The sequence below is a fragment of the Myotis daubentonii genome, chromosome 2 (genome assembly GCF_963259705.1).
Source record: "Myotis daubentonii chromosome 2, mMyoDau2.1, whole genome shotgun sequence".
In the NCBI taxonomy this organism is placed as follows: Eukaryota; Metazoa; Chordata; class Mammalia; order Chiroptera; family Vespertilionidae; genus Myotis; species Myotis daubentonii.
Genome location: NC_081841.1, coordinates 184,757,980 through 184,830,068, shown reverse-complemented (window position 1 = coordinate 184,830,068; position 72,089 = coordinate 184,757,980). Strand labels below are relative to the sequence as shown.

The 72,089-nt window shown below is 40.4% G+C and overlaps 1 protein-coding gene across 1 annotated transcript; it reads left to right on the top strand.

Moving 5' to 3' along the window:
- The first annotated feature begins 31,224 nt into the window (after nt 1–31,224).
- On the top strand, nt 31,225–49,112 carry SLC10A2 (solute carrier family 10 member 2). The gene is made up of 6 exons (XM_059685063.1): nt 31,225–31,769; nt 38,478–38,596; nt 42,892–42,980; nt 44,032–44,207; nt 44,983–45,140; nt 46,768–49,112. Exons 1-6 carry the CDS (start codon nt 31,393–31,395, stop codon nt 46,893–46,895), a joined length of 1,047 nt encoding a protein of 348 aa, XP_059541046.1. The 5' UTR covers nt 31,225–31,392; the 3' UTR covers nt 46,896–49,112.
- Nucleotides 49,113–72,089: the final 22,977 nt, after the last annotated feature.

Genomic DNA, 72,089 nt, shown 5'->3' with positions numbered 1-72,089 from the left:
GAAGGTTTAGAAATGAAGGAGCAAAAGGACCCACTAAGTTTCCTTAGCAGCTGGCAGAAAGGAGCTCATGAGTAAGGCACACACATGTGCACACAAGCACACTTCCATCGTGCCACATCACTCCAACACAGGCGGCATTTTAACCCTCCCTATCTAAATCCACAGGTGGCAAACTTTATCTACCCAGAACACTCACTCCTGTGTGAAGAATCATTGCTATGCTCAAACAACCAACACGTCCACTTTAGTTGTTCCCATCTTTTCCACACAGTAGATAGAACCTGAAATTTCCTATGAAATGCTGAGCAGGCAATGTAGGATAGCTCATAAAATAAAAAACATTTTAAATGGGGTGACCTGCCCACAGCTGCACTCCCAGCCATATTTTATTACGATTCCACTGATTCCATTCCTCCCTCAGAGCCCAGAAACCTGGTTTGCATTTCCCCTGCAACTTCAAATCTTCAGGAGGCCTTTCCCAGCTGAGTGGCCCGAGGCGGGGGCTATGGCCCTCCTCCAAGCATAGCACACTTTCTGTTTCTAACCAGCCACCTGACAAAACTGTGAATTGTCCCCATGCGAAGGCTGGAGGTTGTGGAAGGGAGTTAGGAAAAGAGAAAAAAAAGAAATGCAGATTATGCCTAAAATGAACTGGACTTGTGTATAGACAACCTCCCACCCATGGACCACCTTTGATTCCCGGACATGCAAAAGGTCCCTAACCTGAGGTCCCCAGGTGGTTTTTGGGAGAGAGATCACTTCCTGTGATTAGATGCGAAATCATGGGAGGTGAGTGGAGATGGAAACAGCTTTCATCAGCTTCTCAATAAAAATTTAAAACCCATCTTAGTAAGGTTTCAAATTCAATTATGAAATATCCTCTTTAAACTCTCCAGCACAGCTCAAACTATTAAAAATAATTTGGGGAGGAAGGTGTGTGGAGGTGGAAGAAGGCATAGAGGGGATAAATGGTGATAGCAAAAATTAAATAAAATTAAAAATAAAGAATCTATATTTCAACTTCAGTTGTAACCAAACAAAATTTTAAAGGGGGAAAAAAAAGGAGAAACAAAGAGGAAGAAAACAAAAATTAGAGTATAGAACAAATTAACAAGCTAGATAAAGATAAAAGGTAAAGATTTTCCTTTTATGGAAATGAAGGTTAAATAAGAAATTGCTACAGTCTGAGGATTTGAGGGCTAAAAGGGTCACTTATTCCAAACTCTGTTTTAACAAATAAAAACAATTAGTGATTTATCAAAGACCATACAGCTAAACTTTTGCCTGATCACTCCTCCTTGTATCTTAAAACCAGCAGCAGAAAGCTGTGCAGGGTGAGTGAGCAATGAGGAGTCATTACACAAAGGCGTTGGCAGCATCTGCTAGCTCACTGACAGGCTTCTGGAGAAGATGTACCACCCTGGCCTTGCCCTTGAAGATGCTATGGTGCACGAAAGCATGCAGTGGCCATGGGACTAGCATTGAACAAATTCAAGTGAAGATTTTTAAAGTTGTATTTGGTGATTTCCTTTTGGTTTTACCACTTTTCTTTCTACCTATCACTATGCCCCAAGAATTAAGAGAATTGGATTCAAAAAACTTTTTTGTGTTTACTTAATACTGATTCAGTTGTTTCATGCACTTCTTCAGAGATTATTGTTTTTGTTCCTCGAGAGTGTTACATTACCCGATTAGAATATTGCTGGGGTGTCGGGGCCATGGTTCAAGGATCCTCAGGTGCTTCACTGTGATCCCCGCATACATTAGTCTTTGGCATCCTTTTGTCAAGGTCAGGAGCAATGTTAACCAGTCAAGAATCTAAACACCCTGGGTTGCAGCCTCACTCCTCCCTGTCTTTGGTCCTGCTGCTCCCTCTCTCTCTGAAATGCCCTTCCTCCTTTGTCTATCTGGGGAGGCCCTGTTTGTATTTCCTCTTTCTCCCTCACCTCATCACTGGTAGAAATGGCCCTCTTTTTCTCTATGACCTCACCAGATTCTAAGGTTGTTAAAGGTAAAAACGACATCTTATTCATCTCTGAAGGCAGAGAGTCTGACAGGTAGAAGGAAGTCTCTGATTGTGTAATTGAAGATTTAATGGACTTAGAATTTATTCATCTGACAAGCATTTATTGTTCATCTACTGCAGTGGTTCTCAACCTTCCTAATGCCGCGACCCTTTAATACAGTTCCTCATGTTGTGGTGACCCTCAATTTCATTGTTACATATTGAACATAATTAAAGCATAGTGATTAATCACAAAAACAATATGTAATTATATATGTGTTTTCCGATGGTCTTAGGCGACCCCTGTAAAAGGGTTGTTTGACCCTCAAAGGGGTTGCGACCCACAGGTTGAGAACCGCTGATCTACTGTGTACCAGGTCTGTGCTATCAGGAAGAGATATAAAAATGAATGTCACAGTTCCTGTTTACAAAATCTCCTTGTCTAATGAAAATAAATGCAAATCTGTCCCTTCTATGGAAAAAAAAAATTTAAGTTTATTCCCTCTGATAATAGTCCAGAGTCATGGTATTCATGGAAGAATATCATTATATTCTACCAGTGTAAGAATATTCTACTATTCTTAGAGGAACTCATTTAACTGTGTATCATATCCACGCCTAATGAAGTTTTAATAATGCTATATTTTAAAAAGTGAAATTTAAGTTAACAGAGGTCCAAAGATGTTAGGGTTGGGCAAGGGTAGTACAAGACAACAAAGAAGAAAATTAAATATAAGAACAATAAAACTAAACCAGAAGAAAATTAAATATAAGAACAGTAGAACAATAAATCAAATTTTACAGTAGGAGATTTTGTTCTGTTTCTTTGTCTCAAAGAAAAGGCTAATGAGAAGTTCCCTTTATTCTCTAGAAAATCTGCCGCTGGCCCACGAGGCTAGGCACGTATTCAGTCTCTACCTCAAGATTTCATTTGTAGTGTTCTCCTATTTTCAAAATTGGATTTCTATAAAATGTTTTATAATGTGGATGGGTTTCTTTGGGGTCTGCCTCTGCACTATAGCTGCATAAAAAAAGACATTAATAACTTCTCCGTTAATGGGTTTTTCAGAGTCTCCAAAGACTCACCTTGTACATTATAACTTCCTCCCACTTAGTCCCCTGACTAGGACCTGATTGCCCTTGTAAGACATCTTCAGGACATGTTGCTTAAGTTAAAGATGGTCCTTAGGAGAAATAACTTCTCATGCTATGTGTAACGCATGCCCATGAACCAACAGAGCTGAAGTGCAGTCATTGTGTCATTTCACCTTTGTCCCTTGAAATGCCCAGCTCTAAGAGAGCTGACCCTGGCTCCTAAGAATTTCATTGACAGAGGCAGCTGAGGCTCTATCCCAAACCTGAGAGGTGACTTTGAACTGGTTATTTCACATTTTGTCCTTTGCCAACCAGCAGTCGCCAACCAGAGGTCCTCAGACCACTGGTGGTCTGTGAGGTCCGAAAGGTTGGCAACCGCTGCAGTAGTCAATTCGCCTAACCACCAGTTTCATAAGGTGGGATGTATAGTTCCCTAAAAATTTTTGCAGTTTTGAAACCTATAGAAGAAGGAAAAAAGACTCTATAGAATCGTAATTTTTAAGTGTATGTATGAGTGTGTGTGTCACGCACACATTCTTAGGACTTGTGTATATATATATATATATATATATATATATATATATATATATATATATATATTGCAGTGGGCAAAGAAGTTTTGCAGTTGTTCATGTGGGGAAAAAAAACAATAATAAATAGCACAGTAATAAACTGTTTTGCATACTCACAATTGTAAATCTACTTTTGCCCACCTCTGCAAAAGTGGATATATAGTTATATAGAAACTAGGAACCCAGCGTGCGAAATCACATGGCCAGCCCACCCACCCACTGCCCTGGGTTGACATCCAAACCTCTCCATGCAGAGCTCCAGTGTGCCTGGCCCAGCCCCCCAAACCCCCTGGCCTTCTCTGGCCACTTCAAGCCCATCCCTCGAGTTGCCTTGGGCTGGTCCTGCCTTCTCTGGGTTCCACCACATCCTGACACCAGAGGAGAGTGTGGAAACCTTCCGCCTGTTGTGCTGTGCTCCTTCCCCAGGCAGGTAAGTGGCAGGGCACTCTGAGTGTGAGCGGTGGGTGGCAAAGGACTGGTGAGGGGGGCGCTAGGGGCTCTCACCCCTGCCCTCCCAGGCACAGGCCTCCTCCGGCACCTCCCCGCTTCCACCTTGTCTCCAGGAGCAATGCCCTGCTGCACACGCGCAGGCAGCCTCCTCCTTAGCAGTTGTGACTGTGACACCATTAGGACCAATTAGCATATTACCTCTTTATATATTACTAGGGGCCCAGTGCACAAATTGAGGGGGGTGTCCCTCAGCCCAGCCTGCCCCCTCTCACATACTGGGAGCCCTCAGGGGATGTCCTACTGATGGCTTAGGCCCGCTCTCTGCTCCCCTTGGGGAGCGGGCCTAAGCCACAGTCTGGCCTCCCTTTGTGGTAGGCAACCTGGCTGATCAGGGGGAGGCACCAGCCCCATCACCCCACTGCTGCAGCCACTGCCAGTCACTGCAACCACCAAGGTTTTTTCATCAACATGGACTTCAGTCCCTTCACCAGGAAAAAATGACAACTTTCTTTAGGCATTTTCAAGATGTGTCTTTCATAGGATATGACATTTCTTTATTATTTTTTTTATCCTCACCTGAGGATATATTTCCATTGATTTTTAGAGAATATGGAAGAGAAAGGGAAAGACAGAGAGAAACATCAAAGTGAGAGGAACACTTTGATTGGTTGCCTCCTGCATGAGCCCTGACCTGGGCTCCAGCCAGGGAGGAGCCTGCAACCTAGGAACATGCCCTTGGTCAGAATTGAACCCAGACCCTGTGGTCAGAAGGCCGAGGCATTATCCACTGAGCCAAACCGGCTAGGGCAGAATATGACATTTCTTAGCTCTCCAGCAGGGGATCTTTGTTTTTTTTGCCAGGAGTGTGGTGAAAAACCCTAGATCACCTTTTTGGATTCTTATGACCCAAGTTACTAAGAATATTACCAGTGGCATACAGGGAGCTTAGCCAATGAGCGGTCAGAAAAGGTGTTTCCTCTGTAGTTCGCACTGATCTTCAGCTCAGCCCCCCGTCCAGGCCTGACACCTGGGCCAGAGGCGTCGACCCCCATCACCCTCCAATCGCTGGCTCCGCCCCCCACCCAGGCCTGATGCCTCCCAGACTCCTCCAATAGCTAGCTCGGCCTGGACATGTACAAACTCCCTGCTCTGACCTGCTGTGATCAGAGCCTTTACCTATCTTGTCTACACTGACCCTATATGCAAGATTTATGAATCTCACACAGGACTTCAGATGGCAATTAATCAGAATCTCAAACAGAACTGACCAATCCAATTGTAAACTCATTAATCTCTAAATAGCAATAAAAGGATAGCAATAAAAATCTTAGTAGATTCACATGAACATTTAGTTAAAACATATGGTCTCAAGCCCTGGCCAGTGTGCCCCTCCGATCGCTGGCTCAGCCCCCACCCAGGCCTGATGCCTCTGGCCCAGGCTTCAGGCCTGGCCAGGGGACCCCCTTCCCCCCCCCCCAATCGCTGGCTCTGCCTCCCGCCCAGGCCTAACGCCTCCAGCTGAAACTTTAGGCTTGGGCAGGGGCCCCCGCAGCTCCGATGGCTGGCTCCGCCCCTGCCCAGGAACCCCCTGGCTCAGGCCCTTCCTACGCTGCTCAGGGCCCACACGGGCCCTACCTCAGAGTGACCTGGGTGCCAATGATGTTCCCGGGACCCAGGCTGCTGGGCGCCTATGTATGCAAATTAACTGCCATCTTTGTTGGGTTAATGTACATACTCATCCGATTGGCTGGTGAGCGTGGCAGAGTGACATCAATTTGCATGTTTCTCTTTTATTAGTGTAGACTAGTGGCCTGGTGCATGAAATTCATGCACGGGGGCGGGTTCCCTCAGCCCAGCCCTGCACCCTCTCTAATTGAGGACCCCATGGGGGATGTCCTACTGACAGCTTAGGGGAGCAGAGAGTGGGCCTAAGCCACAGTCTGGCCTCCCTCTGCGGGAGGTGACCGGTGGGCCCATCAGGATGGCGGGCCCATCAGGATGGCACGGGCAGCAAGTAGCCAGCCCTGCCCCCAATTGCCTCCCTCTGTGGGAGGCAACCCCAGCAGGCCTATCTGGGGATGGTGCTGGGTGGCCCTGCCCTGAATCACCCCGCTGCTGCTGTTGCCCATGGCCTCCCTCCTCAGGAGGCGACCAGGTGCACGATCAGGGGATGGCGCCAGCCCCCATCACCCTGCCACTGCTGGTTGCTGCTGACCCTCACACCCCATCACTGTCTGCTCCCTCTGTCTGCTGGCATGCGCCTTGGCCGGCCTGGTGACACCTGCTCGCTGGCCCCACCCCCTGCTTGTCCGGTTGTTCTGGTGTTAGGTCAATTTGCATATTACACTTTTATTATATAGGATTGCTTTATTTGGAGGGAGATTTATCCACCAAAATGAGCTCTAGAAAGAGTGTTTTTCAAGGTGTGGTCCTATACTTTAACAGGCAACCCAGATGAGTGTTATGTATTGTATTATTTGAGAGGATCTCTTTTGAAGTGTGACACTTCAGTAAAGAGACATTGGCTCATTAAAATTATGCCTGTGGAATGACCATATTCAGAATCTGATTTTTAGTTAAAATTTGTGCACCCAGTATCTCTTTATCAATCTATATAGGCTCATAACGTTTCTCATCTTGAGAGTCCCCATACTCACAGAGCATTGAATGACTTTGATAAGTATTTTTAAGGGATCATGCAGGAAAGCTAATTTAGGTGATAGGAATGTGTAGTAGATAGATAATATCCTAGATTAGGAGAAAAGATGGCACATTAGCCTTACGTGGTGGTGGCTGAAGGCAGAAAAACAAACGTTGCAGCAAAGAAAGGGCACTAAGTCTGTCTTCTGTCCTAATTGTCTGGCTATTGCTGAACTAAGCAAGCTCCCTTACACTGTTCCCTTTCCTCGATACCTTCTCCCAATTATTAGAATCACCCATTCAACAAAGTTGCCCAAACTGGAAAACCTGGGCTAATACCATTTGCTTTGTTTGCTTTCATGCCTATGTAATCAGCCAAATAGCTCCATCAGGTTTTCTCATAAATATATCTCTGATCCACTGCCTGTGTCTAGTCCTAGTTCCCAACACCAGTCTTTTGCTTGGGCCCAAAAACACTGCAGCTATCTAAATTGATCCTTCCAACAACCACCAGAATGGTTCACTTAAAATGAAAGCAAGACCAGGATGCTCCTGTGCTTGACATTCTTCACTTTTCCTCCTTCTGTGAAATAAAATCTAAGCTCCCTGCTATGGTATATAAGAACCTCAGTGGCCTGTCCTCTGCCTACTTCTCAGGCCGCCGCGGGAGTCAGGTCCTGCTTGGCGCTGCGGGCGGCCAGGACCTGGTCACTGACTCCGGGAGTCAGTCAGGGCCTGCCTGGCACCACAGGTGGCCAGGACCCATGAGCAGCCTGGACCCGGGCATTGACTTCCACCCCAGCTCCCCCCCTACCCCCTGCCTGTGTCCACTCCGGAACCACCCTGTCTGTTCTTCTATCAGGCTCTGAGCTCACACCAGGCCCCTCCTCCTGAGCTGGTTGTGACATTATGGTGTACCGGCCTAATTTTCATATTACCTCTATCTATATATATGTAGATAGATTAAAGGCAGAGTCTTGAAATGGATCTCAAATTTTGCTCCATGAGATCTATGGCACAACAGAATGGAAACTCTTCAAGGGTAGGAACCATGTAGGCTCATATAGGTCACTGATTCTAGTCTTCAATTTTTAGCCTTTTCTGGTTCCAATAGAAATCAAGCCTGCATCTGTCTAACTGCCTGTCACTGGGACTAGCCAGTGTTGCCCGCCTGCTTTAGTTTGGCAAGTGAAGTCTGAATTCAGATGTGTCAAGCAAAGATTCCCTGAAGCAGTTCTTTACCTTTTATGAGTTACAGACAGCTTTAAGAATCAAAAAAAAAAAATGGTACATAAGTAAACACACAACAGTCCACATGTGATTTTTAGAAGATCACAGGCCCTAGTTAATTTAGGAGCCTCTACTCTTGAAAATATTTTCAAAAGCCACATGTCTCATCTCCTTCCCTTTTTTCTCCAGGTTGGCATTTCTTTGTTTCATTTTGGTCTATACTGTTTTTGGTGCTGACCAGAGAACACTTGTTAGGAAAATCATCACTGAAATTAACAGTAACTGCAGTAGGAGGTGTGTGTCTCAACATCCTGCCCTTAAATAACTGACAGTCTGATTTAAACAGTAGCACTGGTTTCACACAGATGACATAGCATTTGTGGCACTAAAATCAGCTTCAAAACAAATGGCTGTCTCACACTACTCACCGCTCTGTCACGGGACTGTCATTGGCTGCCTGTGTGTCCTCCACATCCGAGGAAGCTTGGCCAACTGGCGCTCAGAGGAGATGACATGCATCAACAGCATCCGTCTCAGGAGGCCTCCAAGTGTAACACCAAACGTGCAAACACAAAGCAGGATAGAAGAGATATCCTGGGGCGGCATCTGCAAATAAACAGCAGAAAGTGAAAAGTTGCTTCCAAAATTTGGATTCATAGTTATGATTCAGTGTAGTATGATGGCTTAAAGCACAGGCTGGGGATTCCAATAGGCCTCCCTCTGCCATTTATTTGTCCTTTAGAACTAGTTACTGAACCACCCTGATAATCATTTTCTGCTTATAGAAAATGGGGGAGGGATCTCCATTTTCCTAGGGAGAGAGAGAGAGAGAGAGAGAGAGAGAGAGAGACTGGGGGAGAAAGAGGTGGAAAGAGAGAGGGCAAGCTCTCCTGTGTCACTTCTTAAAAGGACACTAATCCCATCAGGTCAGGACCCCTACCCCAGGATCTCATTTAACCTTAATTACCTTGTTTATATGCCCTATCTCCAAATACAGTCACATTACGGAGTTAGAGCTTTAGAGGACACAATTCATTCCATAGGAAGTGGTAACAGATGTATGTATTCTGAACAATTTGAAATAATGTGATAAAAACTATGGCCTTACCTCTGATTTACAAATTTTATAATTTTTGAAACAAGAAAAATAAAAATTCTGAGTTGAGAAAAAAAAAAAAAATCACATGTAAAACTTACTTATTCTCCAGATAGTTCAAGGGGAGCCAGGCTAAGCATGGCAATTCTTCATCTTTTGATCACTGTGTGAAAATGGACAAGTTAAGGTTTGGGTTATGCAGCTCAAAATACAACACCACGAACACTCCAGAACCTGTAGCGGAGACTGGGGCAGACGGAGCAGGCTCCCCCGTACTTTCTGCTTGTGCTGCACTGGGCCTTGTCACTGAAGGAGTTTGGGAGCCAAGGAGGATATTTTAAGGTTCGTGTCACACAGAGAGTGAGGAAGAATGAAGGGCACGTTTTTCAAAGTGGAAAAAAAAAAGTGCCTAGTTCTCTATTAAATCTACATAGTTTTCTAACGAACCAAGGACCTCTGAAGAAACTGAAATATGAGAAAAAAGCTCTCCAGCATTCCCATTCCTCTCTCCCTCTGTTCTTATTCCTTCAGCCTGAAGGCTATCCCGCTTCCCTGAGGGGCAAACTTGAAGCCCCAGGGCATTAACAATTACTTCCTCTCTGTAATTTCTCCTAAGTCTCAGCACTTTCTCTCTCTCTCTCTCTCACCTGTATGTCCCAATACATTTCTTTCCACATCCTTATTGCTGTGTGACCTTTAGCAAGTCTCCATGCCTCAGTTTCCTCACCTATAACATGGGTTTAATGTTGATATGTATCTCATAGATTAGTGATAATTACTGAAATAACTATCTTCTGTGCTTCAGTTTGAATAGCTCATACTGCTGTTCTTTGACCTTTATTTCTGCAGTCTAATGAGCTGGTAAACCCATCTGGTTAATTTTTTTATGTGTGATACTGTGCTTGTTAGCTTTATAATTACATTTGGTTCTTCTTATATCTTTACTTTCTATTTTCATTATATTCGTATTTTCTTTTAAATCTTTGAGCATATTTATATTAGCACTTTAAAATCCCTGTTAATTCCATCATTGCTGTCGTTTCTGGGCCTAGTTCCATTGACTTAATTCTACCCTAATTATGGGTCACATTGTGTTCACTTCTTTTTATGTCTAATATTTCTTCATTAAATGATGGATTTGTGAATGTTATGTTATTGGGTTTTGATTTTGTTTTTAATTTTCCTTAGAGTGTTGTGTTTGTTCTGGCAGGTATTTAAGTTGGATATAAGCTTGATCCTTTAAATACCTGTTTTAGGCTGGTCTAGGGTAGCCTTTATTTGGGGCCTACTTTAGCTTTACTCTTAAGGCATGAACTTTTGGAATTTCTGCTAAGACAAGACCACTAGTATCTCAACTGAATGCCCAAGGTATTCAGCAAGGTCTGTCTGACTTGCCAAAAATTAGATGTCTCCCAGTGCTGTGTTAGCTCTGGGAGCAGTTATCCTTTGCCCAGCCTTGTGGAGTTTCATCCTGTGTATATGAGAATTAATAGTCAGTGAAAGACAAGGGCATATCCTGCAGATTTCTGCAGCTAACTCCCTCCTCTCCAGCACTCTGCCCTGCAAAGTCCAGCTTCCTCCTCCTCTGTCTTCTCAGCTCAGTGCAACCCATGTGCTGCACTTGTGTTCCCTCTCCCTGCTCCAAAAAGTTCTTTCAGGCAGAAATCTGAGGAACTATAGAACTTTCATTGGTAGTTTCCCTTCTTCAGACATCAGAGGGATATGCTGCCAGTTGTCAAATATCTGAAAATAGTGTTTCCTACATATCGACCATATTTAGTTGATGACAAAGAAAAGTGACTCCCATATTAGTTATTCTCTCATGGTTGAAGTCCTTATACACTTCGACACACACCTATTATACATCTTGTCATTAAATTATAGCCATTTAAAAAATTAATCCTCATATTGTAAATATAGAAAGAAACATTTTATAAAGTATATGATCATCTAACCACTATGCTGTACACCAAAAATTAATACAAAATAAAATTGAATGTAAACTGTAATTAAAAATAAAGATACAAGTCCAAAAAATAAAAATACAAATTTTAATTAATCTTTAACAGCCCACTAGGCCACATTGATATCAAGAACTTTTTTTGTCTTTTACATTGTAGACTCTGAATCTAGCAAAATGTCTGGTATGTAATGAGCATTGGCATGAAGTATTTGCTGAATTGGTATATGTGATTTCGTTTTTACTCCTGACTCTCTAGTTTTCCAGATGTGACTGGCAGGCTGACTTAATTTTCTTTTTTATCAACCTTGTTTTCTCATCATTTTCTCTGCTTCCTTCAGATATAGAGCTATGTAGCTTAAAGGCCAATCTGATAAACCTATTCTAATTCCTATTTATTTCTCTATTTGATTTTTCACTCCATCAAACCTTCCTTAGGACTGTGGGCAAGCCTCTCCCTGGGTCCCTATTCCATTCTGCTCTATATTATAATCATTTGCATACTGAATAGTTTTCCCTTGCCACCATCAAACCATAGTCACCTTAAGGGTAGAGACCCTATCACAGTATCTCCTACCATGCTTAAAACAGAGTTTGGCACACTGAAAGCACTGAGTAAATATTTTTCAAGTTGAATTAAAGATTGCATTGTGGATAAATACCTTTTGATTTACTTTATATTTATTTAAATTTATTTTGTTATATTTTGCAAATATTACTGAATATGTCAACATAATGTTTATATTTTTCCTTTTGTTCCTGTTACAGACAATGAATAATATTCTCAATAGACTGTGTGTATACTGAAAGCCAAAAAATAAGAGAGAGAAAATAGAGAATAAAGCCTTAAATTTAATCTTCATGTTTCATATTTCCAGCAGCACTTCACACTCACAGATAACCTAGATAATATACTAGGCTATGGCTCCACTGAAATAAAATAAAATAAAGTTTGAAAAGCAAGGTTCTATTATTATTCTTTGAGACCATACTTCTCAATTATTCTCTGGTTTATCTCTAAAGAGTCTTTCATTCCCATGAAATTTAGTGTTCTCTCCCTTTTTTCTTTGTAAACAATCACAAATGCAGAAAAATGAAATTAAGTTTAATAATAAAAAGTTATGAATGCTGATAGAAAATAAATTCTATCTCTTTATCCTCCCTGTGCTTTGCTCCTTCATCTCTGAGGTGCCTTCTTTCTGACTCTGCGCCTCTTAAGTGCCTTAAGATCTAAAAGTTGAAAGGTGGAAAAGATGAGAAGAATTACTGTTAATGAGGACAACTGGGGACTGTGACTTTGTAGTCTGGATTTTAAGTACAAAGCAGAATAATGTTAACTCAAGAGATACCTCAAATGGCTCATCTTGATTTTCAACAGGAGCACCTGGAAAAATGTACTATTCTTGTTTAAATATATTTTATAAGGCCTGTCATAGCCCAGAATATTATGATGAACACAAGATATTTAAGAGACTATATAAAAAATTGATAAAAAGTGTCAGTATATTTTTTGTTTCCAGATTCTTCAACAGGCATTAAATCACTGAATGAGAGAGAGAGAGAGAGAGAGAGAGAGAGAGAGAGAGAGAGAGAGAGAAGAAAAATGGTAACATTGGGAAACAGCTCAATCTGTCTGGTTATAAGTAAATTAAAAGAGCAAATATTGAAAAATTATTTGTTGTTTATCTGAAGTTCAGAACTGGACCTCCTGTATTTTGTCTGGCAACTCTGTTCTTAAATAAACTCTCCCATCATTCAAGCCCAGATAAAATCGCATTCAATGAAGGCTTCCATATCTATCTTATTTCAAAGGAATTCATGCATTTATTTGTCACCTCCTCCCCTAATCAAAAAATGTGTATGGAACACTGATTTTCCTCCAAGAACTGTGTTATGCACCAGAGATAAAACAAGAGAGCCCTCAGCTGAAGGGCAGAGGATGACCTTGAAGGCAGGTAATAATGATCCAGGGAATAAGTGCATGAGAGAGATAAGCTCAAGGTACCATGGAAAATTCCCAAATAAGTCTCCTCATAGGAACGCTGTCTATCCATTCTTCTTATCTCCTACCTAACTGTGTCTTTATCAACATTTGGAGCTGTATCTTTTATTAATTGGCCTCTTCTTTGCATAGTATTTTGCTCATAGTAGGTGCTTATATTTGTTTTAGTGTAATGAAGTCCTTCCTCCTTTCATTCATTTACTCTTCATCGGAGTTATTAGAAAGATACCAGAGGACTGGGTTGACTAGTTTCACTTTAACCAATGTGTGAGAAATTGTGCCTTTTCCAATTGTACTAAATGTGACAGGCATCACTCTGTGTGCTTTACATAGTCATTTAATCCTCGCACTGTCTCAATAAACTAGTACTGTTTACATATCATTGTATAGGAGAGGAAACCAAGACATGATATGGTTCAGTAATTTGCTCCAAATCAATTGAATAATAAAGGTGGAGCTGAGAATCACACCCAAAAGTCTGACACCAAAGTGCTATGTTGCCACTCCATAATGAAAGGGATTTTAAAAATTAAAGTTAAATAAGCTTCTAAAATTTTCTGCACTCTTCATCTGTTCTTTTATCTAAAAGCAATCATTTTTATGTTTCTATTGATCCAAAAATGAGCCATAGTGGCTCAACACAATTCAAGGGAAGAAACTTTAAGAAGAAGGAAGCTATATGTTAGCTCATCACCTTTCCCTGCATGACTGACTGCGCCAGTCCTCTGGTCTGTGCTACATTCTAGGGCCTGGGGCCAAAGGCAAACCCTGTGCACAGCCCTGGACAAGCAGATCTGATTGATCTGAGGAAGCAGAGTCATGAAATCTTTTCCAAGTAACTGTTTAACTCAAGGTTAGTTATCATGTAGATTAAGAAGTAAAAACATCCTTAAGCATTTGGTAGAAAAATTAGAGAAAACCAAACATGATACAGAGAGATGTAATTATTGAGTGTTATAACCTTATTACCTGATTCATAAAAGTACAAACTTAAGTATGCTGAGTGCTTTATAGTCTCAGTGACTTCCCAAATATGACCTGTAGAAAGCTACTTGGTAAATATTAAAAATATATTTTTTTCCATTTTCATAGAATGCAGATACTTACAACATAAGGGATTGATTTGGAAGCACTCTAAGTCCTTATTCTCTGAAGAGTGTACTGCTTATTGCCACTACTTGATGACTGGGATTTCTAGCAAATTCATCATGATTTAAATTCATCATGACTGGGATACCAATAGGAACTGGATTAAAAAAGAAAAACATTTTTACTATGGAAAGAGATGAAGAACTAACCATGCTCACGAGAAGATTTTTATCTTTGGGAAATCATCTTCATGAGTAAGAGAGGCTATTGTAGTCTGGTCCAAGTCTTTATGTTCCACTGAGTGTGGTGCAGAATATCAGGGGAAGGTTAGCTTAGTATAATCTTGGCTAGCAAATTATGGTGTTAAAATAAATAAGATTGTTGGAATGAGCTGTCTGTCCCTAGGTGGCATACTGACACCAAATCTAAGCCTCCAGTAATACTTTTTTTTTTTTAAGTCTGTTCACTGTAAAATATTGCCTATGGCCTCTTTCACTTTGAGAGTCACAAGAAAGTGCAGAAATGGGAAGTTATCATGGAAGATTTTGCTTAATACTAATGTAAATAAAAAATTTCCAAATCTCAAAAATATACAAAATTCTCTTATTTTGGATAAATTGTCCAATATATAAATTATTATGAAATTCATGTATTATTGATAATAATATGACATTTAGAAAAATATAATATGTCAACAGAGACATTTTGAGTAAACATGTCACAAAAGCCTGTGTTCGTAACAATAAAAAATAAATAGATTTGGGGAAATAATAGAATCTCAGAAATTGAAAGAACTTTAAAGGTTATCAAGTTTATTCATCCCAAGATTTGATATATCCTCTGGTATCTTCTCCCATATTTAGGAGGTGCTAGCTTAAGTATGGGTGATTGTAGAATATCACCCAGTAGTTTAGCCTATGTTTCCACTTCTCACTTTTATTATGAAACTTCTCACTTCTATTATGTGTTGGTTATACTGTCTTTATACTGTCACAAAGCAGTAAATTTGCCTTTAAAATATGTTGATATATATGCCCCACCACAGAAAACTTAATTCTCAAGATTCCTAAGAAGAGATATTAGAGCAGTAAAGAGGAATATGATATGTAACTTAATGGTATGGAAAGCAATCATTTTAATTTTTATGTATTAACTGCACTGAATGTCACTATCACCAACCTCTCTAGCATTTGGGACATATAAATTGAATCTAATTATAGAGTGACTAGAAGCTGACAATACTGTGTGAGAAAAGCTTTGTTTAAAACATTCCTGAGCCCAGCTGAAGTGGCTCAGTAGTTGAGCATCGACCTATGAACCTGGAGGTCATGGTTCAATTCCTGGTCAGGGCACATTCCCAGTAGGGGGCATGCAGGAGGCAGCCAATCAATGATTCCCTCTCATCATTGATGTTTCTATCTCTTCCTCTCCCTTCCTCACTGAAATCAATTTAAAAAAAATTTTTTTTAATTCCTGAGTTCTGGTAAAATATATACTTTCAAAAATCAATGGATGTCAATTCCCATAAAAAGTGGTGGAAGCAATTTACTCACACATGGGCTTGATTTTCGTACTAGAGGCCCAGTGCATGAAAATTCGTGCACTCTGCAGGTAGGGTGTGTCCCTCAACCTAGCCTGTGCACTCTTGAAGACCAGGAGGCCTCTGGGATGTCCAACAGGCACTTAAACCTAAACCAAAGTCTGGCTTCCCTCTGCAGGAGGTGACCCATGGGCCGATCAGGGGACAGCCCTGGCAAGTGGCCAGCCCTAACCCCCATCACTCCTCTGCCACTGCTGGTTACCGCCACCCCTCCCCAACTGCCATCCCCCTCCCTCTGCCCACTGGCACCTGCCTTGGCTGGCCTGATGCCACCCACTCATTGGCGCCAGCCCCGCCGACCGGTCGTTCCGCCGTTCAGTCGATTTTCATTTTAGGCTTTTATTATATAGGATGTCATATCTTGTTTCCACAAACAGAAAACCTCATTGATTTGGAAGTCATTATCAGAATGCCCTTCCCTGCTACTGAGGACCTAAAAGAAAGAGCAGAGCTTCTCAGATGTGGTAAGAACTCAAAAATCTGTGCAGCATCTTGAGAAGTACTCTGGAATTCTGGACTGGTTGGAAAGTTGCTGAAGCCCCAGTAAATTAAATTTTTTAAAAAAATACATTTTATTGGGGAGAACCAAGATGGCGGCATAGGTTAACGCCGGAGTTTGCTGCTTTGAACAACTACTTCAAAAGTGAAACCAAAAAACGGAAGGGACATCACCCAGAACCACAGGAACACTGGCTGAGTGGAAGTCCTACAACTAGGAGGAAAGAGAAACGCATACGGACACTCAGAGGAGGCGCAGTGCTGAAGTCAAATTCTGAGGTGCGGAGTGAGCAGAGCGGGCTGGTGGCGGAGGGCGCGGTTGTTGTTTTCAATCGGGAGGGAGTCGCAGACTCTGAGCACCAGATACAGGCGAGTCTTTAGGGACCCAGACTCAAACGGGAGAAGCGGGACTGTCTGGCTTCGGTCAGAGCGAGTGCAGCTTTCTCTCCCAGCTTTGCAGCGGGTGCTGGGACTCAGAGAGGCAGAGCCCCTTGGGACAGGACTGAGAGCCGCCAAAACTGCTCTCTCCGGCCCACCCTGTTGATCCTGTGTGACCCGCCCCGCCCAAGCCCTGCACAGAGGCATTTGCCGGATAGCCTCAGGCAAAGGCTAGATTAGCACCTCCCTAGAGGACAGAAGTTCTCTCACTGCTGACACAGCTGATTCTCATAGCCACTTGGCCTGGAGGTCAAACCCTCCCTGGAATTAGCTACAACAATCAAGATTTATCTATAAGACTGCGAACAAAGACCACTAGGGGGTGCACCAAGGAAGCATAACAAAATGCGGAGACAAAGAAACAGGACAAAATTGTCAATGGAAGAAATAGAGTTCAGAACCACACTTTTAAGGTCTCTCAAGAACTGTTTAGAAGCTGCCGATAAACTTAATGAGATCTACACGAAAACTAATAAGACCCTCGATCTTATATTGGGGAACCAACAAGAAATTAAGCACACACAGACTGAAATAACGAATATTATACAGACGCCCGACAGCAGACCAGAGGAGCGCAAGAATCAAGTCAATGATTTGAAATGCGAGGAAGCAAAAAACATCCAACCGGAAAAGCAAAATGAAAAAAGAATCCAAAAATGCGAGGATAGTGTAAGAAGCCTCTGGGACAGCTTCAAGCGTACCAACATCAGAATTATAGGGGTGCCAGAAGATGAGAGAGAGCAAGATATTGAAAACCTATTTGAAGAAATAATGACAGAAAACTTCCCCCACCTGGTGAAAGAAATGGACTTACAGGTCCAAGAAGCTCGGAGAACCCCAAACAAAAGGAATCCAAAGAGGACCACACCAAGACACATCATAATTAAAATGCCAAGAGCAAAAGATAAAGAGAGAATCTTAAAAACAGCAAGAGAAAGAAACTCAGTTACCTACAAGGGAATACCCATACGACTGTCAGCTGATTTCTCAACAGAAACTTTGCAGGCCAGAAGGGAGTGGCAAGAAATATTCAAAGTGATGAATACCAAGAACCTACAACCAAGATTACTTTATCCAGCAAAGCTGTCATTCAGAATTGAAGGTCAGATAAAGAGGTTCACAGATAAGGAAAAGCTAAAGGAGTTCATCACCACCAAACCAGGATTATATGAAATGCTGAAAGGTATCCTTTAAGAAGAGGAAGAGGAAGAAAAAGGTAAAGATACAAATTATGAACAACAAATATGCATCTATCAACAAGTGAATCTAAGAATCAAGTGAATAAATAATCTGATGAACAGAATGAACTGTTGATTATAATAGAATCAGGGACATAGAAAGGGAATGGACTGACTATTCTCGGGGGGGAAAGGGGTGTGGGAGATGTGGGAAGAGACTGGACAAAAATCGTGCACCTATGGATGAGGACAGTGGGTGGGGAGTGAGGGCGGAGGGTGGGGCGGGAACTGGGAGGAGGGGAGTTATGGGGGGGGAAAAAAAGGAACAAATGTAATAATCTGAACAATAAAGATTTAATTAAAAAAAATAAAAATAAATAAAAAATAAAAAATACATTTTATTGAGTTTTTACAGAGAGGAAGGGAGAGGGATAAAGTGTTAGAAACATCGATGAGCGAGAAACATCGATCAGCTGCCTCCTGCACACTTCCTTCTGGGGATGTGCCCACAACCAAGGTACATGCCCTTGACCGGAATCGAACCTGGGACCCTTCAGTCCACAGGCCAATGCTCTATACACTGAGCCAAACCAGTTAGGGCTAAATGTTTTAACTATAATCTATTCCATCTGTTTCACTGGGAATTATCCTAACATTTGAGAATTATGGAGGAGAGCATTTTGAAATTTTGGTGCGTAGGTGGCTGAATAATTTTTGAGATATGAAATTTTGGGGCTTTTACTATAAGAATTCTGTCTTTACTCCAAGCAGGTGGCCACTATTTGGAGTCCTATAATTCAGGAAGGGGGATAGGGACTGCATTGCTTCGCAGGAGCCAAGGTGATAGCCATTCCTACCGATAAATTGGTGCTCAGCATAGAGGAATTAATACAATCAGGACACTGAAAGTCAGACAGAGGGACATGTGAGAATGCTGATGTTCCTATATTTTATGCTATAAAGTCAACAATGCATAAAAGTCAAGGTGTTTTAAAATTCATTCAACATTTAATGCTTTCCATAATACCCTCTCAATATTTATTGGAAGTTCTATAATTCCTTTATTTGATATTTTTCTGTTAAAACTCATGTGAAATAATTTTAACATATCTCATTTTTAGAAGTGTATGCACACATAATTCCATTTTTGTAAGCTTATCTCTTTCTATGCAAACAGAAAGACCTTATCCTTCCCTCTGTTTATCTGCACAGAAACATATGTAGAGTGACATTCAAAATTAACAAAGGTTATTTCTGGAGTCTGGGATTTGAAAATATTTTTACTTCCATTTTTGAAATTTTAATTAAATACTTTATAATAAATATGTATCAGCTGTAAATATTAAAAAGTCAAATTTAAAATATAAATTACTTACTGCTTAATGAGCTATCTCTATCTAAATGTCGCAAAAGTAGATAATATTCAATATATACCCCCCAAAAGAAAAAAAATATATGACTTACCTTATCTTTTTTCCTCCAAGCTGGTTTTCTTGTGCTTCATCAAAAATAAGGCAGGTTTATAAAACTGCAACTTAAAATTTAAATCTATCTTTGACTCCTTCTGTCTTAACAAGGCAACTATTTATCAACTATTTTTTGTTTCTAGTTTTAATTAGTATCTCAAATTCATTTCTGTTTCTCAATTTCATTGCAGTGATACAAACCCTATGTAAGAAAAAGTCCAAATTCTTTCACACATCACTCAAATATCTGAGAGTCTGTCCTTACCTTAGTTTCCTAGCTCATTCACTAACTTTCCCCAGCCTCAGTACCCCTCTTACAACCTTAAAAGTGTTTTCCTTCAGCAAAAAAACATTTCCCAAAGGAAAAAAAAGATAAATCACCAGAAAGTGAATTAAATGAAATGGAGGCAAGTAACATGTCAGAAAAAGAATTCAGAGTAATGAATATAAGGATGCTCAAATGGATGAATGACAAATACACACAATTCAATGAGAATTATAAGGAACTGAATGAGCATGTCACCAACATGAAAAGGAACCAAGAGGAAATGAAGAATGACATAGCTGCAATAAAGAACACAACGGAAGGGTTAAGCAGTAGACTAGAAGAGGCTGAGGACCGCATCAGTGAATTAGAAGACAAGGTAGGAAAAACACACACAAACACAGCAACTTTAAAGAAATCTTAAGTCTGGCACCTTAGACCACTCGGCCATCCTGACACACTAAAGAAATCTTAAAAAGAAGGAGGGGAGCCTAAGGGAGCTTTGGGACAACACGAAATGAAACAACATCCACATAATAGGGGTACCAGAAAGAAAGGAAGTAGAGCAAGGAATAAAAAACCTGTTTGAAGAAATAATGACAGAAAATTTCCCTGATGCTGGCAAGAAAAAAGCCACACAAGTCCAAGAAGCACATAGAGTCCCAAACAAGATAAACCCAAAAAGACCAACATTGAGACACATCATAATTAAATTGGCAAACATCAACGATAAAGTAAGAATATTAAAGGCTGCCAGAGAGACACAGAAAGTTACCTACAAGGGATCTCCATTAGAATATCAACTGATTTCTCAACAGAAACACACCAGGCCAGAAGGGAATGGAATGAAATATACAAATTAATGCAAAGCAAGGGACTGAATCCAAGAATACTATGCCCAGCAAGGCTATCATTCAAATTGAAGGTGGAATCAGGAGCTTCACAGACAATAAAGAGCTAAGGGACTTTATTACCACCAAGCCAGCAATGCAAGAAATGCTAAAGGGACTGCTGTAAAAAGAAGAAACAGAAAGGCAAGAAGGAACACAAACATAAAGAATAAAAATGGCGACAAACAAGTACTTATCAATAATAACATTAAATGTAAATGGATTCATGCTCCAATCAAAAGACATAGAGTAGCTGAATGGTTAAAAAACATGACCCATATATTTGCTGTCTGCAAGAGACCCACCTCAGAACAAAGGATTCACACAGACTGATAGTGAAGGGATGGAAATTTTTTTTTTTTTTCACAAAAATGGAAATGAGCAAAAAGCTGGGGTTGCAATACTTATATCTGACAAAATAGACCTCAAAGTAAAGACCATCACAAGAGATATGGAGGGCTACTTCATAATACTAAAGGGAGCCATTCAACAAGAGGATATAACTCTGGTAAACATATATGCACCCAATACAGGAGCACTCAAATACATAAAACAACTTCTGGAAGATATCAAGGAAGAGGCTGACAGCAATACAATCATAGTAGGGGATTTTAATACCCCACTGACACCACTGGATAAATCCTCTAAACAAAAAATCAGCAAAGAAACAGCAATCCTAAATGACTCACTAGATCAGATGGACTTAATTGACATCTTCAAAACATTTCACTCCAAAGCTATAGAATATATATTCTTCTCAAGTGCACATGGGATATTTTCAAAGATAGACCACATATTAGGACACAGGCAAAGTTTCTTCAAATTCAAGAAGATGGAAATCATAACAAGCATCTTCTCAGATCACAATGGCATAAAATTAGAAATCAACTACAATAAAAACAATGAAAAAAAATCAAATACTTGTAGGCTAAATAGCATGCTATTAAACAATGATTGGGTTACCAAAGAGATAAAAGAAGAAATAAAAAGCATCCTGGAAACAAATGGCAATGAAAACACAACAATCCAAAATCTATGGGACACAATGAAAGCAGTCCTAAGAGGGAAGTTCATAGCTCTACAGGCCTACCTCAAAAAACAAACAAAAAAATGGTAATAAAGTATCTAACCTTGCAACTTAAAGAATTATAAAGAGAGCAACAAGAAAAGCCCAGCATAAGCAGAAGGAAGGAAATAATAAAGATCAGAGCAGAAATAAACAACATAGAGATAAAAAAAAAACACACAATACAAAAGGTCAATGAAACCAAGAGCTGGTTCTTTGAAAGGATAAACAAGGTTGATGAACCTCTAGCCAGGCTCACCAAGAAACAAAGAGAGAGGACCCAAATAAACAAAATCAGAAATGAAAGAGGTGAAGTAACAAAGGATTTTTAAAAATGCTACGAACAACTCTACTCCAACAAACTGGACAACCTCAATAAAATGGACATATTCCTAGAAAATTACAAACTTCCAAAATTAAATCAGGAAGAATAAAAAAAAAACCTGAATAGGCCAATAACTACTGATGAAATTGAAAAAGTAATCAAAAAGCTTCCAGCAAACAAAAGCCCTAGACTGGATGGCTTCACAGGGGAATTTTACCGAACATTCAAAGAAGAACTAAAATCAATCCTTCCCAGACTACTCCAAAAAATTTAAGTTAAGGCACACTTCCAAGCTCTTTCTATGGAGTCAGCATTACCCTAATCCCCAAAACAGATAAAGACACAACAAAGAAAGAGCATTACAGACCAATATCCCTGATGAACATAGATGCTAAAATCCTCAACAAAATTCTAGCAAACCGGATCCAGCATTACATAAGAAAGATCATAAACCATGATCAAGTGGGATTTATTCCAGGGATGCAAGGCTGGTACAATATCCACAAATCAATAAATGTGATACATCACATAAACAAATTGAGAGACAAAAATAATGTAATTATATCAATTGATGTAGAAAAGGCATTTGACAAAGTCCAGCACCCTTTTCTGATGAAAACACTCAGCAAAATGGGAATAGATGGATCATACCTTAACATAATAAAAGCCTTATATGACAAACCTACAGCCAACATCATACTCAATAGGCAAAAACTAAAACAATTTCCCCTAAGAACAGGAACAAGAGAAGGATGCCTGCTTTCACCACTCTTGTTCAACATAGTACTAGAAGTGCTAGCCACAGTTATCAAACAAGAAGAAAAAATAAAAGGCATCCAAATTGGAAAAGAAGTAAAATTGTCATTATTCACAGATGACATGATACTGTACATAGAAAACTCTAACGACTCCATCAAAAAACTATTAGACTTAAGAAATGAATTCGGTAATATAGCAGAATACAAAATTAATGCCATTTTTATACACCAATAGTGAACTTACAGAAAGAGAGGTTTTTTTAAAAAATCCCATTTACCATTGCACCAAAAAAATTAAGATACTTAGGAATAAACTTAACTAATGAGGTAAAAGACCTGTACTCAGAAAACTACAGGACACTGAAAAAAGAGATAGAGGAAGATATAAACAGATGGAAGAACATACTGTGTTCATTGAATGGTAGAATCAACATCATTAAAATGTCCATACTACCCAAAGCAACCTATAGATTCAATGCAATCCCCATTAAAATACCAACTGCATATTTCACAGACCTAGAACAAACTCTCCAAAAATTCATCTGGAATAAAAAAAAACACCACAAAAACCCAAATAGCTGCAGCAATCCTGAGAAAGAAGAACAAAGTAGGAGGGATCTCAATACCAGATATCAGCTGTATTACAAGGACACTCACTGTTCTCAAAACTGCCTGGTACTGGCACAAGAACAGATATATAGACCAATGGAATAGAATAGAGAACCAAAAAATCAACCCAAACCAATATGCTCAATTAATACTTGACAAAGGAGGCAAGAGCATACAATGGAACCAAGACAGTCTCTTCAATAAATGGTGTTGAGAAAATTGGACAGACACATGCAAAGCAATAAAACTAGATCACCAACTTACACCATACACAAAAATAAACTCAAAATAGATAAAAGACTTAAACATAAGACAGGAAATGATAAAAATCTTAGAGGAATCCAGAGGCAGCAAAATCTCAGATACCACAGCAATATCTTCACGGATACAGCTCCTAGGGCACTTGAAACGAAAGAGAAAATGAACAAATGGGACTACATCAAAATAAAAAGCTTCTGCACAGCAAAAGAAACCATCAACAAAACAACAAGAAAACCCACTGCATGGGAAAACATATTTGCCAATGTCATATCTGATAAGGGCCTAATCTCCAAAATTTATAGGGAACTCATACAACTTAACAAAAGGAAGATAAACAATCCAATCAAAAAATGGGCAAAGGACCTAAATAGACACCTTTCAAAAGAGGACATTCAGAAAGCCAAGAGACATATGAAAACATGCTCCAAGTCACTAATCATCTGAGAGATGCAAATCAAAACAACAATGAGGTACCATCTCACACCTGTCAGACTGGCTATCATCAACAAATCAACAAATGACAAGTGCTGGAGAGGATGTGGAGAAAAAGGAACACTCGTGCACTGCTGGTGGGAATGCAGACTGGTGCAGCCACTATGGAAGACAGTGTGGAGTTTCCTCAAAAAACTGAAAATGGAACTCCCATTTGACCCTGTGATCCCACTTCTAGGAATATATCCCAAGAAACCAGAAACACCAATCAGAAAGGATATATGCACCCCTATGTTCATAGCAGCACAATTCACCATAGCTAAGATCTGGAAACAGCCTAAGTGCCCATCAGTAGATGAATGGATTAGAAAACTGTGGTACATCTACACGATTGAATACTATGCTGCTGTAAAAAGGAAGGAACTTTTACCATTTGCAACGGCATGGATGGAACTGGAGAGCATTATGCTAAGTGAAATAAGCCAGTCAATGAAGGAAAAATACCACATGATCTCACTCATTCGTGGATAATAGAGACCATTATAAACTTTTGAACAATAATAGATACAGAGGCAGAGCTGCCTCAAACAGATTGTCAAACTGCAGCGGGAAGGCTGGGGAGGGTTGGGGGGCAGGAAGGAGGGGGGTAAGAGATCAACCAAAGGACTTGTATGCATGCATATAAGCATAACCAATGGACATAAGACACTGGGAGATAGGGGAGGCTAGGGGACTGTCAAGGGCGGCGGGGGGAAAAAGGACACATATGTAATACCCTTTGTAATACTTTAAGCAATAAAAAAAAAAGTTAAATTTAAAATATAAATTACTTACTGCTTAATGAGATATCTCTACCTAAATGTCCCAAAAGTAACTCTCATTCAACATATAACCCAAAAAATAAAAGAAAGACTGGACTTTTCTTTTTTTCCTCATCAAGATTCTAAATGGAAACTCAAAAATGTAAGTAACTAAAATTTATCAAGTTTACAATGGACAGCAGGAGATGCTAACAAAACATATGAACCAATTTTCCTTTTTTAAGTTTATGAGTTACTAATGAACTAAAAAGGACACAAACATTGGCTTTTGTAAGGAAGGTTTGCTTGAACTTTTACCTAGAGATGATTAATCAAAATGTACCTTATTAAAGATTTACAGGAATTAATGTTTTGAGACATTTTAAAACATTTAATTCACAACAGAATTACTAAGCCATAGGATGGGTAATAGAGCCAATCCTTGTAAAAATGATGAAGTTAAAATATCCCTCTCCCACACTCCACTCACACCCCCCACTTCTACCTCCTACTACTTATCCCATGATATCTTCTCAAGTCTAATGGTATCTTTCTGTCCCTTGCCTTCCCTAGGCCAGGATATATACCTTTTAGTCTCTGCTCCCCTACACTCCATGAATAAAGACTATCCTTGCTTCCAAGGCCATAGATTAGCTTTGTCTGTTTTTGTATGTGCTCTTTTGTGTCTGGTTTCTTTCATTCAACATAAACTTTGTCATGGTAGATCATTCATCTTAATTGATGGATAGAATTACACTATGTGAATAGATCATAATATATTTACCCATTCTACTATTGATCGACATTTGGACAGTTTCCAGTCTAGCCCTATCATGAATGGGGTTATTATTGATAAAGTAGGCACTTAGACAGACATAAGCAGAATATAAATGATAAACCAGGTACAGAAGGTCACATGGTGGAAAGCCCCTGGTTCTTAGGAATGGGCAGAACTGGGAGGACAAGTATAATAGGGTAGCACCTCACCCCTAACATAATCTTTCCACCCCTAGCATATTGCTGGTCCTGCGGTTCAGATTCTCCCCTGATCTTTCCTCTAGTCATGTCACTAGTCATGCAGTAGACCCCCTTAGAGGAGGAACAAGGGAGCCAGAGAAAAACCTTACATGCCTTCCATACAAGCCCTTGCATGACCACTCCATTAAGCATTAAGCCCTCAAGACAATGAGGTTATGACACTTATCAAATAATATTAGGAACAAAACCTAGGGTCTATTGATCACGAGTTTTTGTCAAACTAATGGTAACATCTAGGCCTCAATTGTGTTTCAGCTTTAGGCCCAGAAAAACAGCAAGGCCAGTGGGACAACACCATGGCTAACATCAGGACCAGCTGCGATGACTAATGATCCCCTGCCTGGCACCAAACAATCAGTGGAGACCATGACCCTAAGATGGCCCACCTGGAAATCTGATGTATATTCTATTGGGATCCTCCCCTGACACCTCCAGATAAAGGCCCTTAAGACGAAAGGCCCCGTGCACACTGGGGAGCTCTCTCTATAGATCATGCCTTTGCTTTCCCCTGCCCACTTCTTTCTCCAGGCTTGCTCTCTCTGGAGCACACCATGCCCTTCTCCCTCTCCTTCCCCCAGGCTTCTTTTCTTTTCCTGTTTTTCCTCCTAAGATCCAAGGCCACCTTTTTATTGCCTCTGTAACTTGTTTCCTGAGTCCAAACAGCCAGCTGTCTCACTTCTTCCACAGCTCACTTCTACTCCTGTGACTTTCTAAATAAACTTCTACTTGTATTTGAGTTTCTTCACTCTGAATTCTTTCCTTAGTCAAACTCAAGGACCTAACATCTGGTGCTGTTTGCTGTTAACACTATGATCATTCTAGGTTGTGTTTTCTGGAAACTCAATTTATGAATTTGTTCAGATCTTTACTTAGGACTAGAATGACTTAGTATATAGGACATATATAGGTTTAGCTGTAATAGTTTTTGAAAGTGGTTGTGCCATTCTCCAGACTTTCTACAGCTTCATATCTAATCTAATAAAAGACAAACATGCAAATTGACCGTACCTTTGCTATGCCTTAAGCCATGCCCACCAGCCCATCAGAGCAACTATATGCAAATTAACCCAACCAAGATGGCGGCCGGCAGCCACGGAGCTGAGCAAGCAGGAAGCTTTGTTGCTCCAGTGATGGAGGAAGCCAAGCTTCCCGGCTGGCTCTGAGATCCACTGAAGGCAGCAAAGTTTCAATTATAGCAGGTAAATAAACCCCAGAATAAAAAAAAGAAAGAAAAAAGGAGAGGCTGGGAGCTTCCGTCGCCGGGGGGGTTGGCCAGCCTGAAAATGGCCCTCAGCCCCTCACCCAGACTGGCCAGGCACCCCAGTAAGGACCCCCCACCCTAAAGGGGGTGTGGCCAGCCTGAAAACAGCCATCAGCCCCTCATCCAGGCTGGCCAAACCTCCATGGGGTGAGGGTCTCCACTGGGGGGGGAGGGGCTTGACCTGCCTGCAAACAGCCATCAGCCCCTCACCCAGACTGGACAGGCACCCCAGAGGGGACCCCCACCCTGAAGGGGGTGTGACCAGCTGCAAACAATCATCAGCCCCTCACCCAGGCTGGCCAGGCACCCAAGCGGGACCCCTACCCTGATCTAGGACACCCTTCAGGGCAAACTAGCCGGCCCCCACCCATGCACCAGGTCTCTATCCTATATAATAAAAGGGTAATATGCAAACTGACCCTAACAGCAGAAGGACTGGGAATGACTGGTCATTATGACACACACTGTCCACCAGGGGGCAGACGCTCAATGCAGGAGCTGCCCCCTGGTGGTCAGTTCGCTCCCACATGGGAGAGCTCTGCTCAGCCACAAGCCAGGCTGATGGCTGCCAGTACAGCGGTGGTGGTGGGAGCCTCTCCCGCCTCCTCAGCAGCAGTAAGGATGTCCGACTGCAGCTTAGGCCTGCTCCCCGCTGGCAAGTGGACATCCCCCGAGGGCTCCCGGGCTGCCAGAGGGATGTCTGCCTGCCAGCTTAGGCCCAATGCCCCAGAGAGTGGGCCTAAGCCAGCAGGTGGTCATACCCCAAGGGGTCCCAGACTGCGAGAGGGCACAGGCCAGGCTGAGGGACAACCCTCCCCCCCACCCCCCGCCCAGTGCACAAATTTTTGTGCACCAGGGCTCTAGTTCATTGATAAAAGCCTAAACAGCAAAATATTTTCAAATGAAGCAGACCTAGAACTCATATCTTCTGATTCCAAGTCCAGTGCTTTCTGCATTCAGTAAAATTTAAGCCCTTTTAAACACTACTTTTTCTCTCACCAATACTTTTCTGCCTTCTTCCTTTAATGCCACTCAGGTGAATGGACGGCTAGTCATTCATAGGTTATTCTCCCCGGGTATTTTTGCCTCAAAGAGGGTCAGTGAAGACGTCAAATAATAACTCTAATTGTGGTACTTTCAGTTTCCATAAAAGTTCAGTCTATAGGACAGAATAGGAAAGAGGAAAGAGATCATTTCAGTCACAGGGAACTATTCAGTAAAATCACTGAAATCCCAAATGACTGCCGATTAAATGGAAGGATGCCCAATGAAACAAAATAGGAAATAGAAAGCTCTTCTTTTATCATATGAGCTTCAGGGCAAACACTTTGAAAAGCTATTAAACCCTTGCTTCTTCAAAGTGATACTAAGAAACCAAAAGGAAGCCTATAGGTCAAGTTGCCCCACAACCTGCTGTGTCTCTACCCAGGAGACCAGGAGCAAGACTTTGCTGCTGGTTTCTTGAAGATGGCCTGTGGCTGAGTCCAGTGCATGAAGAAACTGAGCAGAAAAGATTGAGAAAGATGACAATGGAAATCAAGCGCCAACTCCTGCCCACTCAGGTGTGCATCTGTTCCCTGATTGTGTTGTAATTAAAGAGAATGGTTTTAACATATTCAGGTATTTTCTGTTTAGCCTGGTCTGATGCCTGAATTTTCATGCAGTTGAAGTTAAGGGTACTAGCTAATTGTGAATCACTCCAATACTTGAATAGAAGGCCTCTGGAGCCTAATGTGCAAATTTATGTAAAAACAATGTGAAAATTAGAAATGCATTGGCACATTTTTTTAAGCAGAACTGTAGCACTTTGTCTAGTCAAACAGACTGCTCATTTGCAAGTTGTCTATATGCAAAGCATTCTGCCCCTGGGAGCCTCAAATCTCCTTAGCAAGTCTTCTGAAATTTGAGAGCTTTGTTCTTAACCTGCTTTCTCTTCTCTGCTGCCAGCCTTGTGGACAAAAGGCTAAGTACAGATTTCACCTGGCAACCCCAAGCATGGCCAGAGCCTGAAGCCCACCCTGGGAAAAATTTGAATTGCTCCCTCCAACCTACAAGACTCAAATTTCCCTTTGCAAACCGGACCTGGCATGTTTGTGAGTAGGTCCTGGGCCAGCTTTGGACTCTCAGTAATGTTTGAGGTTAGAGTGGGGCAGCTGCTTTGAAAGCTGATCAACCCTATACATGTATCAGGCTCTGGATTCTGCAATTTTTCCACTCAGCCTCCTCTACGCTTTGGGCGGGAAAAGCCAGCACCTACAGATACCCAGGTGAAGCAGCAGGGGGCGCTTTTGGCTCATTGACCCCAGGCCCACTGGCACCTGAGCCAAGAAGTGAGCCAGAGGTCAGTCCCAGGAGATGCTGGGAGGGGGCCAGCAGGACAGGGCCAAGTCATCCCACACCCAAAAGTGGGAGGGGAACCCTTCTGGGAATTACCTAGCTAATCATATAGCTGTGGGAGTGGAAAGGGTGATGCGAGAGACAGGAGGATCCTCCAGGAACTGGCAGCCAGCCAGGCAGAGCTAATGGCAGCCCACCCACACAAGATAAGGCGGGCGGTGGAGTCTGACAGCTGAGAAAGAGCACTCCTGGGACAGAAACTGCACCAACAGTGAGTGTCAATCACTGTCACCTCTAAGAGAACGGTTGGTTCAGGGTTTTCCCAGCAGCTCAATCCCCCATTAGAGGGACATCATCCCTGGGCCCCCAGCAGCTGGGACATTTGACTCCACCCATGCCTCTGCTTGGCGGCCCACTCCACTGCCTACAGCTCATGCCTACTCCAGTTGTGCAGAAGGTTACTTTTCTGTGTTGAGTTGTTCTATAAATGCTGCTTTCACTTGTGACCAGTAAATTTAGTTGCCACCAGCTTGGATAGTTGTGATCACCCTGACATCGGTATTCTAAAGCCTTGATACTCAAAGTGTGGTCCCTAGATTAGCATTATCACCCTCAACTCGGAGCTTGTCAGAAATGCAGACATCTGGGGCCCACCCCAGACTTCCAGCATCAGAATCTGCATTTTAACAAGACCCCCAGGGGATCTGTGTGCACACTGAGTTTTGGGAAACTCTATTCTAAGGTATTTCTCTAAATCTCCACTAAGCCAAACTGAGTTTCAGCATTTCCAGTTATCAGCTGGGTAACCATGAGTAAAAGAATATATTTCTTCAACCCTTAAGTCCTCATCTGTAAAAGAAGGATGCTAATCCTACTAAATTTAAGATGATTCAATCGACTAATAAATTAGAATTGTTCCTATAAATTGTGAATCATGATCAAAATATTGTTTTATTCTTATGTTGCATCCTCACTAACTGATTATACCATAAACACCTAAGAACAGAAACTCCTCCTCTATCTCTTTTTTATCTTCCTTATACACCAAATGCAGTGTTCTGCCCATAATGAGGTAGACTATTTGACATTTACAAAAATCAACTTCCCTTGGAATCTCCAACTGCCTCCCCTCTTCAAAAAACAATTCTAATTTCAATTCCCGACTCTAAGCACTAAGAGCTCCTGTCACTTTGACCTAATCCTCTGAGGTTCATCCCTCTAAATAATTGTGTTGTCACTATCTCTAAAGCACTTTGTTACTATGGCAATGCATACATAATTGGGTGTGTGAGTAATTGAAGGCGGCTCTCCTGGTCAGCTGCCCTCCCACCAGACAATACAGAAAACATTCTATCCTCCCACATGCTACTCTCCCTTAGGTTTGCATCAAGGCCCTGAAAGTTTCTTGACCTTACATACTCTTCATGAACACTACAGACCAGTAGGAGCAGACATTGATATAGTAAGAAAACTATTGGGGGAGGAAGTTGTAGGTCTCAAGTTTCCGTTCAGGGTCTGACACTGACGCTATTTCGCAATTTAACTTGGCACAGGGTGCTGGACTTTTTAGGATCCACCGCCCACCCCCTTTCCTAAAAGGAGATGAGTGGATAACATGCCTTCCCATAGCTTAACCCCTCCAATGTTCTGTAATATCCGAGTGTCACATAACTGAAATTATTTAACAAACCTTCCCAGCATTAAACATTAACACGGCTCTTTTTATATTGCACGGTTCATTACCATGCCGATAAATGATTAATTATAATTCCCTGTCTGGGCCAATAATTTGGCAGGACTTTTATGATTCATAATATGTGCTGTGTTGTAATGTTACCTCTCGAAACTGACATACTGGCATTTATTGTTTTTTATTGCCTCTCTGAGGTGGCTTTAGAAAGAGACACCAAGTGACACTTTAGAAAGGGTTTAAAAGTTTGACGTGCTTGCAGTAGGCACTGTTTACCCAGCGAGGAGCGGAGGATTGGTGTTTCTGTGGATGTCTGTGACCATTTGAGCCAAAACCCAGCGATGAATAATTCAACGAGATGTTTGGCCACGGCAACAGTTTGCAACGGTTCGTCCTGTGTGGTGCCTGCCAGCAATTTCAATGCCATTCTAAGCGTGGTCCTGAGCACCGTCTTGACCATCCTGTTGGCTATGGTGATGTTCTCCATGGGATGCAATGTGGAAATCAAGAAATTCCTGGGGCACATAAGGCGGCCGTGGGGCATATGTATTGGCTTCCTCTGTCAGTTTGGAATCATGCCCCTCGTGGGATTCATCCTGTCGGTGGCCTTTGACATCCTCCCCATCCAGGCCGTAGTGGTGCTGATCATGGGATGCTGCCCCGGAGGAACTGCCTCCAATATCTTGGCCTATTGGGTCGATGGCGACATGGACCTGAGGTAAGCTATCTAAACCTCCACCTACTGCAGTCACATTGAATTAGTCTTTCAGAAACCTATGGCAGCGTGAGTATCCATCTGTTCTGCCACTAAATTAAGGCGCAACTGGGGGAATTAGCAGAAGAGAATAAATGCATGTATTCACCTTCCTGAACAGCTGAGATTGCATATTGTACTTTATGGGTTACAATTTCTGCTTTGTTTTTTCAATCTAACTCAGTTAACAAGGCATTGGATAATTGATGTTTATCTTTGGGAAAGATTCAAAGTTTTTCAAGAAAAGAAATCTTTTCCAAGCCCCACAAGTGGCAGCTAAGAATGTTTTCCTTGTCGGTATCAGAAAGGAAAACGACAAAAACCATCTTTCTTTGTGGCAATGAGGAGCTCTAGGTGTGATTTTGAAATCAGATTGTTCATTAAACATTAGGACCTATGATGAGACAATAGTTAACTCCACCAAACACAGCTAGTTCTTTGGACAAGCTTTTTCTTCATATAAAGACCAAGAAATAGTTTGTACATTTGTTTTACTTCTACTGGTAGTTTAAAAAAACCTACAACAGCTTCTTTTTTAAAAAATTATGCTTACCTTACTATAAAATAAAAAGAAAATGGTCTCTCTGCTTCCCAGAGAGTAATCTACATTGCAATGTTTTCCCAATTCATCCTGCACTAGTCTGAACTAGCACTAGGAAAAAAAACTAATAGAAATAAGATGAAGCATTAATGTGATGAGACTGAAAATCTTAATGCTACAAGTCGAATAGGCAAATGTCTTCTTCCTTACCTCACAATCCCTTATTTCCTGTGAAAGGAATGCATTTCTGCAAACCAGCCAGGTGTTAACGTAATGTGTGCTTATTAAACACTGTACACTAGCAATCAGCTCTGGTAATCACCACATACCATACTCAGAAGAGAGAAGCTCAAGGTGTAGAAATGCAAAATGTAAAACAATTCCAGGTTGATCCAGTGTCTAGTGAGCAACTGGGAACAGCCATCACATCTCAGCTAGTGCTAATTTTGCCATGAGCTTTAGAGAAACCATTATATACCAAATTATATACCTTCACAATACATATTCTTCACACAAGGAAATACTGTATCTTCCCTGCAATAGTTTTATTAAGGAAAGCCCTGTAAAAAACAAAGGATGGCAAGTGTTGTTCCACCATATAGCAATAAGGTTTTTTAGACTTCAGTTTGATCTGACTTGGACATAGGCAAATAGGTGAGAATTCCAAAAGGCAGTTGATGCAAGTGAACTAAATTGAATATGGGCTTTGACGTCCACTAAACAGCTTTGACATAAAGTTGCTGGCCCTTGAAGAACAGAGGTTTGAACTGTGCAGATCCACTTGCACGTGGATTCTTTTCAGTAAATACTGTAAATGTACTTTCTCTCTTTTATTATTTTCTTAGTAACATTTTCCTTTGGCTTACTTTATTGTAAAAATACACTATTATACATATAACAGACAAAATATGTGTTAATTGACTGTTTTTGCTATCAGTGAGGCTTCGGGTCAACAGTGTAGTTAGCTTGTGTCTATTGGAAGTTAAGTTTTTTTGGAAGCCAAAAGCTACTAGTGGATTTTCTGCTGTTTCAGTGCCCCTAAAACTAGCAGCTGTTCAAGGGTCAGTATATTTATAACTTTTTAACAAAATAGAAGAGTCTTTTACCTCAACATAATACCATACAGGTGATCATTTTGTAAGATAGGTAGTCTCTTCTACTGGCTAAAACAATAAGACCCTAAACTAAAAACTCCAAGTTACACTTTTCTGTGATTTAAGGAAATTTTATTTCTCTTGATACAGGAGATGACTTATAATCTAGTCTACACTGCATAACAATTCCAATAAGAAACAATATTAAGAAATAAGAAGCAAGAGCAGAATTTGAAACCTTATCCTTCAGCAAGTTAGCATAATCTTTAAAGTGGGAGGGATGGCACTGAAAATTTTCATTTTCATTCTAGAAAGTGTGCACTCCACAGATCCCCCCTCCCCGTCTTCAAAATAATAGCAACACTTCTCCAATCCCATAGCAACCTCTCTAGCAATTTCACCGGTATAGAACGGAAACAAGACCCAGTAAAAACCTTTGCTCACCCAAAATAAATCCCACTTAATCTCATAACCATTTCTCACACAGAACCTACTTCCTCTCCTAACACTCCAGCGTGCTATTTCCAAGCCCAGAAGATGAGAAACAAGAAGTAGGGAGGGGGGTCTAGACAGGCAGGCCTGAGTCCCACAGCAGCAGGTGGCCTGGAAAGTTTGACCTCAAGAGAAAAAACCAGCATGCCTCCAGAGGAAAGAGGATTTCTCAGTATGCACAGCAGCCTCAGCATAGCTTACTTTAGGGACAAACACAATCACACACAAGACATGCATTTTAATGGAGCACAAATGTTTCTCACTATGACCCATTATCATTACAAGAAGGTATGTTGCTATGTAAGATGATGACATTATACATTGCATATGTTGGGGAAACACTGTTCAAATGTTTCTTTAAAGTCGATTAAGAGAGTCATAGTCAGCTATTGGGAAACAGTTTTCTAGCACTTTTCATTCTTCTGAAGTGAGCACTGGATCACTAAAGTCTTCTGATAATTCATTTAGATACAATCCTATCTACTATTTATATTTCTAATTCTGTTCTCTTGGAACTTTACCATCTCCATTTCCACCTGAACTCTAGCAAGGGCAGCCATATGAGTGTTTATACCAACAGGTCTCTGCACTGGTTGGACAGATACTACATAGTCCAGCAAAACACCTCCACCTGGCTTTCCCTTTCCTGGATGTGGTTGCTGGGAGGAAAAACCAGATCTTTCCCACACTCTATCATCTCTTCCAAACCTGGGCGACCGTTGTATTTTGAAATCTCTAGTGACAAAAATAAGGAAAGAAAAACGACACACAACCACCACGAAATACACCCATACACAAAATATCAAAAATAACAGACTTTGCTCATTATATCCTTGCTCATTGAAATATAGCAAGCGATATTTCAGTTCCTTCTCTGACTCCTTCTCCAGCCTTGAAAGCTGTGGGAATCTGATCAGTGCACAGGTATTTTCACCTGTTCTACCTGTCCAGTGGTTGTATTATGCACAAATAGTTTCAGGAAGAAATAAAGGTGACATTTCAGGTGTATCTGCTGAGTCCCAGGCCCACAGTTCAAGGGCCACCAAGACATCCCACCTTCTGTGTCTGCTCTACCCCCAGAGAGTCCCCTCTTTCAAGTCTCCTTTCTTAGCAATGGCCTCACCACACCATGCAAGGACTTCCCCTTCTCACTTTCCTTTCATATCCTTTCTTCAGTTTCCCCCAATTTTCAGCTGCCATGTACTTTCTACACTCCCTTTTATTATTTCCTAGATTTAACAGTTTCTAGATTTTCCTACCACATCCTTGGTTTTATGGCCAAATATTGTTCCATTGTTCATCTTCCTGCTATTGTAGTTGTTCAAGATCCCTGTCCCTTCAGTTTATCATAATTTAACTCCCCTTTCAACTGCATAAATGTCCAGCTCCTGAGAACTAATCCAACACTGTTTCTTTTTTCCTTTATTTTTCCTCAAAGTAACCAAGCATCTATTTCTATTTTACTAGCTAATATTTGTTAGGCAAATACAGCATAAGTACTCTACATACATTGGTGTATTTAATCCTCAAAATATTCCTCTGAGGTCAGTACTACTATCTTCTGCATGTGATAGATGACAAAATTAAGGCTCAAAGCTTTGATCAAAGTCACAGAGTCAGTGCATGTCAGAGTCAAAATTTGAATCCAGACCTGTCCACTTACCCCTGTCCAGATTCTTATCCTTTGCTCGACATTATTTCTATAACTTACGACATCTCCACTTTCTAGCACTACCTATACACACACTCTTTGATCTTTAAAACTTGGTGTTTTACTTCTAATATGATTAAAATATTTTGCATTCTAATCACTGACTTCACCAAATTCCTCAACATTCACTGAATTCTCATTTATTGCTCTTATTTGCAAATAATAATAATAATAATAATAATAATAATAATAATAATTCTCCCTGGTGGTGAATAGAGCTAAAGCCACGAATTAAAGACAAGAGATCTGGGTTTTTTTCTTACATTTTCCCTCATTCCAACGCAAGTTCATGGTAGTATTTCTATTGTTGACAACTATGCTCCTTATAGGACTTCACATTTTTTTCTTATGAAATGATATTTTTCTTTTACTAATGAATCCCCCCTATATTGCTTCTTAAAAGTACTTATCTGTGAATTTTCACCTCATTTTGAGTGGTTTGATGGTGTTCTCATATGAGTTCAAATGGTATCGACTTGCAGCCACCTCTTCTCTCGTCTCCTCCCACACCTCACTGCCAAGATGTCCCATGAAAGCTAAACCATCTCCTTTTCCAGCTCCTTTCCTATCCCTCCTGTGGCCTTTAAGAAGCTGCTCTCGCCAAACTCACAACCATGATACAACTTCATAAGTTTTCTTAGCAAAAAACTTAGAACTAAAGCTTTCACAGGGAAATTTAAAAGAAAAACAAGGAGAGAAACAGACTTCCTTCTAAAAGTCATTCTCAGTTTAAAACAAAAACTCCTCAGGCCTCTCTTCACGGTGATCCAGGTAGTGAGCACTGCCCAGCTCCACCTCCACATTTCTGTCCTCTCCTTGAGAGAAAGCCCACGGATACACTAGAATCAAAGTTATTTATGGGATAGTCTTAAATCCATTCTAACTGATTTTTAAAAATAGAATATAAAAAGAGAATGGCATAAAAAGTGAGGAAGGTTGGGAGAGAGGGGAAAATAACAACCCCAGTACTTTAATTCTAAATAGGACAAAGTACAATTTATAACAAATTCAGTTAGTGTGCTGTAGGACACTGCCTTTGCATCATATTTTGTATCTAAATTAACTTGTCACAAAAATCAATTGAACTTCTTAGAAATAGTTCAAATATACTCTAGTATTGATTATTGTTGCACTATTTTAGCTCTACTAAGACAAGTATTTTTGCCTAAATTCTTTTTTTAAAAAAATCTTTATTGTTGAAAGTATTACATATGTCCCTCTTTTCCTCCATTTCCCTCTTTCCTCTATTTCTCGCCCCCCCCATCACCCCAAGTCTTCACCACCCTATTGTCTGTGTCTATGGGTTATGCATATATGCATATGGGTTTATTGGGATTTTCCTAAATTCTTTAAAACACGGTTTAAGTGAGGTCATTCCTGGTTTATTTTTTTTTTTTAATGATTATTAAAAAAGTTAAGCACCCGGTAAATGTTGTCCCCACCCTTTATTTTGCCAAAACTGTGCTAAGTTAGATGCATTGAAGCTAAATTCCTCATCTTCAGCTGTTTTCCTTAACATTGCGTAGGGTGGTTTGTATCTGTTGTTCTTTTGGAGGGGGGAGGCAGGTGGTGTAAATAATTTAGCATCTTCCTCCAAGTACACATATATACTTTTAAGAATTTATTGTTCTGACAGCCTCGATGCTACAACTATTGTAGAAAGAGCCTATCAGAAAAATCTCTCTGATTTTCTGACTTGGAATTATGCTACAACATAGCACACACTATGACTAGATATATAATAACACCACCTAGCTTTTAATGAGCACCTTGCATTATTCTAAGTATTGGATTCACTGGCTCAGTCAGTTCTCATAGTCTGTGAAGGGGCAGTGATTAGGATTTTCATTTTACAAAAAGAAAATGGGCAAAGAGAAGTAAATGACCCAAAGTCACGTAGTAAGTGGCCATGCCTGCTTCTAACCCAGGCAGTGTCTGGCTTTAGTGTCTGGCCCAGCTATTTAAGGCACTGTTCCCTGAGCAAAAAAAAATGTACCCCTATATACAAGGACACTTTAATGGGAGCAGAAAGACCCATTCCCCAAAAGCCTCTTTTCCACCCACCGTCACAGTGCTGAAAATTACATCCTGCCACATTAATCCTTCCAGGTCAAAAGTCAAAATCCGCTCACTTAGCCAGTTCCACTCACTCAAAAACATGCTGTCAGGAGGAGTGTACCAGGTGCTTGTTCTTCTCAATACACATTTGGTAATTTCTTAGCAGAAATAGAATCCAGGCCTCCCCTCTCTGCTTGTATGTTTCTTTGTTTTTGGGGGGTTTTTTTTGTTTTGTTTTGTTTTGTTTGGGGAGGGGGGGTCAGCTTCTCTTCTTTTCTCAAGATTTGAGCATTTAGAGCAATAATTTTCTCTAAAGAACTACACTGAGGCTTCCTCTCTTGGACATGCATTCTCCCCTAAGGGCCCAGGGAACCCCATCTCATCCCAACACGGACAGACATGGAGGAGTCCCTAATGTCTCTTCCATATAAAAGTGTGTTTGCTGTTCTCTGATTGGAGGTTCAAGGGTGGCATGGCCTAGCACCTTGGATCTTGTTTAATAATGAATTTAATAATGAGTGGCCATTAACTGGTTCTTGAGAACCAACAGGGAGGGAGGGATGGCACAAGACAAAGGAGGAAGACACCAAATACGGATCTCACCGTTTTGCGCGAGGCTGAACCCTGCAATTGCTGGGGCGCTTGTGTATTTCTGTCCATCAGACTGAATGGTGCGCTGGTTGAGACAGTCTTTTGTAGGACTATCTAAGCATGAAACAACCTCTCCCCTGGAAAACTCAGGAGGTGGATGTATCAACCTGCCCGTTTCCTTTCAGCGTCAGCATGACCACATGCTCCACGCTGCTGGCCCTGGGAATGATGCCGCTGTGCCTCTTAATCTATACCAAAATGTGGGTCGACTCGGGGACGATCATAATTCCCTATGATAACATAGGTAAGTCATTGCTCTGCAAGATCTCTGAATATTTTTCTCCTCCTCTCTGCTTAACCCCGGCTGGGTTCTCAGGCCAGGCTCAGACCCAAGCTGGTGTTTGCCTCTAGCACCAACAGCAGTTTGTGCCCAGTTAGGATTTCATTGCAAACCACCCCTGCTTTTGAATTAGAGTGGAAGAATATAAATTCCAAACCATGGCACCATGGGAGAAACTGGTTTGTTCCTCCAATGAAATCACAAGGAGAGGGGCCAATTTAAAGGGTCCCCTGGCACAGCTGTCTGGGCCTGAGGAGGCCAAGTTGCTATACTTTTCTTAACCCACAATGCAACTAGCTCATGACAAGCATTTGCTCCCAGACACTTACACTGAAGAAATACAAAAATCATTCTACCAATGATTTAAAAATAGGGCACCTAGTAAGCAATCATAAGCGTGGCAATAGGAAACTATCAGATAAAACATATTATTTATAACACTTAACTGTGAGCCACAGTTGATTCAAAAGTTGATTTACTGGCACAGTCTGTGTGTCATGCCCCAAGAAGTTAAATTTTCTGTCTCCACTCATTTCAACTCCTAAATATTCACCCTCATCTCAGTGGAGCTTTTTTTCTGTTTGGGGGACAAGAAATGATGGTGGAAGACTAAGTTTTTGATGTAACATGGTATCAAGAACAAGATGGTTCCTGGTCCACCAACACCGGGCATTTACCATAGAACTATCATCATAAAAGATGAGATGTAGGGGAAGTAGTACATTGGTATCAGTCACCCGGTACATTGCATGCTAGTCTATTTTCAGCTGACCTTGGAGACAAATGTCTCCCTGGTGGGCTGCCTCAAACAGGTACATAGGTGTCCCATTGAAGGGAGCATGTAAACAAAGGCTAAATAGTGACACACCAGCATGTTTGTAAAAAGGATTCCCATTGGCATGGAAAGCTGGACTGGATAAAATCCCTTCCATTTCTAAGGAAGATTGTTTTCTGTGATAAACCATGATTTAAAGCTCTACACGAGTGATTTGGGATGAATTTTGGAAATATAATTGGGGACAATATGTATTATAATATTTTCAGATAGTCTCTTCTCTCTCCACTTTTACCAAGGATATTTTTATTTTAAAAAGTAGTCCGCCTTGACACACCATGTTCAGTATAGGATTTCCCTACAAGGTCCTTCTAGTGACCCCTTGGGAATTCCTCCATATCAGACATAATATCCTGTTGCAACAGGTTTTAGAATGATCCTCTATAACCACCTATCTATGCTCATGCTGCTGAGCTCAGCCTGCTCCCTTGGAGTTCACCTTCTTTAAAATTAAAGAATGCAGTTTGCTTGAGTGGTACACATTGGAGGCCTCTCAAAGGGTTTGTCTGTGGAATGAAGAGCTTTAATTCTATAACTCATTATTTAAGAAAAAAATAAACTTTAAAATATTTTCTTAGTATGCATTTCCTGGAAAATGCCCTATAGCAGTGATGGCCACCCTTTTGAGCTCAACGTGTCAGCATTTTGAAAAACCCTAACTTAACTCTGGTGCCGTGTCACATATAGAATTTTTTTTATATTTGCAACCATAGTAAAACAAAGACTTATATTTTTGATATTTATTTTATATATTTAAATGTCATTTAACAAAGAAAAATCAACCAAAAAATTGAGCTCGCGTGTCACCTCTGACACGCGTGTCATAGGTTCGCCATCACTGCCCTATAGCAATGTGCGTAATTCTAACTATGGTGTGAATGACGTATATCACATCCTTTAATGTGAGTACATTTTGAAAGGAAGAGAAATTAAGAAAGAGTGAGTAGTAATTTACTTCATCAAAGAAGAAGTAAAGTGAAAAAAAAGGAAGAATATAGAAAATAGAAGAAAAAAGAGAAAAAATTTTAAATGAGAGTTTGAAAAGCAGATACTAACTCTGCCTACTCTCCATTCTGCTAAGCCTATTTCCAACTTAACCTTCTTGCTGTTGGTTTTTCTAATCCTTTAATGTAGAAAACAAACAACCTAATTCCTTCAAAAGATGTTATTGCTGCTTTTTAGATGAGGATGTTAAGGTTCATGGTAACTGTTTCATTTGTCCAAGATGACCAGGGAGCTGGAAATAGCCCCCTGATCTGCTCTCCACTCTGCTCTGTGGGCAAGGCTCATTCCCACAGGCTCCTCGCAGTGCTCCCTCACGGTGCTCACCATGCTTTGAGGAATTCAATAAACACCCGCTGAGCCCCTTCAGATGATGACATCTGGGTGGAGGAGGAGGCAGCTCGTACAGCTGATTCCACTGAAAACACACTGCAGTAAAAATTGTCATTCTACTCCTCTCTCCCCTACATTTGAGAATATCCAGTACCGTGAACTGCACATCTATTTCACCACCTAATTCTCACAATACACTGTGAGACAGACAACGTTTTACCCATTTCACAAACAGGGGAACCACGGCTCGGAGGGCTTATTGATTTGCACAGTTCCCACAATTTGCAAATAAGGCTCACCTCTGAGACTACATGGGTCCAAGTTGCACCACATGCCTCCATCTACCATTCTCTTTTATTCTCTTTTTTCTTTCTACCTCTCTTTCCTCCTGTATCTGCTGTGTAAACTGATTAAAGACCACGTTATGGTTCAAAGAGGGTAGCTGTAAGCCAATGAATAGACAGACATTTGACAGAAAGCACAAGCATATGAGGAATAAGGAAAATAAACAGAGTCTGGGAGAAGAAAACAGAAGGAGCTCTAGCACACTGAGGAATAAAGAGTTGGGACAACCCACCTCTGCAAGTAGGAGCCACACACTCTCAGTGTGAAAGGCTGAGTGCCTTTTCCAGTCACTTCAAATCCTATAAAAATTTTATCCTGGCTTCGTATGGTCAGGAGAGGAAGTCTGTCCTGGATTTCGGCAGGTGGTCCCAGAGAGATAAAGAGGGCTCAAATACAGGAGTGGGCTGCCTTTGCACAGATCTGACACACGAAATACATTACCAAGACCTAACCACACACATTCTAAGCACAGTATTTGCACCTAGTTTTAAGCTACCACAGTACAAAGAATACATATTAAGATGTTTTAATTTAAGGCCTAAAAACTTCACACAATTTAGGGAATAGTCTGGAGACCCAAGACAGGGGAGGAAGGCTCCTCCCAAAATAGCAGGATGAAAGGATCCCCGATGGGGATTTTTCTGAGGGTTCTTACCAGTATAACTATAAATGATCCTTTTACATATCTATTGTTCCATCAATTTTTCCTTACCCTCCTTGTCATCTTATATTTTTGGTCCTGCTCTTGGTACCTTTAGCCACCAAACGCTACAAAAATTATGATTTTATCATTATTATATTCATTTTAAAGTCATATTTACAGACCTGGAATGTAGAATTTGTTTTTCAGTCCTAGTTCAATCTACTTTAGTACTAAGCAACATCTACTTTCAGAATTTCATTATTCAATTCCGCTTTCTCTTACTGATTTAAAAGGACGTTTAAAAAAGAAATGGCCCATGAGAAGTTAGAAATTGTTGATACTCTATTATATAAAAGCAGCTATTGAACAAATGAGTGTTAAATAATATGGAGAAACAACCACATGTCACGAGAATAGCAGTGAATTTAACATGGTGAATATGAAGTATGACTCTTTTATTTGGCTGGGTGAGCACGTTCCTGCAAAGAATATAATTGTTTGAAAGGTGACCAAATACATTATCTCACAGAAAAGTTGAAGCATGCTTTTCAATCTATTCTCTCACCTCTTGTCTACAGATTTGAATAACCAGTCAGTCTTAACCAGAAGTCATTAGCCCACCGAAGGCCTGGAGAAGTTTGAGCTTTTCCTTTTATTTCTACTACCATGAAGTAACAGACAGATATAAAGCATGATCTATGTCTCTCTGAGAACACACACACACATACACACACACACACACACACACACACACACACACTGAAAAGGTATTTTCCCAGAATATAAGGATCCAAACATCAAATAAGGCAAGATTCTGACCAATTGAAACCAAAATATAGTGATTGGAAGTATAAGGAACGCTTAAAAATTAACCTGAGATTTAGGGAAAGGATTTATATCAATATTATCAATTATTTTCAGTAATATTAAATTAAGTACTGACGTGAATAAGGAAGGAGTGTGTGTTTGTTTTTTCTGTTTTGTGTTCTCAAGAAGGAGAGTGATATATTACCCAAGCCTTTTACAGGCTACTTACTCTTTTGTTTTCCTCTTTCCTTGTGCTCTGTCCTGTTGATCAAATTGCTCTTCTGTCATTTTCAGGTACGTCTTTGGTGGCTCTTGTTGTTCCTGTTTCCATTGGAATGTTTGTTAATCACAAATGGCCCCAGAAAGCCAAGATCATACTTAAGGTAAGTGGTCCATGCTATAGGCTGCAGTCAATTGCTCCACAGTTGAAATGATAGGTCTTTCCAGCTATACAATGGTTTTCTCATTATAGTATAAACCTAATCCTAGAGGGACGAGCATTAACATTATTACCTATGCAGTCCACTCTTCTAGAATGTCCTTCTCCACTCTATCCATGGGGCAAATTTTTATTCACCCTTTGGAATAATCAACTCAAACACATCTCTTGGTTTTACTATACTCTGTACTCCCACAGCACTTTGCTCTTATCTCTCTTATGTGGGTTTGTTTTATAAAATATATCTATACCGTGGTCTTAAAATATAAATCATATCTTTCTTATCTCTGTATCCATATGGTAGTTTTGTGCCTGGTAATTAGTAGGTGATACTAATTTGTAACCATTCATTTCCCTATACCAACTATATTCTAGCTAGATGATATGGATATGGATAAGATAAAGATGCTATGGATATAGGCACAGATGACATAGATATATAAACATAGATATAGACAAAGCCATAGTCCATTGATCAGAAAGCATAATAAGTTAGTTGGTATTCTTTGCTTCTCTGGTCAAAAAAAGTTCTAAAATCCACTTTTTTCAATGTGAAAGGGGAAAAAACAATAACAACAGTGGCTTTTGTTTGCTTATGCCTTTAACTTTTATAGAGTTTTATATCCATTTTCTTATTATTGTAACAATAATAAAAAGTAATCAGGGTAAAATTTTATCCTCAGTTACAGATAAAGAAACTAAGACTCAGAGAGGTTTCATGACTTATCAAAACAAGGAGAGCAGGAAGAGTGGACTCTAGAAGCCAAGTCTTCTACTTTTTATTGGGTGTGTTTTCCTCATCTCTGACAGGGATAATTTGCAAGCTAGTACATCTTCCTCAGGCTAACCAAGCATGGACGCTTTATTTTCCAAAAATTAAATTGTGGGACAAGCACCAACATTCTTGGTGGGCTGACCATGGCCATCAGGTGAGGAGACACTGAGAGGTAACTTCATTATCGCAGTTGATGGGTCTGCTTGTGTCTTTCTTCCAGATTGGATCCATCACAGGTGCAGTCCTTATCGTGCTCATAGCTGTGGTGGGAGGAATACTGTACCAATCTGCCTGGATCATCGCTCCCAAACTGTGGATCGTAGGAACAATATTTCCTGTGGCCGGTTACTCACTAGGGTTTTTTCTGGCTAGGATAGCTGGTCAGCCCTGGCACAGGTATGGTATTTTGGTAAAGCTAACTGGGGTATTTTTTCTGTAATAGCTTTTGTATTAGTTTGCTAGTGTGGCTATAACAAAGTACCCCAAATAGACTCACTTAAACAACAGAAATGCATTGTCTTACAGTCTGGAGGCTAGAAATCAAAAAAATATAAAAATGTGTAGCAGCCTTAGTTCCTTCTGAGGGATGTGAGGGGGGATCGATCCCAGGCATTTTCCTCTTGGCTTGTGGATTGCCATCTTCTCCCGTTTCTCCTCACATGGTCTTCCTTCAATGCATGTCTCTGTGTCCAAATTTCCCCCTTTCATAAGGACACCAGTCCCATTGGATTAGGGTGCACCCTAATCACCTTATCTTAACTAATTATATCTACAATGACCTGATTTCCAAATAAAGTCACATTTGAGAGAATACAATTCAACCTGTAACAGCTGTAAATATGGATGACAAATTCAAAATTCTTCACTTGTAATAACATTTACTCTATTTCTAAATTTGTCATTCTAAATTGACTCATTCATTCCTAAATTATGCAAGTCTCCCAAAAAGAAAATACTGACTGCCTCTCTTTTGCTGAAATTCTTCTGGGCCATGCCCTGGACCATGCAGGTTGAGCTCTTCCATTGTCTTGCATCCTTATTCTCCAAGCAAAGCAGACATATGTACATATATATGTACTTATTCTCATTATATTTGTTTGTAATGTAATATGACAACAAAGCAAAGCAAAACAGAAGAATAGAAACATATATTCTCCTACCGTTCTTTCAGATGCCGCACAGTTGCTTTGGAAACAGGGATGCAGAACACTCAGCTGTGTTCTACCGTGGTCCAGCTCTCCTTCACCTTTGAAGAGCTCAACCAGGTGTTTACCTTCCCACTCATCTACAGCATCTTCCAGCTCGCCTTTGCAGCAATATTCTTGGGAGGTAAGCAATAATGTTAATCACGTTTCATTCAGATATTCATTAAGAAATCCTGGAGTTACTAATATGGCATTTTTTAAAATAACCTTTTTCTGGCAATGAACTATATAAATTAAATTAAACACCTTCTTTCCTGGTAGTGAAAAAGAGAATGGGTGGGGAAAGCCAGTCATAATATTATCAGGACTTCCCAACTGCTGATGAAATAATTGTAATTTTACCCAAAGGTTCTGGTAAGGATTATTTTGAAGTGTAAAGTGATGGAGATCGATGCTGTCCATTGAGTCTTTTCCTCAGTAGCTAGGGAGGCATGTCAACCTGTTAAAACAATTTCATTGTGTCCCTGTCTACATGCTTCCAGGAACCGTGAACTGGAAGCATGTCTTCATATGCTTCGTAAATATAGGATATTTATCAGAAAAGTTCAGGACCGACCTAAGGAGATATTGATATTGACATAATAAGGTCTTTGAAGCAGGACATTGTCTCTCTCAGCTGTGTATCATAACAGTGGTTAATGTTTACTGAGCACTTACTATTCTCCTAGCAGTGGTCGGCAAACTGCGGCTCGTGAGCCACATGCGGTTCTTTGGCCCATTGAGTGTGGCTCTTCCACAAAATACCGACTTCTGCACATGGGCCATGAAGTTTCAATCACAATGTACGTGCACGCCCGCACATGGTATTTTGTGGAAGAGCCACACTCAAGGTGCCAAAGAGCCGCATGTGGCTCACAAGCCACAGTTTGCCAGCCATTGTCCTAGGGCCATGGAAGGCACTTTACTATTTTATCCCATTTAATGTTCACAATTGCCCTATCAGGTAGACAATATTGTTATACCACTTATAAGTATGAGGTACTGGAATTTGAAAGTAAATAAAACCTTCTCTTCCCCTGTGAACTTTGAAACCAATTAAGATGTAGAAAAAAATCAGATATTTAGATAATAAAATAGCACTTTTATTACAGATAAAACAATTAGAAAATATGGCTCAAAACTGTGATCAAATGGGCTTGTTAATACTGCCCCTTTCCACTGCCTCACACATGTGCCATAACACACATATACTGCAGGTGTCCTCTTGCAAGGCAGTCTGTTCAAGTGAAACAGATTTCAAAAATATGCTGAGAAATGGCTGTCACCAGGGACTAGCAGCTCCATGGACGAGAGGAAGGTTGATCACCAATCAGCCACCCCCCTCCTATGGGAAGGAATGAATGAAGGCTGGGAGAGATGGACTGTTATTCCAGCTCAAGTCCCACACAGACCATGAGATCATGGTCTTGGACATTGCCCTTTTGCATGTAACATAATTATTGAGGACTAGCACAATAACTGGGAGATGGTAGGTACCGAATAAATGTTTTCTGCTATTGTTGTTGGTGAGTACCACCTGTATAAGTCATGAGCAAGCACCCTGTACAATTGTATGCTAGGTCTGCCTGAAGTGCAGTCCTTCCTCTTACTATGAGCATCCATGGAACTAGAATGGTGCTTGCTCTCTAAGTAGCCTCCAGCCTACAGAATATGCAAACTGCTTTTTGAGTCATAGCTTATAATCACTGTCCAAAGTAAGTTTGTAGCTAATTATTATAAAATTTGCTTAACCTCCCATGTGTTTTTTCTAGTTTATTTGACATATAAGAAATGTTATGGGAAAAACCGTCAGGAATTTTCTGAGAGCAAAAGCAATGAAACAGTCTCCGAGTCATCGCTCTATAAGGTGAATGAAGGATTTCAAGCATATGAAAAGTAGACACCATATGGACAAAAAAGAAGAATTCTAAAGAACTATAACAATATTTTAAAATATTTGTTTCGCTGGGACATTTGGCAAGAAAAAAAGTGAAAATTTTAATTTCAACTGAATCTATATATTTATTGGTTTGGGTACCAAATGACTGGTGGTCCAAATCTTTAATGTGACAAATATTTATATGTAAATAAATATTTTATGTCTTTGAAATATGCCAAAAACAATCTCTTCAAACCTCGGCTAAACCTGATAACATTGAGAACTTCATAACTCCTGAACTGAATTCTTACCCAGAATCTCATAACTCAGAGATGAGCACCTGACTTTTTGTATGTTATAACAGATCCACCGAATTATTACTATGGTGATTAAGATTTTCTCCAGTATTTATGATTGTAAAAAGATTGAAATGAACATCTTCCACTAACATATTATTATTTTGAAAAATGTTGCAACCTATTTTTATAACTGTGTATTGTAACATGGGCAAATATCTCACTTCCTGTATTTAAAAATAAAGAGATTGTCACTTTTCTAAGTGACAATCCAAAATCAAAAGTAAGAGAAATGAGTTACTAAATAGAATTCAGTAACCAAATTAGAATCATGACCATACTCATCAGTGATATTGTACACCCAGTAGACATTTTCCTTACAAATGGCTTGAATTTAGCCAAGTATTCTGTAAGCCCTGGAGAAGGACTTCTTCAAGGTTTGCCTGCATGAGGCAGGTCCACATTGGCTAATATGACAGCTATTTGATTTTACAAAGCTCCACAGAAGGCATCAGGGAGCGGGGAGGTGGCAAGATGCACAAAGACAGTAGAAATATTGGAAGAAACATCACCACTCCAGTGGGTGAATTCAATTCAATGGGAGATAATGGCTAATACATGGAAAAGCACAAATAACAGAAACCCATTTGAAGGCATAACTAGAGTCAAGTATATGTGCAGAAGGAAATAGCAATAAGAATAATGAAGTCGGTGGGCCATGGGGGAAGTGAGTATTAAACAGTATTTGAGAGGAAAAGAGGACATGCCCAAGGCCCAGAAGTAGGAAGGGCATTGCCCAGTGAGTACCTTGAATGCCGTGAGTGGTGTAACGTGAGGAAGCCAGGAAGATTTGCTCAAGGGCAGCAGGCTATTATGGCAAGAGGGAAACCCTGGCTGAATGTTGGGTTCTCAATTATAGTGTCTAATTTAATTTCCCTTATTCAGAAGCAAGATGTGGGCACATTCTTAACTCAGTTCCATTTTCCATTTAGACATTTTTTGCTGCCTCACTGACTCCCTCTCAAATGTTTTGGATCCAAAGGACCTTTTGCATTTAGATACTGTGAGTTCAGATATGCTGGTGGACCTCAGTATTATAGGCACATGAATATTAACTCTTAATTTGCTTTTCAATAGAGGGGGAGGGATTCTGCTTGGTAATCTTGTAACGTTTCTACCTTTTTATACAAGATGCACATTTCCAAATGAATAAGACCAGTATATTTTTCCATCATTAGACAATCTCAAGGGACTAGGAACTCTTATTAAAGGAGTAGAGGCCCGATGCATGAAATTTGTGCAAGAGTAGGCCTTCCATCCCCCGGCTGCCGGCACTGGCTTCCCTCTAGCACTCAGGACCCAGGCTTCCCTCACAGCCCTGGCTTCGTCCGGAAGGTCTTCCAGAAGGATGTCTGGAAGGATGTCCAGCCTAATTAGCATATTGCGCTTTTATTATTATAGATAGTAAGGAAAAGGTGGTACAGATTTTCTTATAAGGGAGTATCAAAGAATGTGCTTCCAAAAGTGCAAAAAGAAGACTTTCAGTCTATCTGTGAAGTACCTTCTACACTTCTCTCATCAAATAGACAACAGGCAGGTGCACTAAAGACACACTGTGAATTCATATCATAATTCCCACACACCCATAGTCAAGGGCCTGGATGCCAGCAGCTGCAGCAAGCAGGTTTTTCCTCCCTGTTGATCAAGATATGTGAGTGTGACAGAACTTGGCTTTCTTACATGATGTGGTGTCTTGAGTTGTGCTTTTTTTCCCTAATGTGCTAGAGGGAAGAAAAATAGCTGAGCTTTTTAAAATGACAGCTCTCTATTTTTAAATGACTTTGAAAAGCTGAATAAATTATGTATTTTATTGCCTCTGTGAGTATCATATTAAATGAATATTTTATTTGAAAGGATGAATAAATGAAAATAATTTTTGTAATGTTTGGTCTCTGAGTCTTTGTGACAACTGTCAAGATTTCTTCACTATTCTATCAATTCTAGAGATATAAATAAGGTAAAGTTTCTCAAATATTAAATTGTTCTTTGAAAAGTACCTAAAAGAAACTCTTAATTAAACACTCTAATAATTAGGTATTCCACTGATACAGATTGAGGTTGTCCCCCAAGAAAACCATACTAGAGGACCATTAATCAAAGACTTAAAAATGGAGTGATAAGGATAGCTGATTTAAAATAAAAGTATTATATGTACTTACAAATAAGACTACCAGCATCTCTTATTTAAAAAATGGAGAAAGAGAGAGCCCTAGCCAGTTTGGCTCAGTAGATAGAGCATTGAATGGTCCCGGGTTCAATTTCAGTCAAGGGTACGTACCTTGGTTGCAGGCTCCCAGCCCTGGTCGGGGGCATGCTGGAGGCAACCAATCGATGTATCTCTCTCACATCAGTGTTTCTCTCTGCCTCTCCCTTTCCCTTCCACTCTCTCTAAAAATAAATGGGAAAAATATCCTCAGGTGAGAATTTAAAAAAAATGGAAAGAGAAGGAGAGAAAAAGAGGGAGAGAGGGGGGGGGGGACTTCAGTTACGGTGCTAGTACATTAAAATTTCTCATCAACAAGACTTGAAGAAATTGAGGTTATGAACCCCATTTGACTACTCAAAGACATCACTGTTTTCCATCTAAGAAACTCTCTCTTAAGAAAGGAATACCTTACTCTCACCATCCCTACTCTAATTATGGTTTATTGGTTCAGGATGGAAAGACTTTGCACAACAACTACAAGAACAATCAATAATATTGGTGATTAAGAAAGGCTTCTTATCTTTCTTCATTGTACACATACTTCTTTAAGAAGTTCAAAATGGGGTATTTTAACTGTGTTGGAATATTTTGAATAAAAAAATACCATAAAGTGGATGGGAATAAAGACAGTTCTCCATTAACATGCTAGTACTTCCATCCTCAACTATTTACCCAAAAAATGTATCTTGAGTATATTACTCTTGCGCATAATCCTGTGGGCACCAACAAAGGAGTATTGGTTTGAAACATTGAAAGAGCACAATTTTTTTTTTAATCAAAGGATTGACAAACTTGTGTCAAATGTCTAAACTTTGCTTATCGTAGAATTAGAATTCAGATGTGAGGGGACTGACATAGTGACACATATTGATGTATTGTTTAGAATAGAAAAATGAAGTCAGATTTTTTTTCCCTGACAGAAAATTTGATTTTAATCCTCACCTGAGGATATTTTTCTTGATTTTTTTAGAGAGAGTGGAAGAGAGAGAAAAAGACAGAGAAATATTGATGTGGGAGAAGCACATTGATTGGATGCCTCCTGCATGAGCTCTGACCAGGGCCCAGGCCAGGGAGGAGCCTGCAACCAAGGTACATGCCATTGACCGGAACTGAACCTGGGACCCTTCGATCTGCAGGCCGACTCTCTATCCACTGAGCCAAATGGCTAGGGCCAGAAAATCTGATTTGACTGATTAGTTTGAAAGGGGCTTTGCTGGGCGAGTTAGGAAGTATGAAGGTCATGCTCCATAAATTAGATGAGCTAAATCTGCAGCTCCAAGTTTCTTTTAAATATGTGAAAATATCAAAATCACATTATAAAAATAATTGATCTAGAATATATAACAATCCAATAAGAAGGTAAGTAACTCAATTTTTTAAATGAGCAAAAAAACTTTGAACAAACTTCAGCAAAAAAAAAAAAGGCTACTGAAGCAAATTAAGCACATGGCAATGGCAAATAAATATATGAAAAGATGCTCAACACTATTAATCGTTAGATAAGTGCAAGTTAAAACTACAACGTATACCACTGCATGCCCAATAAAATAGCTAAAATGACAAAATTACTGCCGTTAGCAAGTATTGCTGAGGCTATCAACTTGTAACTCATAGATTACTGGTAGTACAGCTACTTTCAAAAAAGTTTGCAATTTCATATAAAGTTAAACACACACTAATCATATAACTTAATAATTTCATTCCTAGTTATTTACTCAGCTACCAGAAATAAAACATAGTAACAGAAAGGTCAGGGGCCAGAAATCTACAGAAGGAATTGACTGCAACAGGCATGAGAAAACATTTTGGGGGTGATGGAAGTGTTCTATAACATGATTTTGGTGGTGGTTACACAACTTTAAGCATTTGTCAAAATACATAAAACTATGAGCTTAAAATTGCTGAATTATATTGAATGTATATTATACTGTTAATAAAGCTGATTTAAAATTTTATTGGTCAAGGTGCAGCAAGAAAATTTATTCCATTTTTCCCAATCCTCTCTGAGAATATTGAGTTAAAGTGAAAGAGTTACAGACTCTAAGAGCTAGTTGATAAGTCTAATAAAGCCTTTTATAGTATATATCCTAGAAAATGAATCTATATAGTTCAAGTTTCAGAAACATTTTTAAAAATAGGTATTTCCAATTTTTTGTTTTCAAAAAAAGCTGAAAAAGGTTCCCATCAAGTTGCCAACTCTTGCATTAAAAAGTTTTAAGATAGCCCTAACCGGCTTGGCTCAGTGGATAGAGCGTCAGCCTGTGAACTCAAGGGCCCCAGGTTCAATTCCGATCAAGGGCATGTACCTTGGTTGCGGGCACATCCCCAGTAGGAAGTGTGCAGAAGGAAACTGATCGATGTTTCTTGCTCATTGATGTTTCTAACTATCCTTCTCCCTTCCGCTCTGTAAAAAATCAATAAAATATATTTTAAAAAAAAAAAGTTTTAAGATACCTCTGGCCGGGTGGCTCAGTTGGTTGGAGTGTCTTTCTGTACACCAAAAAGGTTGTTTCTCTCTCATCTCTCTCTCTCTCTCTCTCTCTCTCTCTCTCTCTCTCTCTCTCTTTCTCTCTCTCTCTCTCCCTTCCTCTCTCCCTAAAATCAATAAACATATCCTTGGGTGAGGATTAAAAAATGTTTTAAGATAGGCCACTGATAAAAAGTTCATAAGCACAGAAGTTGCATATATTGGGGATGGATTTTTTTATTTCCAAATAGTTACTGCCAAGCTATGTGTTGGAATATTTCACTCTGTACACAGCACAATTATAATTTTATTAATTCTATCCAGACCATATATATCTTTAAAGGATAATTACACTATTCATTTGCTGTAATGGAAATGAAGTCTGCCAAACAGTGATCAGGAGACACTAAAAGGACAGAAATAAGAATTAAAATTATATAATTCTAATGTGCAGGAATAGTTTTTAAAGTTTTCAAATACATTTTTTATATATTGGGTTTCCAACTACATGAAAAGTCATCAGTAAGAGTATTCTTTGAATATTGAGTAAATATGCATCAGGTGTGATTTTAAGCTCTCATTATTAACTCAACCTTACAGAGCAAACCTATTAGCAGTGAGCTTATCAAGTAAATCTAGACTAAGTTCTTAGGAATGTGCTTAAATGTTATATTTATTCGTTAGATCTCACTAGAATCCCGAAGTAATATGTTTATTATGCCAGGAATTCTTAATGGACTGTGTCAGTGATCTCCAAAGTACTTAGGTGATATAATATGATTAATTTTATAAGCCAAGTGCTAATTCCATGGCATAAAGGGCCATGAATGAATCACCAACATTATAAAGAGTGTTGCTACATTTGGTCTCTAAACTCCCCATACATTGTCTTCCCACACTGCCAGCCCACACCTCTGTGTTCACAACTAGAAACCTGATCTTTCTTTTTCATTTGAGCTTCTACTGTTGAACCTGAGAAATTTCCTCAAACCAAACACTGATGCCTCCCCCTAGCCATTAGACAAGGTCCTCTGCTTGAGCTGCTCCTAAATCCAATTTCCCATCAGAAAATCCTCCATCTACTTAGATCCTGAGGAGGTGAGGAGAAAATCAGATGTCCAGCATTTAATTGATATCTCTAAATGAATCATTTTGTCTCACATAACACATACCACATTGACTGAGAGACTGAAAATTATTTAATTTTCAGATTTGGTTATCTCATTCTCTGCTCCCACAGTTTTTATTATCCTCACTGTCATCTGGCACTTCCTGAAGACTTGTTTGGTTAGTTTTCTTTCTCTTTCTCCAACCCTTTTATAGTTAAGGTATGAGGAATATCCTATCTAATAACAGAGAAACATGGTAATTAACCATAACTTCGCTACCCTTCCCATTGGCTAATCAGGGCGATATGCAAATTAACTGCCAACCAAGATGGCAGCCAGCAGCCAGGCAGCTGAAGCGAACAGGAGGCTTGCTTGCTCCAGTGATGGAGGAAGCCAAGGTTTCCCGCCTGCCACTGCCGGCCTCTGAGCTGCAACTCTAAGAAACAATGTTGCAATTATAGAACCTAAACAATCCCCAGAAACCTGCTTTCAGCCAACCGGGATCTCAGAGCTGGAGTTGTAACAGTGTTACAATTATAGAACCCAAACAAACCCAGATCAGCAGCCGAGGTCTCAGAGCTGGAGCCGAGCCTCACAGCTAAAGCTGGCTCTCAGTTCCAGTGACAGCCATAGAAGGTAAATAAATCCCAGAATTAAAAAAAAAATTAAAAAAAAGAAAAAGAAAAAAAGGAGAGGTTGGGAGCTTCAATCACCCACCAGCCTGAAAACAGCCCTCAGCCTCTCACCCAGACTGGCCAGGCACCCCAGTGGGGACCCCCACCCTGAAGGGTGTGTGACCAGCTGCAAACAGCCATCAGCCCCTCATCCAGGCTGGCCAGGCACCCAAGCAGGACCCCCACCCTGATCCGGAACACCCTTCAGGGCAAACCAGCTGGCCCCCACCCATGCACCAGGCCTCTATCCTATATAGTAAATGGGTAATATGCCTCCCAGCACTGGGATCAGCGGAGCCGTGAGGCCTCCTGGCCCCTGGAGCAGCGTGACAGGGGGCAGCGCCCAAACCTCCTGATCGCCCTGCAGTTCTGTGTGTGGCAGGGTGTGGGGCCACAACCCCCTGATCCGCCCTGCTCTGTGTGTGACAGGGGGCGGTGCCCCAACTCCCCTATCGGCCCTACTCTGTGCGTGACAGGGGGGAGCTCCCCAACCCCCTGATCAGCCCTGCTCTATTCATGACAGGGTACGGAGCCCCAAACCCCCTGATGGGCCCTGCTCTGTGCGTGACAGGGGGTGGCGCCACAACCTCCCCATCAACCCTGCCTTGAGTGTGACAGGGGGCGGTGCCCCAACCCCCCCAATCGGCCCTACCCTGAGCGTGACTGGGGGTGGCATTGCAACCTCCCAATCCGCCCTGCTCTGTGCATGACAGGGGGTGTTGCCTCAACTCCCCAATCAGCCCTGCTCTGAGCCCAACCAGGGGCTGCACCTAGGGATTGGGCCTGCCCTCTGCCACCTAGGAGCAGGCCTAAGCCAGGGGTCCCAGACTGTGAGAGGGCACAAGTGAGGCTGAGGGACACACACACACACACACACACCCCGCCAGTGCACAAATTTTTGTGCACCGGGCCTCTAGTCTATAATAATAAAAGCATAATATGCTAATTAGACTGGATGTCCTTTTGGACGACCTTCCGGATGAAGCCAGTGGCCGGAGGGAAGCCAATGCTGGCAGCCGGGGGAAGGAAGGCCTACTCTTGCACAAATTTTGTGCATCAGGCCTCTAGTTGTAGAATAATAGATATACAGTCATGTAATACATAATGACATTTTGGTCAATGATAGACTATATATGATGGCGGTCCCACAAGATTAAAAGGGAGCTGAAAAATTCCTATTGCCTAGTGATGTCATAATTTCCTAGTTCAACACATCACTTGTGTGTTTGTGGCGATGCTGGTGGCAAACAAACCTATTCTGCCAGTTGTATAAAAGTATAGCACAGATAATTCTGTACAGTACATAATACTTGATAATGATTAGAAAGGATTATGTTACTGGTTTATGTTTTTATTATACTAGACCCTTTATCATTTTAAGATGTACTCTATTTATAAAAATGAAAAAGGTTTCTGTGAAATAGTATGCCATGTTACACCAGCAGCAGCCTCATACATCTTGTGTTTACCAGGTTTCCTATTTGCATCATCCTCTTTAATCTCATACTGTTTTTTAACTTTAACATAGCCTAAGTATAACACTATTTATAAAGTCTTACAGTAGTCTACAGAAATGTGCTATGCCTTCACATTCACTCACCCCTCATTCACTGACTCACCTCAGGCAGCTTTCAGTACTGCAATCTTCATTCATGGTAAGTGCCTTATACAGGTGTATCATTTTAAACCTTTTATACCATATTTTTATTGTTCCTTTTCTATATTTAGCTACACAGATTCTTACCACTGGGTTACAGCTGCCTAAAGGATTCAGTACAGTGACATGCTGTACAGGTTTATAGCCTATGGGTACCCCATAGCCCACGTGTGTAGCAGGCTATACCATTTAGGTTTGTATAAGTACACTTTAAGATGCTCACACAACAGTAAAATCTCTTATGGACTGATTTCTTAGAATGCATCCCCTTCATTAAAGAGTGCATGACTATATTAACGTATGATAGATCTTTAAAAGATTCAAAGTGTCTTTATTCCTTTTCCATGCAACCTGGCCACAGGTTTCTTATACTTGTGTTTCAAAAATTTATTAGTTCTATAACATTTTCATAACTAACAAAATATGCATTGGCTTCACCCATAAGTACTAACAGCCCACTTAACAGTTATATTTTCTTATTTATACCAAACGTTTCCTGTAGAAACGACTAAGCATAAGCATTTCTCTTGGGCTCATACAATCCTTAGAAAGACCCACAAGTAATGACAGCAGTTACCAAAGGGAGAATTGTATAATGATGCCTATGTGTGTGCCTAATAATTACCAGTAGGATCCTGATATTTATGGGGAAGATGTTTGCCATGAGAAACAACACTATCCTTGCAAAGGCAAGCTGCAAAGGAGAGGGCTTTTGATTTTGACTTTAGTATGAGTTGTCTGTGTTACTAAAGCTTGCTTGCCTTTGTTTATTGCACTCACTTCTGACAATTCAGAAAAGGCCATGTGTAGTCGTTAAAATCCACTCAGCAGCTTCCTTTCCCAAGGCAATCTGCTCTAAGTACCTAGTCCCTGCCCCACCTCTTCTACAACTCCCTTTTTCAAGGACTTGAGCATTTTATAGACTTGTAAAGAAACTGTACTATATATATCTGATGATGATGATGATGACATCAGTCATACACCTAAAGTTCTGTTCATTCCACACTCCATCTTATCTCTTTTTTTATTACTTTTGTTTTATTGTCATTGGGATTACTGAATCATAAGACAAGGGGAAAATTATCCCATTTAAAAATATCTTTTCTACTATTTCAAAGTTAAACCCATATTTTGAATCTTCATAATATACTGGATATTTATTTATTAAAAAATCTCTGTGTTGTATCACATGACATTAGAGTATTTCAACCTTTCTTGCATTCCCCCCACCAAAATATAACCTCCATGAGGTCAGGGACTTTTATCCTCAATCCTATAACTTTAGTGTCTAAAATAGTGCCTAGCTCATAATAGGTGATCAATAATATTTGTTAAATAAAAGTCTATGAAATTCTATTGTCGAAAAGAACAACATGTGAAACATTTCACTTCTCCCATTTTCCTCCACACACTTTACTCCTGATAAATCTTTTCTTCATCTTTCCATGATCCCCTATACCGGCTGTGACGATCTCCAATATTTATTTTTGGCTCTATGATCTTCAACTACTGTAAATATCTAATTTGTGTCATTAAATTAGATTAAATGGCTTTACCGTTACACTGTTAATGACTCTAATGTCTATATTTTCAACCCTGATCTCTCATTTAACCTCTAGCCTTATACTTCTAACTGTATATAGGAAACTACTACTATGAAGTAATAATATCTGTCCTCTTTATACCAAAGTTGTATCCTTTTACCTAATTCCATTCTTTCTATCAATAGCATTCTCTAAGTCAGCCCAGTTTGAAAATCTGGAGGTATCTGCTACTCATCTCTTTTTTAAATTTCCTACCAACCAACTGAAATGCCCAGTTTAACATTAATTGAAAAAACCTCCTAAACCCAGCCTTTCCCCTTTGTTTCCATCATCATATTTTTATACTGGCCCTCATTTTTGCATATTTGAACAACTAGATTAGCCTCTTGGCTTCCCTTCCTCCAGTTTATCTTCCCAAATACTTTATACCCAACACTTTACAGCATATCCAACAAATATTAGGATATTTGTCAAAAATTATTTGTTGGATGGATGGATGGATGGATGGATGGATGGATGGATGGATGGATTAAAACATTATTGTAATGTGCCTTAGATAAATAGTTTGTAATAGTCACGCCGGTCCCAATACGTCTCAACTCAGACTTCAAATCTGATTCCAACTTTAGTCCACTCTTTCCAAACCACCCCACTATCCCAGGTAGCTTTTTCTAAGTGGCCCAGAATCAAGTTTTTCTAACTCTGAAAACTGCCCCCCGCTTTTCACATATGAAAAATTTGCCCTGTTACCTCTATGAATAAACGTCTAAAATTATATACCCCTCATTAGCTGTCCATTTTCTCTGAATTCCTATAACATTTCTTATACAACCATAATACATTTTGGCATTCTAATCTGCAATGTCACTTCACTGTTTCCTGCACATATATCTTCTTCCCTCAGCAAGATTTACATAATCCTGGAAGACAGACACTATGTCTTAAGGTCTTTGACTGACTAGAACAATGTCAAGGACTAGGTATTTCTTTAGTGCTCTGCATACTTTATTTTACCTTTGTACTAGTATACTTCCTGTGAAGAATAAAAAGGAAACAAATTTTAAGGTAGAACAAATCTACACATAACAGACTTCTGAAAGGAGAGAAAACTCATGTTCTACACCAACTGATTAACATAAAGCATATAACTCAAGAAGACCTTTAGAAGTAGAGCTTTCTAACTTATATTTATAGCCATGAGATAGGAAAAAGTTTTAAAAGTTAGAATTAGAAACAGAATATTATACTTTTTTATTATTGCTTCCTGAAGTATTGATTTACTAGCTATGTTTATTCACAGTCAATTGAAATGGAAAAGGTATATATACACTTACTCCTGTTTTTATATAATAAATATGTGGAGAAATGTATTCAATTTTATGGTTTTCTTTATACTTAAGAATAAGAAATCTTCACAACCTATGTTTTAAAAGAATCCAGTAATAGTAATATCAAAAGAAAGAAAATAGCAGTTAAAAATCAGATATTAAAGAAAGTACCATATAGTTTTATTAAGGATAATTGCTCCTGCAACTCAAAACTTGGAAATGCTCTTATCAGATAAGTTTCAAAGATAAGAATGACTAAAGATAAGAGTTTATTTTTGACCCTCCAAAGACTAGCAGGCATTTAGTAAAGTATTAAAAGTAATAAAGGAAATAACTCACATTTTTTAGCCTCAGGAACTACCCTGCTGCTGATGGAAATAATTCTCCAATCTTTATCCTGTGGTTTTTGTGGGGGGTTTTTGTTGTTTGTTTGGTTGCTTGTTTTTGTTTTTGTAATTATTTCAGCATTCATTTGGCTTTGGTGCTTGATAATAACATAAGGGTTTTTAAGGAACAATCCCAGACAAAAACACTAGTTTGTGAACAGAGCCGCCCCAGACCATCCTGTGAGATAAATGTTCTATCTTCTGAATGCTGCTGCCCTCATCCTGTCGGGTGTTCACTGTGGGTCCTCATAAATGTCTAGTCTTATTTCATATCACTTTCCCAGAAAACTTATTCTCCAGAAAGGCCAATCCACTCAACATTTTAGTAACTCCACAAATGTTCTTGACTCTACACCTTAATGGCAACCTTTCAGTAACCTCCAACATCTTCCTTTCACCTCTTCACCTATCCAAATTTCACCCATCCTTTAAGGTCCCACTCAAGTCCCACCTTTCTGTCGAGCCCTCCCTGATCACATCAAGAGTCTTTGGAAACACTGAACAGCTGTAACAGTCAGGCAAATGCTATGTCTTCTCTCCTCAAGTAGGTCTGCCTGTCCTGTTAGGATGATACCATATTCTGTATTTCAAAAGACAAGTGATTTGGGCCAAAAACATGAGCTTACCTTTTAAAATGCCTACCCATTCCTTTAACTCTCCCCTCCACTTTCTTGTGTAGAGTTTCTGTTAAGTATTCACTTCTTATTTTCTGCCTTCTATTTTGGTTAGTTTTTGTTTAAACATTTCTTACCTCCCTGACAAGCTTCTTAAGAGTAGGGCTTGTCTTTGATTGTATGACTACGACTCATCCACCAAGAGGAGGAACAGTTTCATACATGTACTAGAAAATAATTGGGACCTCTGTAAATATCTGTTTAATAAATGCACTATAATGGTCTAGAGCCAGAGGACCCAGAATCAAAGTATGGCTTTGCCACTTACTGGCCGTAGCAGTGTGACCTTGGCTTTGTTGTTTCTCCTCCACCAGCATCAAGTGCTGCATCTGCGAAATGTGGGCATCATCGTCTACTTTCAGTATTGCTTTGGTGTTGTCAGGATTGTGGTGTTGTTCGTGGTCTCCTTCCATCCATCACTGAAAGAACAGCCATGTCTGTGGCAAGAAACAATTCTTTATTTCAGAAATTGTAACTGTCCCATTAAACTTTCTGCAGAAAATTTACTGACTCTTATCACTGTATTTTTCTGAAGTTTTTCTTCCAAACTCATAAAAGAAAAGTATGGGAAGGCAGTAAAAACCAAAGAAAGGAAACATTTATAATATGTATGTTCAGTCTTAAAGACCCAAACAAATGATACTGCAAAAATCTTTACTGTCAAATATCACTTTGTAATTCTTGATGGGTATCCAATCCCAGTTATGAACAATCTGCTAGGTTCTGGAGATGATTTTATGGTTCGTTGCAGTCTTGGTTGAAGTCTTTAACCCATGACACGGGTTTCAGTGAAAAACTTCAAAACCATCTTTAGTCATTTCAAACATAACATTTGTTTGCTTTGTGTTATTGGAATCTTTTCTGCAGCATGGAGGTATACCATAAAGGGATCTGAACAGCCAAGTGGCAGCCTTCTGGGGATGCTAAAATTTGCATGCCTGAGTGCCTCTCTGATTCTCACATGCCAAAACAATTAAAAAAGCAGGAGTGGGTTAAAAATTGTCATTTTTTTCCCTTTCTAAGTCAATGCACACAGTTCCTATGCATAATTTGTCTTCCATTATGCGGACTCTAACATCTTGTTTACCACTGCTCAGATGGAGTGTTTCTATTAAGAAAAGTTTCTATAAACTGATTAAGAGTGAAATTTCAAAATATGAAGAGCAGTAATTATTCAGTGAAAGAGGAATAGCTGATCAACTACAAGTATGTGCAAAAACTTCTCATGCCCAGTAGGCAAACTTGCTCTAGACTTCTCATTCTTCTGAACATTACTTATTTATTGAGCAAACATTATATTCTAGGCATCATATTAGGCATTGGGAGTATATTACTTGCCTTTATTTAAAATACTGTAATATTTGCAATCTTTACTTAAGATGACCTGACTAGCAAATCAAAGAGAGAAACAATTGCCACTCCAGAAGATTGGTCTGAACATGAGTTTAAAATCAACCTCTCAGAGCCCTGCCTGGGTAGCTCAGTTGCTTAGAGTGTCGCCCTGATGCTCCAAGGTTGTGGTTTGGTCCCCAGTCGGGCCACATATAAGAATCAACCAATGAATGCATAAATAAGTGGAAAAACAACTATCTTTCTCTCTCTCTCTCTCTCTCTCTCTCTCTCTCTCTCTCTCTCTCTCTCTCTCTCTCTCTTCCCTCAATAAATAAATATCCTCTCAACAATTTGATATGGTCAAATTAACTTCCTAGCCATAGTCTTTAAAGTTCTTCCATAAGAGCACCTCTCAAACATCATTATCTAATTCTCCCCATTTTTCAAGACATCAAATATATTATCTTAGCTAAACTCAATTATTTTAACTTCTATGCCATAAATACATACTTGATTTAGCCCTTTTAAACTTCTATTTCACTATTTTTTGCCATCCTGTTCATCCTTGGAAAATATTCTTTCCACCATCTCTACTAAATCAAAACTGCTTTTCTCAAATTCAAGCAATAGATTCATTTCTCCTAGGAAATCCTTTTACAGTTAGGTTAAATCACAATGTTTTCTCAAATAAGGCACATTCTAATCAATTGCATGCAATATCTAGATTATTATAAAATATAAATGTAAATATGCATCTACTATGCATCTTTCACAGAGCAGCTGTATAATTAATAACTGATGAATGCATAGCTTTCCTTTAGCTTCTCATCCCTCTGCATGAGGAGTGTTTCCAATCTATAATAATAAAAGCGTAATATGCTAATTAGACCAGACAGCTAAACAACCTTCTGGATGTCCTTCCAGAGGTCCTTTAGGATGAAACCGTGATGGCAGGGGCCAAGGCAAAGGAGATTAGGGGCAATCAGGCAGGCAGGCGAGCAGTTAGAGGTGATCAGGCAGGCATGAAGAGTGGTTAGGCACGATGAAGCAGGCAGGCAGAGGCGGTTAGAGGTGATCAGGCAGGCAAGTGAGCAGTTAGGGGCAATCAGGGAGGTGAGCAGTTAGGAGCCAGCGGTCCCGGATTGCAAGAGAGTTCCCGTATTGCAAGAGGGTGCAGGCTGGGCTGAGGGGACCCCCCCCACCTGTGCACAAATTTTGTACATCGGGCCTCTAGTATACTATAATTCTCTATCAGTGTACATTTTTGGCAAACCACTAATTTGTTATGAAGAGAAACCAATTACAAAGTTATAAAGACCGTTAGCAATACTAGAAAATATGTGGGGGATTCGGAGGAAGAGAAAAGTAAAGGTTTAGTAATTTAATAGAATGAGCCATTTCAAAGGAGTCTTTGATTTTTAGGAGTGAGTCCTGGGGAATACAAACAAAGACTAACAGAACAGATACTTAGCAAAACCAGCCCTAGTTTTCAAAGAAAAGACACATACATACCCAAAGAAACAATGACTGGTCAAATAATAAAATGGTGTCTTTGTCTAGGAATTTCAGTAATAGACACAGCCAGGAAATTTACACAGAGGAAAATAGATTGCCAAGTTAGTCATCCAATGAACATGGGTTTAGCAGAGTTCTAAGCTGGCCTCCCAGAGGCCTCCTTGACCAGAAATGGTGGAGACCAGCAGGAACTTCTCAGATTATGCAAGAATCCTGGGATTGACCTGGAACAGAACCATAGAGAAGCTGGAACAGAAGCTGTTTGTTCATTTGCCAACATTTACCTCAGCACTAAACTGCTAAAACAAAGTGCCAATAAATTTTTAAGAGAAATACCTTTAGCTACACAACAGTCAGAAGACTGAGTATGAATTAAAATGCACGTTTATATAATGCCCTCTCCTGAGCTTAGTGCATTAAATCTTGCCTAATGTCTGACAGTAGAAAATATCATTTCACCAGTTTTGTGTCAGAATCAACCCCAGGATAAGACCTTAAATAAGACCAGGAAAAGTAATTGAGACTATTTCTCACATAGGCAGAGGAGTGCTGAGAAACAAATGTTAAAAGGGAAAATAGCAATTTGCAGAACCTAAATCCAGAAAACATAATATATATATATTAAACTTTATGTTCCTTTCAACTTAATGCCTTGTTAAATGAATGATATAGTATCATTACTTGGTTATGGCCCCCAAATAAAGTATAGTTTTTTTATATAAATGTATCTCAATATGAGGTCACTTGGGATTATGGCTCAGAATTGGGTGTGTAAGGGATTTCAGTAGATATGCCTTCTCTGTTGCACTGTAATAAAAATTTACAAGTTAATCAAATACTGTGAAATTTTTTCCTGATAATCTATGCAGTCAGCACTGTATTGGCAAGTAGATGTTTAAATTTACACCTTCAAAGCAGGGGAAGTTTGCTGACAGGTATACTCGGAACATCTTAGTAGGAAAACACCCTTGAAAACTTTTTTTTCATAATGTTCTCAAGATCCTCTTTCTCACCTATGCACAACCCCTGGAACTGCCAACTCTTCAGTAACAACACAATATATTACAGTGGGGCCTTGACTTATGAGTTTAATTCGTTCCAAGACTGAGCTCGTTAAGGAGCTTGTTAACTCAAATTACTCTATCAATTCAATGCAAAAAATCCGCTGAGAGACAGCTGGTATCTCAAAAAACTCGTTAGTCAGGACACTCGTAAGTCAGGGCCCCAGTGTAGTTTCAAACACTGAAGAAATTGGACAGGAGCCATCTTTGTATTTAAACACATTTACCTGTCTTCTGTGTGACCCACAACACATGCCTTCTTGTGCCCACATACTCAGCTCTCCCTTTTCAGCATGCCTGCTTCTGTGTGTGTAGGCAATAAATTGGTGAGCTTGAGTTTAAGAATTCCCTCAAGTAGCTTCATTGTTGATCTTAACCAGAACTACACAACTCAGCCCTTCATTGTGAAATAGACCAGAAAGAAAGCAGTGTGTCCTTGGTAGTCTAATTACATTGTTATTTCAACACATTCTGTTCTTTTCCATATTTTGATTTTATCTTTCACTCTGATTAAACCTAACAATGTAACACCATATCTGATTTTTTAAATTCTATATATACGTACAAAAAGGAGAGTTGAGGAGGGAGGTCAGACTACATAAAAGTGCGATATCTCCAGTCAGAGCCAAATTCCTAAAGGGTTAGGCCATTAAATGGCCAAGCAAAATAAGACACAATCGGTGCTAACTTCATTTTCAAAAGTTCCCACGTGTAGGTTTATAGGTGCCTAGAGGGATGAGTTACTCTCAATTGTGTCTTGTTTAATTTGGCCATTTTAAGGGCTAACCCTTTTCTGACTTGGCTCTCGTGGTAGATATCACACCTCTACATGTCTGAATTTGATTCTTAACTTGGCTTTTTCAGTGCACATTAAGTGTTTCTGATTTGGTATCACTCTAAAAGAATTTGTAAGTGGTTTCTTTGCACTTATGTCTGGACAGATTGGGGTCAGGTGTGATTGGTGGGTTTCCACTATTAAATTATTTCACACTCCTTCACCCCAGCCTAATGACTGTAACCTCAGAGTTCATCTTCTGTGTGGGAGGCCAAAATATACTGAGATCAGGCATTGCAGAAGTTAGGTTTATACATTGCAATTAAACAAAACTAAAATATGTTGTTTTTTTGAAATAAATATGTTATCTTTGCACAGAGTTTCTCATTAACATTTTTTTACTTGGAAAAAAAATAGAGAGCAATTGTCTAATCTATGAGATAAAATGCAGGAATTAAAGTCCTTGTTTCTATCATTCTCTTCATTTATTAGAAGGAGGCACTAAGATTTAGCACATAATTACCTACTTTATGATTTAATAGGAAGAAAGTCAATTGAAATAAACACTGAACTTCTTTAAGGAAATTCATTGTATTTGTTTTCCCTCCCTCCCTCCACCCCCCTCAACATGCACAAAAGAATTAAATTTAGCCTATAATGATGCATAAAATACAAGATGACCTAAATTAGAACAAGCGGAGAAAGGAGAAAACTTGTGTAAAAATTCATAAGATGGAGTAGATGGACCATGAATCTTAGAGTCAGAAAGCAGCTTTGGAATCTGACTTACTAGCTTGATAACTATGGTAAGTCATTTAACCTCACTGAGCTTCGACTTTCTTGTGTGTAAAATAGATATTATAATAATTTCTACATCACAGGGTTTTTGAGAGAATCACATAAGACTATAGATATGAAAGTAGCCTGTAGAGTATAAATCGCAATATGACATTTCACTTATATTATAAAAGAATTAGAGAATAATTAAGTGCTAAATTATTGTGTGACTATAGTACAAGTTCATAGAAAGAGGATATTAGTATACATTGGAGAAGATTCTAAAGTTTCCTTTGGAACAGGTGCAATTTGGGGTGGACCTTGAAGAATATGTCCAATTTGATAAAGTACAAAAGATGAAGGTTTTCTAGATGAGAAGAGTAGGAAAGAATTTGGGGGAGAAGGGGGCTTTGGGGAATGAGATGCAAAAGCATAAAGGTAAAAGTCAGTGTCTGGGGGAGGGTTACTGGTAGTGAGAAAACTGGAGATGGGGGTACACACCCAGGAGTAACAGAAATGAGAGAGAAGACGTGGAAGGAACCCTGTTATAGATTGACTTTTGTGTCCTCCCAAAATGCATATGTTGAATCCCTAACTTTCAATGTGTTGGTATTTGGAGATGGAGTCTTTGGGAGGTAATTATGGTTAGATGGGGTAATGGGGGTGAGGCCCTGGTCTGAGAGGATGAGTGTCTTTAAAAGAAGAGACCTTGCCGTCCCCTACAAAGAGATCATGTGAGCACTCAGAGAGATATTGCCACCTACCACCCAAGGAGGGACCTCAGAATAAATCCTACCATGCTGGCACACTGATCCTAGACTCCCCAGCCTCCGGACTGTGAGAAATACACTCCTGTTGTCTAAGCCACCCAGCCTATGATATTTTGTTATGGCAGCCCAGGCTGACTAAAACAAGCTCCAAATATGAAGAGTCTCAAAAATCAAACAGAGGGCCCTAACCAGTTTAACCAGTGGATAGAGCGTCGGCCTACGGACTCAAGGGTCCCAGGTTCGATTCCGGCCAAGGGCATGTACCTGGGTTGTGGGCACATCCCCAGTAGGGAGTGTGCAGGAGGCAGCTGATTGATGTTTCTAATTCTCTATCCCTCTCCCTTCCTCTCTGTAAAAAAAAATCAATAAAATATAAAAAAAATCAAACAGAGGGATTAGGCTGAACTTCTTGAGAAGAGTGGCCAAATGAAAGGAGTGCCTTGGAATATTATTTTGGTAATGGTGTGCAGGGTAAAATGGAAAGGAATGAGGATGAAAGTAGAAATGAAAACTAAGGAGCTGTTTCTAAATCCATGTAAAGTATGGTGAAAATAATGACCCGACAAATAGCAATGAGAGAAGGGAGTGAATCTAAGGAGCGTTTCTAAAATTTATACAACAGTATCAAGTGAATGGGAATAAAAGGAAGGGAAGAGTTGGCCTAACTCCTGAATTAGGCTCTCATCTTTGTTTTTTAAAATGGATGAGGAGCTTAAAGTCAGCAGGTTGAACTGATCAAAGTAAGGAACTCAAGCATTATTTTTATAATCATCATTTTCTTCATTATTAATATGGAGACCTATACCTTTATTCATGAGTTAGCCAATCAAAGATTAGGAAGCTAGAAGAATTATGCTGTTTAGCTTAATTCCAAGTCTATCTCTCACTTCAAAGTTTCCAAGGGAGTTGCTGCTACATACTCTTGCTTCCACATCTAGCAAAATAGAAAAAGCCAAATACTCCCTTCTTTATCTCATAAGTTTATTTGTAAATGAATGAGACAGCATGCTTAAATAATTAGAGCCCTGAAAAAATTAGTATGCTGATACACAAAACCATCATTACGAATACTAACAACTAACCTTAAAAATTAAATGTTTTTTATCAAAAACTTCAGAAGTTATAACTCAGAATTTTGTTATTGAGCCAAATATTAAAGAATAAACTTATAATTTAGATACTTAAACCCTAAATGTTCCTTACTTAATTAAATCATTTCATAGATATTACCTTCTTTCTTTCTGCGGGTCTGTGTTTTTGTTATAGTTATTTAAAATATATTTATTACTAAAATATTGCTTAATGAATTATTTATATACTAGAGGCCCAGCGCACGAAATCCATGTGCGCGTACTGTCCCTAGGCCTGGTCTGCGATCAGGGCCATCTTCCCCAGCTGCCCGCAGCCAGCCCCACCCCCCGCTGCCACCCGGTTCCCCATTCGCCATCAGGTGATCGGTGCATGACGGCCGGGGGAAGGGACCAAGAGGTCGGCTGTTCCTGCCTGCTCGCCCGCCCTGCCCCCACTGTGGGTGACCATCAGGCGATCAGAGCCTGCCAGCTGGGGAAAGGGACCGAGAGGTGGTCAGTGTGCCTCATAGTGATTGGTCCAGCAGTCATTCTGGTCGTTCTGCTTTTAGAGTCAATTTGCATAGTACCTTTTTATCATATAGCATAGAGGTGTGGTGCATGAGTGGGGGCCAGCTGGCCTTCCCTAAAGGGGGCCCTGGATCAGGGTAGGGGTCCCCGCTGTGGGCGGGGCTGGCCTGGGTGAAGGGCCCCGGGGGGGTGGTTTCAGGCCAGCCATACCCTTAGCTTTGTCAGGAAGGATGTCCAGAATGAGGTCCAGAAGACGGTGGGTTTATCCAGTCTAATTAGCATATTTCCCCTTTTATTAGTATAGATGTATATACATATACACACATGTACATAAGCTATATACATATATGTATATAGATATAGATGATATCCTATCTAATAAAAGAGAAAAATGGTAATTGTCGTACGACGATACCCTTTTCATTGGCTAATCAGGGCTATATGCAAATTAACTGCCAACTATGATTGACAGTTAACTGCCAACTAAGATTGGCAGTTAACTGCCAACTAAGATTGGCAGTTAACTGCCAACAAGATGGCGGTTAATTTGCATATGTAGGCACAATGCAGGGAGGCGAAAGGGAAAGCAGGAAGAAGCCCCCTGCCACTGACAGTGATCGGAAACCCAGAGGGGAGCTAAGAGCTGGGGGGCAGGGCAAAGGCGGCCTTGGGGCCGCCTTTGCCCTGCCCCCCAGCCATGATCAGAGAATCAGGCGCCTTTGCCGCCCTGGCCAGTGATAGCAGGAAGTAGGGGTAGAGCCAGCGATGGGAGCTGGGCACCGTCGAAGCTGGCAGTCCCAGGAGCTAGGGGTCCGTTGCCTGGGCTTAAAGCGAAGCCCACGATCACGGGGCCGCTGCAGCTGCGGGTCCCCGCTGCCCGGGCCGGACGCCTAGGCCAGAGGTGTTAGGCCTGGGCATGGGCGGAGCCTGCAACCACGGGGAGCTGGGGGTCCCCTGCCCAGGCCTGACACCTCTGCCAGAGGCCTCAGGCCTGGTCAAGGGGCCGATCCAGTGATTGGTGATCGGAGGGTGATGAGGGTCAACTCCTCTGGCCGAGGCATCAGGCCTGGGTGGGGGGGCGGAGCCAGGGGTTGGGGGATATGATGGTCCCCTTGCCCAGGCCTGAAGCCTGGGTCAGAGGCGTCAGGCTTGGGCGGGGGGTGGAGCAAGCGATCAGAGGGAGATGGGGGTCCCCTGCCCAGGCATGATTCCTGGGCCAGAGGCCTCAGGCCTGGGCGGGGGCCAGAGCCAGTGATCAGGGGGAGATGGGGGTCCCCTGTCCAAGCCTGACACCTCTGGTGGAGGCATCAGGCCTGGGCAAGGGGCCGATCAGGCGATCGGAGGGTGATGGGGGTCTACGCCTCTGGCCGAGGCATCAGGCCTGGGCAAGGGGCCGATCCTGCGATTGGAGGGTGATGGGGGTCAACGCCTGAGGGCTCCCAGTATGTGAGAGGGGGCAGGCTGGGCTGAGGGACACTCCCCCCCCCCCCCCCCCCACACACACACACACACACACAGTGCACAAATTTCGTGCACCGGGCCCCTAGTAGATATATAAAATCTAACTCAGAACATTTGAACTAGAAATAATTTTACAGGTCATCTAGTGTAGTGCTTTTATTTAGTAGGTCAAACCTTGAGACCTTATCTTATATATTCACATTTCACCTAAGAAAAGAATTGGAACAAGAGAGTTAAAGTAATTTAGCAAGGTCATCTCTTGGTAAATGGCAGAGCTCAGACTAATCATGTGTCTGGGACTCAGAACCTGTCCTTTCTAAGGCCCAAGTTCATTATCTGTTCTTTTTATCATGTTTTTGCCTGTCTTCTTCCCAGAGACCATATTACGATCCCAAAGCCATCGCAGGAGAACAAGGTGGACCACCCTGGGCCTATGAAAAACCAAGAAACATAAAGCCTATCAGCTCTCCAAAAGGGCCAGTTTTGGAGATGATCCAAACTCATCCCTATATCAGTTCTTCTCTGATCAGATTCTTCAAACAGCTACTGAGTTGAGCTCAAAGCCAGATATGAAATAGAAGTCCCTAACAATTACTTAACTCCTGTTTCCTCCTACCTTCCCCTTTCTTTTACTTTTCTCAGAAGGATATAAACTGGGAGCTAAGAAAAGCTTGTCTTCTTTGCCCTCTGAACCGTCCTATGTGCCCGCTCCCAAGTGCCCAGTGCCTTATTGTTGTAAATTGTTCATGTCTACCCTCTGCAACTCCCATGTGTACAGGCCCCACCTCACTCGAATTCAGAACCTTAGTTCCCCACATCTCCTAAGTATGACAACCTAATTGTTACAAAGACAGAATTTTCCAAACTGTGTTTCTCTGAACACACAAACGAAAAGCTTTTCAAGTTCAAATAAGTTATAAAAACTGTTGAGCCCTGGCTTGTGTTGCTCAATGGAAATAGGATCAGCCCATGCATTGAAGTGTTGCAGGTTCAATTCCCACTCAAAGTTTGCACGTTACAGGTTCCATCCTTGTGTGGGAGGCAACCAATTGATGTGTCTCTCTCACATCAATGTGTATGTGTGTGTCTCTCCTCTCTCTCTCTCTCTCTCTCTCTCTCTCTCTCTCTCTCTCCTCCCCTTCTCCATCCTTTTCACTCTCTCTACAAATCAATGGAGAAAATATTCTCAGATGAAGATGAACCAAAAATCAATCAATCGATCAATCAATAAAAACTTTTGATTATAGTTCCTTCTTGGAAATTCATTCTAAAGCCTTTGGGAAATTCATGCCTAAAAAGAAAAAGAACAACCAAGAAATGGAGGAGGTGGGGGGAAATTTGTTTCTGTTTAACCCATTGTTTGCCAAGCTTATCTTACCATAGATCCTTTAATTTACATATATTTCTCAGAAATAATATTCTGTAAAATGCATTTTAGAAAAATTTGCATTAATCACTTTGTGCCTGTGGTTGGATTAATGCATTGCTCATCCCTGATAGCATTTTATAATTTAACTTGAACTTCTAGAAATAGACTTTAACCCAGGGGTGGGCAAACTTTTTGACTCGAGGGCCACAATGGGTTCTTAAACTGGACCGGAGGGCCGGAACAAAAGCATGGATGGAATGTTTGTGTGAACTAATATAAATTCAAAGTAAACATCATTACATAAAAGGGTACGGTCTTTTTTTTCAATAGTTTTATTCATTTCAAACGGGCTGTATCCAGCCCGCGGGCCATAGTTTGCCCACGGCTGGTTTAACCCAATGGAACAATTTCTGGAGGAAGACTCTTGGGCAACTGACAGACCCTTGAGGGAGCAGGGAGTGGTGCAGCCTTTCCAACCCCAGGAAATGTCATCAGAAAATCACAGCCAGCCTAGCACAGGTCCCCTGCAGTCCTCCAAGCCTTGTCCCACTGTGAACACCTACTAGGGATTCAGTGGTCATAGTGGCACAGCTTTTTGTAAATCACATGCTTCTACATAAAAGCATATGGATATAAAATCCCTGAGAAGAAAATTGCAACGAGATGGTTTATCACACGGTTTTCTTTCTGCAGTGTTTATTGAAAAAGGCATTACCACATGTATTTCTTTTGAATTTTGTTTTGACTTTGTAATTTTATTTATTCATGGTTTTCTGACATCAAGGTGTTATGAGAACTTAAAATTCTATTTCAGAGCCACCTTATTGTATTTGAAAAGATATGTGGACACAGTTCCTGCTATGTGAATTATCTGTGTTGTCTTTGCTCGGGGTAAGGACTCCCACAGCTTCCTGCAGACTCAGCCCAATAGGCAGCCTTTTCTCTCACCATCAGAGTCCTCTCAATAACTCGCCCAAACTAAGCCAAGTAAAGCCTGATGGACATGCCTCAGGAAGACCTGTCTCCCTCTATTTAGGCTCAACCACTTCTTTGGAAATGATATTGCTTCTAAAGTTTTCTTTATAATCAATGCTGGATTAACCAAAGCCTATACTAACCTTTTGTTTCTCCTCCTCCTATATATATTGCCCACCATTGTAGCCCATCAGGTACTCCATCTACTCTTGCATCTACTTCTGTATCTTCAGCAGCAGATGAGTTGGGAAATACATAGAGATAATATTTCTTCTCGGGGAGCCTCATTTGCAGCATCAATGGAGGAGGAGACTGACAAGAGCTTATTGAAACCTCAGATCAGCTAGTGATATTATCTACTTGAGTTCTACTCAGTCACCTAACATTCATTTATTCATTCATAAAAAAAAATTGAGGGCCTGGTTTGATGATGATGAAAACATGTGAAGAATCACAACCCCCAGTTATTTCTCACATGGACTTTCGGTAGAGTTGAGCACACAACCTTACCACAAACAAAATGTTATTAACAACACAGTTGCAAAATAACCATGCGAGGAATGTCTCAGGATGATATTTTATTAAATAAATTTACTTTTTTCAAAATCATTATTTAGTTACCATCATGTTCCAGGCCACTTGTTTGGAGCCAGGGAAGAATAGATGAAAAAGGAGTCTTGCTGTCAAGGCTCTCAGTGAAGGTCTAGGGAGAGAGAGAACTTACAGGATAGTGGGACAAATGCTATGAAAGAAGTATTTCAAGAGTGCCAGAGGAAAACAGAAATTCCAGCCAAGTAGAATTTAGTAAACAAGAAAGGGGCCTCAGGTAAGCTCTAAAAACAAGAAGTTTGCCACTGGGGATAAAAGAGAGAAAAGCATTTAAGGCAGAGAGAGCAGGAGGGAATAAAGGGGTGGGGGAGTATTCAGAAGTGAGAGAAAAAATGCTGAGTCCATGGAATTGGGTTAATTGGCCACCAGCGGAGCATTTGCTGCACACAGGGGAGTTGGGAACAATGATAAGACAAGAGACAGCAGTCCAGTGATAGAAGGTCTGATATGTCCTACAAAGAAATCTGGACTTTATCCTTAGGGTAGTGCAGAGCCATAGCAGCATTTGAGACAAAGAAATCAAATAATTTAATTTGAATATTATAAAAAATGACTGCAGCCACAATAGAGGA

What these genes read in the sequence shown, in the direction of transcription:
- SLC10A2 (XM_059685063.1), top strand. Translation starts at nt 31,393, where the DNA reads ATGAATAATTCAACGAGATGTTTGGCCACGGCAACAGTTTGCAACGGT. An exon ending in GATGGCGACATGGACCTGAG is followed by an intron (nt 31,770 to 38,477) that starts GTAAGCTATCTA and finishes GTTTCCTTTCAG; the next exon opens with CGTCAGCATGACCACATGCT. An exon ending in AATTCCCTATGATAACATAG is followed by an intron (nt 38,597 to 42,891) that starts GTAAGTCATTGC and finishes TGTCATTTTCAG; the next exon opens with GTACGTCTTTGGTGGCTCTT.